The sequence below is a fragment of the Coptis chinensis genome, chromosome 9, assembly GCF_015680905.1.
Source record: "Coptis chinensis isolate HL-2020 chromosome 9, ASM1568090v1, whole genome shotgun sequence".
NCBI classification, from domain to species: Eukaryota; Viridiplantae; Streptophyta; class Magnoliopsida; order Ranunculales; family Ranunculaceae; genus Coptis; species Coptis chinensis.
This window is the reverse complement of record NC_141464.1, coordinates 35,838,199-35,910,287: the sequence shown is the minus strand read 5'-3', so window position 1 is coordinate 35,910,287 and position 72,089 is coordinate 35,838,199. Positions and strand designations below refer to the sequence as shown.

Sequence of the window (72,089 nt, the reverse complement as noted above, 5' to 3'; positions counted from 1 at the left end):
TTCATTTTAATTCCTGTATATAATTCATAGTATTCTTTTGATTCGAGGATTGGTTACTTGACTTAACTAGCATTGGTTGAGATGGTTAAGTAGCTGGTTCTACGAATAAATATATATTTGAGTAGTTGGGTACTTGGGTTTACGACCAAGGTCTGAGGTTTTAATATATATGTTATGGAAGTATATTATTTGATTTTTAGGTTATGACAAGTTTTAAATTTATGAAATGTTGAAAATACAAAGGAAACTCTGCCGAATTTTTTTTTAAAATGTGATGTTCAGTGGTGGTTTTATATTAGAGTTATGTATATCATAAGCTATTTTGTATTCTGGAAGTCATCTTTGAGGGTAGAGCAAACTCTTCCATGAACTAATATGTACCAAGCTACAACCCAAGGGGTAGATGTGAACATATTATAGTAATTGAGATAAAAATTTTACTGAAGCCTTAAAGCAATTGTCAAACAACAATTTAAAAAACTTCAGCAATACAATTATGTTCTCAGTGGTTGCTTGTTTTTCTATTTTGCAACATAAGCACCACTAAAAACTTAGTTGTTGCGTTTTAGGTACATTGTGTTGTCTCAGTGGTTGTTTGTTCTTCTCCCACTTTTTGTTGTTGCGCACTAGGTACGCCGTGTTTTTTTCCCAGCAAATATCAATTTTATAGTATTTTGAATAAGAAAGTCGAGCATTTATCAGTAAGAATAATTCAAATAATCTGTTCATTGTTGGTGCAGTAGTGGAGTTTGATTTGTAGTAGTGGAGTTGGGTTTTGATTCTCTTGAGGTAAAACTTCTACCCATTTCGTATACTAGTTTTATTTGTTGCTTGTTGTTTTTTACAACAACTAAAATTGTGGGTGTTTGTATGCGATGAAGTTCTATTGGTGCACTTGGAATCTCAACAGCTTTTTACTTAGAATTGGTTAATGCATTAGAAACATTTTTGGGGTTAGTAAGAAGTTTTCCAAGGCTTGAGAAGTAGGAGCATATGAGAAGTGTATAGTATAGAAATTTACCATTGCTTACCCTTTTTTTTTTGCCAAAGTCGATATTATTTTGGGATTTTTAACAATGGAAAAGTTTTACACTAAAAATATGAGATTAGAAATATCCACGTTACTTAGTTCAAGAAATATGGTGATGGTATTGTTGAACTATATGGTAATGGAGTGTCCATGCTAACTATGAAGGGTCCATTAGCCCTAGGTCTTGGTTTCGATCCTCACCATCACTTGGGGAAGGGGGATTCTGGATCTAGGTGTTAAAATAGTGGAAGAACATTATCCTGGACCGTGCTTATTTTATTTGCTCGCTAAAAATATCAAATTTCTTAGGGAAAAATTAGTTTACCTAAATAAAATTTAAGAGAATTATCCACAACTCTTAGTTGTTTGTTACAACATTAAATGGTATTTATTTATTCAGCCAAAAATTCTCCTAGGCGCACCCAAATACTATTTCAATTAAAGAAGTCAAAGAAGAGATAACATAGGTAATGAATAAATGTTTTTTATAAGGTAGCATGCATATAAGGGATATGTTTTGGTTATGTGCTGTGGTAAAGTCATTTGGTTTGTATATTAGGTAGTGTTAGGATTTATTCTTGGTTTATTTATTAAGTGTTTAGGTTTTATGTATTTTATATTTTATTTGCGCATGACTTTAAATTAATTTGAATGGCTAATGTTATTTAACTTGGTATTCATATTCTATGGATGAACTGATAATTATAGAATTTACTGTATGAGTATTTTAGGCGTAATACAGGTGGTAAAAAAGTTGAATAAACAAAGGAAACTCTGTCAAAATATTTTTAGCTTCTTTGTTTTTATAAACAAGCAAGTTAGTGTTAAAAATAGATTGCAATGGTAAAATTGTCTAAATGATTTATACCGTTAAGTACATGGAATATATGATTAGCATTGGTTGAGGCATGAATATTATAATTAGATGTAGAAAAAGTGCCTGACACAGTTAAGGCAACATTGGAATATCAATAACTTGGAATGATCCTCAAGCATACTCTAGTGCTTCCACCTATGCTACTCATTCAGAACAATATGCCTCCCCTTAGTCTTATAGAGATTGGAATGCTCCATCTCACGAGTATTATACTGAATCTACATTTGTCTACCTTCATAACAATATGCACCTCTTTGTCAATCTTATGGAGGATGGAATGAAGGGGACCAAAGTATGGAAGATGTTCAGCCATTCTCGGACCATAGTGTGGACATGCCTCCACCTGCATGGGGAACTATATGCATGGGAACCTATGAGTCAACCCATTGTTGAGAAAATTGGGTATCCGATTATTGGTTACCTTAAATTGTGTGGCAAGAACTTGGATCAGTCAACGTACAACTTGTACGTAGAAAACGTTAAGAATTGGTTCGGCCAAACCCTCACTTGGAACCAGCATTGCAATGGTTTTCTTCTTGAATGTGCATTACATGGTGTCAAAGGCATTCAAGAAGGTTGCAAATCATTTTGGCAGTAGTTTTCTTTGTAATAGTTTGGAGTGTCAGCCTCTCTGTTGGTTTGGAATAAAGTTGGAGTGTCTTTGTATTGGATGTCGGTTTTTTATCATGTTTAATGGTTTGGAGTGTCAGCCTTTTGATAAATTAAAACGATAGTTTTACCTACGAATAAGTAACAAGACTCAAACGTAAGTAAAACTAAAACTATTTTCAGCTTATTGTTTATCAAAGTTTTCTACACTCTCGATGCTATTGCAATAGAGTTGGAATAGAAGATTCATTCCACTCCTAGTTCTTTAGAATTAACGTTTACTAAGATTATCAGTCTATCCAAAGTCAATGAGAGTAACACGAAAATCATACTATGATGGAAATTATACTAACAAAATACATTAATTCAACTACGGAATACTAAATTGATACTATGATAAGAAATTAGGGGGGATTGATTCCACCTTAACTCTACTTAATTTACTAACGCAGAATCGCCGTAATCCAAATTAAAATACTTTCGCATAACAATTGGGCCTTCCTAATCCATAGTTGTTCATGGTAATCTCTACCAACTAACAACTAGCATGTGAAACAATCAAACCCATTCTCATGGTGAACTAATTGTTTTATAGAATGGAATGGATTATTACGTCTATTCTACACTAATCGAAATCAAGTTTTTATCAAGCCTTCTTCAACCCCCTCTAATGGAGGTTTTAGCCTAGAATCATTACACTATCACTTCTCAAACAAGAACTCATAGAACAAACCATTATTGAATAAATAGTTAACTTATAAATCTAATTTAAACAATAATAATAATGATTTCAATTGAATTAAAACACAATTTAAAACTAAATTAGCACTAAGATTATGAATCCTAACTATCAAGGAAACAAACTAATTATGAATTTAAGACAACTAAATCTAAATAAGAATTGAATCAATAAACTAAATTGAAATGAAAAACTAATACTTTATTATAAAACTAAATCTGATTCTAAATTATAATCTACTTTGTTCTAAAACTAATTAATTGAAATGTAAAAACTAGATCTAAAATTATTGGCTAATGGCTAACTAAAAACTAGAATCTTAAGACCTAAGTCTTGTGTCTTGAAATGGAGGAGACCATATCCACTTTTTCATGCATGGGCTGAGGAGCCTTGTTTTGGGCCGGAAAATCGAGCCCAAAGCCCAATTTCTTCAGTCCACATAGGCCTTTTCAGTTGGATTTGACTTCAACAGACATTTCGTCCACTTCTGCTCTTCTGATTGGATCAAGTCTTAGACCATTGGAAAACTCTTTCCAAGCCGATCGTTTTAATATAAAGTAGGCCCAATTTTGAGGTTTGAGTCCAAAGATACGGCCTTCGGAAGTTCTGCTGACTTTTGTGCGATGTTTCTGCCCGCGTTGACTTTGACTTTTCAGCTTTGACCGGGCTTTAAAAAGGCTTTTTCTCCTTGAATATTGACCTTTAATCACAGAACTTCTTAGCAACCAACCCTTGCTCCTTTATCTCGCCAAAGTGACATTTCTGCACATAATTGACTCCAATGCCTGAAATACCTAAAAGCAGCATTAACTCTTATTTATTACTCACATAATTAGTCTAAAAGTATTATTGTTAAGGGGTTAAAACTACACTTTTGGGCTCTTATCACCTCTCTGTTGGTTTTGAATAAAATTTGAGTGTCTTTGTATTGATTCTCGATTTTTTATCATGTTAGAGTTTTTGTTTTAATGATTTAATTAATAAAGATTTGTTTTTATTCAATTGCCATTTTAATACATACATAAATTGACTTCTAATTATTGTATTCTTGAATTTGTTAACAAACAACAATTGATCATTTCCAACTCTTCCTCGATAATGCTTTCATGGAAAGCAACAAGAGTTTGAATAGTTTACATTCTGAAACGAATGTGTTAAAGGTACAAATCGTTGTGTTATTCATAACTATGGAGATAAATATAGCAAATGATGGTAATGTTTTACGAAATGAAGGAAACAATATATTACAACGTATTAAGGATACTATAGATCGAGAAAATATGCGTTAACTATGACATTGTGGAAGATAAAGTAAAAGACATTCAACAAAGGCTAGCAATCCATAATGAAGGCACAAGGTCGAGCTCTTCCACATCTGAGTTTAGAATGTCTTTTTATGTACTTGTGTATAACTATTAGTGTAATTTTAATTTTATCTGCTTGTTTAATTTTTATTATGTGGAATTTGGTATATGAGTAAAAGGTAATACAAATACATCATCCGAAAATTTCTATTTTCTTTTTTACACTACATATGTTTTCAAAACTACAAAAACCCAAATATTTCATAGTAGAATAATTACATAAGTTACTATTTAGATATCCCATGTAATTCTAGTTCTATATCCAACAACCCACACTCCAAACTTGTTTGGAGGAGGTATATTTTCATCACGAAGAACAGAATACAAGTGTACTACCGTTTTTGCTCATGTTTCTATAGTATGGTAATCTCTTTCCTTATATCTTCGTACATTGAGAACAAAACATATTTCTATTTGGGGGTGGTATAATAACATTTTACAAAACTTAAGCATTTCTTGTATTAGTATATTTCTTTCCTTCTTAAAATATTTTTTGAAAAGACCAAAAATATTTTTCTCTTTAGTACTAAAAGTCTTGTTTCCTTTTTCTAGGATGAATAAATAGTCTAGAAGTCCTATTATAGCAATAGAGTAAGGATTCATTCTTCAAACTTAGACTAATATACGTATAATAGTTTCTCCATCTTTTCATGAATGATATGCATAAACATTTGATTGTATATAGCAGTGAGTTTCTGAGACCAAGGTTAGAACAATTAAGTTCCATCCATATCCTATGAGAATCTAGCCAAAAGCCTCATTTGAATATATGATTATTGAGTGATGACACAAAGAATGTTTGAATAGAAAAACAACACGTCCACTTATTGCTTGATCGCCACACCATATCCTAAGAGATAATTTAGGTCCTTTTTGGATCGATATAACCAAATAAACATTAAAAACCCAAAAAGATATTTTTCCTTTACTTACCCCTTTTTTTATCCTTCAAACACTTTTAAAAGCCTTTTTATTCTTTGCTATCAATCGCTCACCCGTTACAACACACAATAAAAAATTTACTTAGCTGATGAGTAGAGAATTAGATAAGTATCAAAAAAAAAGAAGAGAAGACCTTGTACTAAAACAAAACAGTTAGTTGCTTCGAAATGAAAGAAAAGAAAAGAAAGACCCCTCAAAAACCAAAACTCCCAAAAAAAATAAAAAAATCAAAGGAGTCAAAAATTGAATCTCCCAAAAGTTCAAAATCGAAAGGAGTCGATATGAAAAGAATCAAAAGCAAAGTTAGAACTCCCAAAAATCAAAATCATATGAAGTCACAAAGCCAAAGGGCTAAAGAATGAATCACAATTCGGAAGCAAAGAACAAAATGAGGTTCTTATCTAGTTACAAATATCTTGAAGACCCAATTTCTCAACTTATTAGATTTTGTTTTCCCTTTCATTTTCTTTCTAAACCATCACCCTAGCCCCGTAATTCCTAATAAAAGTCCTCTAGCTTGATTAGGAATAGGTTGGTGTGATAGTAAGTGACAATTGTGATAAATCGACTCCGATTTTCTTTGGACGTCATTCGTGTATGTAAGGAATATAAATGTCCGCTGCATTTTAGATAATGAAACTTGAGTGAATCTATCATAGAGTTTGTGTGCTCAACTCATCTCTGTGAGAACCCACTCTAAGGACGCTCTTTAAAAGTTTCGAAAACAACTCTGCTTTTGCATTTCATTGCTCATGTTTACGCATTTATCTTTATTATATGATTTAATTACTGTATATATGTTATCCTATGTTCAAAGGAGCCTTTCCTTATTCACCGCTAGTGATGAGATGTATAGACTTCTAAGAATGAATAAGGAAACAAGACTATTTGAGCCCTAGATAGAGGAAGTTTGTGAGTAGCTTATCTAGAAAACTCTCAAGCTCGTCCACTAGGGAAGTCCTAGTAGTTTAAGGCCTTGTTGCATATGGTCAATGCAATCGCACTCCACGAAACGAGATTTGGATAATAAATCACACATTTATGATCTTAGTTTTTCTCTCTCATCTTTGCTTGAGGACAAGCAAAATGTTGTTTGGGGGTTGTTGATGAGACCCCAAATGTGCATATTTATCTCTTTATATTACTGTATTATAGCCATTCTTACACTTAATATATAGACAACTTATAGTTTTTACTGCCATTTCCAGGTTACAGGCCATTTCAAACTACTTGTCATAAAACATGCATTTTAGCGCCAAAAGGAGCTCTATTAACGCTTGTTATGAAGACTTTAGCTTATAGGAAGTGTTGAAAAGTCAAAGTCAAAATCAACGGTCAACGGTCAAGGAGTCAAACCTAAAAGACTGAAGATTATGTCCTTAGCTCAGAAGACTGAAGATGATGGCCTTGTCTCAAAAATAGTCATGTTTAACCCTAGCTTGCTCAAGAAGAAAGAATTAGCAAAAAGCATAAAGCGAAAAGGAAAAGTAAAAAGCAAGTGTGTTTGGTGTCTTAAATCTAGAGGGATAGGGCAAATATGTAATTGAAAAATAGGAGTATAAAAACAAAAAGTGTAGAGAGAAAACATTATCCAATTCTTGGTTTGACAAACCAAGAATCGATATCATTTTATCATGCTTTCTTAGATAGATTTATTTTATCGCAATTTATTTTCTTGTCTTGTTATTTCTTTATTTTAATCTTATTGTTTTCTTTTATTTTCAAGTTCTTCATTGCATTTAATACTTTGTTTCAATCTTGTCATTTCAATCAAACTTATTTGTAAACTTTCCTTGTCAATTTAATCAAAAGAAAACAAATTACACTCATTTGAAGACATCAAATGAGTGTGACGTGTTAATAAAGTCATCTCATTTCTCCCCCTTTTCATTTCATGTTTTAATCTAACAACCAATTTCAATGTTTTCAATGTTTTTCCCCTCATAGACAACTTGTTTTTCAATACCCATTAGAGCTAGAACAATGAATAAGAAAAGTTAAAGCAATCATGCTTTTAGCCATCAACCATTTTCCCCATCTTAAGATTTAGGATGAATTTCAACCCAAAACAAAACTACTCACCACAATAAATATCTTCATTCAGCAGCTCTCTATTGAACTTGCTTTTAGACGTGAAATTCCTTTTACCCTCCTCTGTCATGTATTCTGGTCACTTCTTGTTAATAAAAAAATTCTATTAGATTTGGCATCATTTGAATAAATTATTTACAACTAAGCATTAATTTGGATCATTACGTGTACTACCCTTTTGTTCTGCATAGGATGGGCTGCTACCAATTCAAATTTGTAAACAAATAGTGATCCTAGGTTACCATATGAACACCTATGCCACCTATGCCAAATACATGAGGTATGCAGTACTTTCAATCATCTGGACATTTCTGATGTTCAGGTTAAACTAAGAGTGTTTCCCTTCACTCTAGCTTGCAAAAGCCACGCATGGCTTCTATCTCAGAAGCCCGATTCTTTTGATACATGGGAAAAGGTAGTGTTCTCCTTCATGAAGAAGTATTTTCCACAGAAGAAAACAAAGGATCGGAGATAGTAAGCAAGGTATAGTTCTTCAGACAGAGTCCGAGTAAGACATTCTCCGAAGCATGGGATAGATTCTCTGACCTGCTCCATTCATGTCCTCACCATAAACTAGAAAAATCCACTCTTATCCAATGTTTTTTCAAAGGTCTTCTCCAAGAACACAAAGTCACACTATATATCATGAGTAATGGAAACTTTTTAGATAAAGGTGCTACAGAAGCTATAACCTTTCTTGAAGACCAAGTAGAAAAAAGTAATCATTGGGGTGACACAAACAATTCCATAACATCCTAGCCCAATACTTCTAAATCCAATGGTATTTTTGAGGTAAAATATGATCCAGATATTCAAATACTAATCGAAACCCTCACAAGAAAGATAGATGCCCTTACAACCAAACAAAAAGACCATATTCCCTAACCAGTCATGAATACCGATATAGCACCATGCACTTTCTATCTCAATTTAAATCACGTATCTACCCATTGTCCCTTGTTTAACAACATAGTATCACTTCAACTAGAAGAAGTTTGTGCTTTCAATGTACCAAATGCACCATGGAGGCAACACCCAAATTTTCAATGGAATACTAATCCACAAACCGAACCACCTCCAGGGTTCACAAATCATGTCAAACCATAAAATACATTCAATTAATTCATACAAGGACAAGGTACCTACAACAATCAGAATAGAGCGATGGTTCCATCCAACTTTAACTATAACTACCAAAATCCACCAATCAACAGCCAAAGAGACTTAGTTCCAGTTGTCCAACCTACTAATGTCCCATTAGATAGAACATCAGAGATGATGCTATCTTTGATGCATCAACAATCTCAAATCTTGGTGTCCATACAACAATCTCTAAACATCCTATAACTCAAGAAAAAACCCAGAAAGGTGTGTTCCTGAAGTTTTAGCTAGTGGTGGTAACTTTAAAAGAGTTTGTTTTAGAAGTGAGGTTCATCCTAAATTGTTTAGAGCTTGAGTGTGAGAGTTGTGAAGAAGAAATGTAGACTCTTGTATGAATTAGATTGGTTTTAAGCTAATTAAAACATTGAAAGCTTTAGTTGTTGGTATTGAAATGACTTGAAAATATTGAAAAAAAGATTGATTAAAGATTGAAATAAAATAATAAGATATGATTGAAGATTGAAATAAGAACAAAGGAAAATAAGATTGAAGATTGAAATAAGAATAAGTAAAATAACAAGTTTGATTGAAAGGAAATAAAACAACAATAAAGTAAAAACTTGAATTGAAAAACTAGACAAGAAATTAAACAAACCCAATGGTTTGAATCCTAAGACAATGGGTGGTTTCTCTCTCCCTTACTTTTGGGTTATATACCCCTACTTTTACCTTTTACAGATTTGTCCTTCTCCATTACAAATTAGACACCTCACCCTTCACTTTTGCTTTTGCTTTTGCTTTTGCTTTTTATTTCTTCTTGACCAAGGTAGGTTTTGGGAGAATGTCATATTTTGAGATAAGGGCCTCCATCTCTGATCTTCTGCATTAAGGGCTCTGACCATTGACCTTCACCTTTGACTTTGACCATTGACTTTAATTTTTTTAGCACTTTTTCATAGCAATTTCTGGTCTTCATAATAAGCATGATTGAGGCTCCCTTTTAGTGTTAAGATGCAACTTTTATGAAATATAGTCTGAAATACTCCATAACCTGAAAAAGGCAATAAAAGCTATGAGTTGTCTTTTCCTTCAGCGTAAGAAAGGCTATAATGCAGCAATATAAAGGTAATAAAATGCATATTTAGGAGCTGATCAGTTCCCAATCCTAAACAAGCAAACTCAGCCTTTGAAGCTACAATTGTTTAAAACATTATCATGAGTTACAGTCTATAGATGCAGAAGAAATCATTCTCCACGATCATATCTATGAGGATTAAATCCTCCTTTCCTTGATGTATTTCCAATCCATTCATTCCTTTACATCTGTTTTTATGGAATACATCATAAAAGGTAACCAGACCCTCCACTTGGAGTATGTGGTTGTAAGTGCCGGAGCCTTGAGCCCACATATACCTTGCATATTCCTTGTTAGCACTTTTACTCGTAGTTTGAGTAGTGTACCCCTATGGAGCAAGTATACAATTTTTTATTTCTTTATTTTATATTTTTTTTAAAATAGTTTCTTTTCCTATAATTTACTTTACATTTCCTGCTTTCTGTTATTTCCCAGTTTTCTATCTTACATAAGTTCTTTTATTCAATCTTTACTTTTGACGCTTGAGTAGTCTTTCCTTTATAAAAAAGAGATGTGAAACAAAGCAGAGGTGAGATGGTGATTGAGTGAAGGTGACTTATGGTTGTTTATGGTTGTTTAGCATGCTTCATCTTATACAAGCATACCAAACCATGGGATGGTTGGCAACTTGAGCCCTTTTATTTCAAACATTTTTTCCTTGTATGGGTGATTTCTAGTTGTTTCAAGTTTTGTCTTGCTATCTAGTTAGAATGGCTTTAACTAGGGCTAACTAGATAGTAGGAGAGGAGGGACTAGATTATCTAGAAATAGAGCTAGTCCTCTTCACTAGATTTGCCTACTTGCAAAACAAGAGGTGGAAGATCTAGGGAGGCCAAACCATGGGATGGTTTGCAATTTGAGTGACCTAAATTCAAATATCTTTTCCTTCTATTGGGTGGATCACTCTCCTTATAGTGATTTTTCTTAGTAGTTTTCTCTTTTTCTGTTATTATTTTAAGTAATTTACGGAAAAAACCCAAAAAGCCAAAAATAAAAACCCTTCTCTCACCCTTTCATAAATGTTTGTTTTTCTCCGTTCTCATAATAGAAGATTCTCGATACAACAATAGTTATATGATTTTCTAAAACTCCGATAATGGATTCCACATAGACCAACCCTTAGAAGTACGCAATCTCCATTCTTATAAAGGCGATTTGAGGATCAGTTATGTCTTACTAAGGGTCGCCCATATCACCATGATATTCGTACAACACATCTTAAGTATTGCACAGTAAATCCCCCAACACACATAACTGAAGCCATAGTCTGACTGGATTGGATTCAATAAAGAGCCGACACAAAAGTTGTCTAAGATCACCTGTTATGGTTTGTTTTTCAAACTTATATTATAAATCACTGTTTTTTAGTACAAGTATCTTTAAACATCTCTCCATAGTTTTTCAAAATCTTGAGGATATAAAAATTAAAATCTTACTCCCTAGAGTAACGAAAATGATACTAGATAAACGTATGATTTATCTTCTTGTAAAAACCCTCTATACGGTTAGAGATACCTTTTAAGAAAAATAGGATTCAAAAAAAATTAAACAACTTCATGGTAGAATAATTACGTAGCTTCCTATTTAGTTAACATATGTACATCTTGTTCTATATCTATCAACCCATGCTCTAAACTTGTTTGGGGGTGGTACATTCTCATCACAAAGAATAGAGTACAGGTTATTGCCGTTTTTGCTCATGTTCCTATGGTAATCTCTTTCCTTTTCTTCATACTTTGAGGACAAAGCATATTTTTGTTTGGGGGTGGTATAACAACATTATGCAAAAACTAGGCATTTATTACATAGCAATTTCTTATATTAGGTATATTAAGTATATTTCTATATTTCTTTCTTTCTATTTAGAAAAAAAAAAAAAAATTGAAAAGACCAATTTTTTTTTCTATTTAGTACTAAAAGTCGTGTTTTCCTTTTTCTATGATGAACAAATGGTTTAGAAGCTCATTATAGCAATAGAGTAAAGATTCGTTCTTCGAACTCAGACTAATATATATACAATAGTTTCTGCATATTTTCATGAATGGCATACATCAATATTTGATTGTATATAGCAGTAAGTTTCTGAGACCAAGGTTAGAACAGTTAAGTTTCGTATCCTATGAGAATCTAGCCAAAAGCCTCATCTGAATGATTATTGAGTGATGACACAAAGGATGTCCGGATAGAAAGATAACACGTCCACTTGCTTAATCACCATGCCATATCCTAGGAGAGAATTTAGGCCCTTTTTGGATCGATATAGCCAAATAAACGTTAAAAAACCAAAAAGATAGTTTTTCCTCTAGTTACCCGCCTTGATCCTTCACCAATTTCTAAAAACCTTTTTATTTCTTCGCCATCAATCCTTGAACCGTTACTACACACAATAAAAAGCGTACCCAGCTGACGAGTTGAGAATTGGATGAACAGTAAAAAGAGAAGAGATGGCCTTGTACAAAAATAGAATAGTTAGAAGCTTCAAAAAGAAAAGAAAGAAAAAGAAAGAAATGATTCAAAAAATTGAAATCTCCTAAAAGTTCAAAATCAAAAGGAGTCGATTTCAAAATAAACAAAAGCAAAGTTAGAACTCCCAAAAATCAAAATCATATGGAGTCACAAAGCCCGGGGCTAAAGAATGAATTGCAAATTCATAAGCAAAATAACAAAATGAGGTTCTCTCTAGTTACAAATATCCTGAAGACCAAATTTCTCAACTTATCAAAGTTTGTTTTCCCTTTCCTTTATTTCTAAACCACTACGACCTTAGCCCCATAATTCCAAATAAAAGACCCTTAGCTAAACTATGTGAGGAATATAAGTACCCTCTGCACTTGAGAAAATAAAACTTGAGTGAATCTATCAGAGAGTTGTGATTGCAACACACCCTTGTGAGAACCCACCTTAAACACGCTCACCAAAAGTTTCGAAAATGACTCTGCTTTTGCATTTCACCACTCATATTTTATACGTTTATTTTTAGATGATTAAATTACTGTGTATATGTTATTTTGAGTTCAAAGGAGCTTTTCTTTATTCCCCCGTTTATGAGATGTATAGACTTCTGATAATAATAAGGAGACAAGACCTTTTATACTAGATAGAGAAAGTTTGTGAGTACCTTCTATGGAAAACTCTCACGAGGCTTAAGCTCATCCACTAGGAAATTCCTAGTGGTTTAAGGCCTTGTTGCATATGGTTAATGCAATCACACTCGGCAAAACGAGACTAGTATAATAAATCACACATTTGTGATCTTAGTTTTTCTCTCTCATCTTTGCTTGAGGATAAGCAAAATTTTGTTTGGGGGTAGTTAATTAGTCCCCAAATGTGCATTTTATTCCCTTTATATTATTATAATTATGCCCTTCTTATACTAAATGAACAGACAACTTATGGCTTTTACCGCTTTTTGCAGGTTACAGACCATTTATGATGAAGGATGCATTCTAGCACCTAAATATATGTTATTGATGCTTCTTATAAGGATTTAAGATGCTATGGAAAGTCCAAGGAAAAGTCAACGGTTCAAGTCAACTGTCAAAGTCAACTCTAAAGGACACAAAGCCAAAAGCTGAAGACTCAAGGACTTAAAGCCAAATCAAGAATTCAATTAGATGGGCTTAAGTCAAAAGCCCACAAAGCTTAATATTATCCGCAAGAAAGGGGAAAATATATAATTGGTGTCCTATATAAACCAAAGAGATGTAAAGAATTAGTTATCCAAGGTATTTAGGATCCAAACCAATTTTGGTTTGTATGGTAGTTTATTTTTCATACCCTAGAATTAATCTTTAGATTAACATGTTTTAATTAAAAGTTTTATTTATTTACTTGTTTTCCATTTCATGTTCTCAAGTTTAGTTAATGAATCAAGTTTTGATTGTCTTCCATACAAAGTTTTTATTACTTCTTTTAATCTTGCATTAACCCTCAAAACACTAGTCATACTTGTCAAATGAGTATAACTTTGTGAGCAAGCTACCTATACCAACTCTTCCCATACATGTTTTCTTATTTCAATCCATAGTTTTAATTGTGTTTCCACCATTTAACATTAAGAACAAATTAAAGAAATTTTAGAAGAGTTTAGTAAGTGATTTTCCAACCATCAAAACCATTCCTTCCTAACAAATGATCTAAGATGAACAACAAAACCCAATCCCACTTTCTCAACATGTCACCACCTTTATTATAATTTTTTTTTTGAAAATATGATAATGTGGGGAGTTGAACCCTTAGTCACCAAATCGTTGAGCGGGAGCGAAAATGAGAGTGACAAATCTCCTAACTTGACAAGCTCCCACTTTAAATGATCTAAGATGACCAACAAAACCCAATCCCACTTTCTCAATATGTCACCACCCTTATTATAATTTTTTTTTTGAAAATATGATAATGTGGGGAGTTGAACCCTTAGTCACCAGATCATTGAGCGGGACCGAAAACGAGTGACAAATCTCCTAACTTGACAAGCTCCCACTTTGAGAGCATCTACAAAGTGTTTATGTGTACTGGCAATTTATATCAATTAAAGTACTTAGATGGAAATATTAGTAATTACCAGTGATTTTTCCTTTGGTAATATTGAGTTAATAAGTAGGAAAAGAGAGAAAGTAGCAAAAACATAATTTACTTATACTAATAAATCCCACACAAAAGTATTGGGCATTTCATTTGAGTTGACTACAAACTACCTAAATATCAGTCATACTACTAAAACGTAACTAGAGCTACTTTGAGATAGGGAGTATTGGATAGTGGTTCTATTCTTCTTCATTAAACCTTCTTTGCACTTCTCAGACCATGAATTTCAACCAAACATGATAAGCACCCAAAACTGTGTTATAAATCTCGTACAGACACTACATATTAGTTGATTATGTGTTTAATAAATGTAAATTAATTGTAGTTTTGTGCTTTTACAGATTTCTACAGTTAACAACAAAATTTTAGCAAAACCTGCGTTTTAGCATGAAAACTCCATACAAAATATTGCTTCAACTTGAAAACCCATTTGAAGCTAAAAAAAAAGCCAGAATAATGCCCGTGTACTCAACACCGATTATTTCCAGGCTAAATCAAGACAACGATGCAGAAAAGTCGTGGAACTTTGGACGATCATATCTTCTTATTCTAGACTTCAAATTCGGTACGTAAACTACCAAAACGATCAGTGCGGCGAGCTCTAAATAAATACGTGAAGTTATAAAAGTCACCTGGGTCCACATAGACCCACCACTAGTCATAGCACGTGGGGTTGTCCTTTAGTGGTTGCTCAATTATTTGAGCACTAATTGAAGACAAAATGAAGTGGTGCACTAAATGAACAAAATGGAGCACTAATCCATTATTTTAAGGGGAATGGAGAGAGCACTTATGTTTTTTCACTCATTCTATTCCATTAAGTTAGATTAGAGTTTGTAAGTAAGGATTAATTGTTTTTATTTTTATGTTTGGAGTTTTTTAGAATAGCTTAAAACTTATGAATGGAGTCTTCTCCACAAGAATAAAACTTATTCTTCTCAACCTGTTCTTATTTAGTTTCTCATGTATTTAGTTCATCAATCCTAGGATCATGAGCTAAAACCCTCCTTTTGGAGGGTTGATGAAGCTTTTGTGAGGATTGGAGTTAGTTCTAGGATTTACAGTTCATTGCTTAGTACGTTTAAGTCTGTAATTGCATCCTATTGTAATATGGTAGCACTCGTTCAAATTAGGAGTATGTATCTTCAGATAGAGTAGCATGTGCGAGTAAATTAGTAAATCCCACAATTCGATAATTTCAGTGAACGGCAGATGCACTAACAGGTTAGGAGTTGAATGGATACTCCAGAGATGAAATATTACTTCAATTTCACATGCTAACAGGTTGTTCTTAAAGGTAAGTTCAACGTGTTAGGGACCAAAACTCGAATCCATCTTGGGTTTGTCTATGAACCCAAGAAGGATTAGAGATGCAATGGAAATTAATTCAAACAGTAAACTTGATCCAAACATGAGCAGATTTAACTATCCACAATTTTTTCTCTCTCTTAAGTCTTTTTGTGTAAGTGTTTAAAAGTTGAGTTTACGTAATTTGTAAATTAAGGTAAAAAGAATCCAAGTGTAGTGTAAAAACTTATATAAAAATCCTTCTCACTACAGGGTTTCCCAAAATAATAATTCAGCTATATTGTTATAACATGCTCAAATGTTTAGGTATGGGTACGAATCCTCGTTTGAATTATACGCCAACATGATTTTGTGAGCAAGGTATTGATACAAGTGTAGGTTTAGTGTTGTGTTTTATATAACATAAAAAATTCACACCTATCAAAACACTCTCGACCCATAGAGTTTATTCTTGTTTAATCAAGTCAACATGTTATTAATGTTTCTTCCAATTAGGTCTGAAAATAGTTATATTTTCGCCATATTTTATTTATTATCAAACAGGTTAAAAAATTCTATTAGTTTTCTTCAGATTTGCAAATGCTTCATTATAGAAACTAAGATTGGGTTTCAATTTAGTGATTAAAAACCTTCTCAAAGCAGGGTTATTATCGAAAAAAAAACCTTCTCAACTGCTTTGGAAATGTAAAATGTGGTTTCAGAAATCGAGATCGCAGTTTTGAAAAATTGAGAGCGCAGTTTGAATGTGCTTTTAAGGTAAAACCGACAAACCGCGATTTTAGAGTGGGAGCTCTGTACTAACCCCACGGTTTGTGTGACTAAGGTTGAACCTCACACCTAAACAAGATAGTCCAAGCTCCGAACCAACATGCTATTATGTGTTTCTGGTAAAAAAATTCATTTTGATTTATAATACCAATTAATATTGAATTGAAACATGTATTTATTCATTTTATTATTATAATTATTAAAAAAATTGTTAAATAAGCATCAATCGGTCCGACCAAGTCGAACCATCTCAACAAAAAATTGGTTCGATCACTAGTTTGGTTTTCAAAACATTGATTTAATGCCTACATCTCAGTGTGGAAGCCAGTCTTGGTATTATGCTTAAGACCATCTCAATAATTCACACAAAATGTCATCGAGTAAGAAGGAATACTCCCAAGCACTATGGAAAGGTGTTCTCAATGTTCTCTCCAAGTTTAGAAATTGTATCAAATACGTAAATTCTGTTTTGACATTGGGTTTGGGATTTATGCAACCCTAATTCAGTTATGTATAAAGTATAAACACTAACCCAATTTTGAGTCAGGTTTTATTGGTGTTTATTGGTGTAGAAGGTGAACCATCATTAGAGCATTCCCAATGCAAGTCACAAATATTCACCTCCATGTAGGTAGTATTTCCCCTCTTTTCCACCGTTTTGGTGAAAAGCAAGGTGAGATTGCCCAATGCAAAGGAGAAAAATAATCTCGAGCCAGGATGTTGGATTCTGTCTGGATGATTTTTTATCGAGATGGAATGTAACATCCTGTCTAGTATTTTATAACGAGATGGAATGAAACATCCCGTCTGTAAGTCTAATATCAACAGACGCGAAGCAGCCCACTTTCACCTTCTTTCCAGCACCACCATTGCGATTTTAGAAACCTCCATTGCCAAAAAAAAATCAATTTCTTCAATTCCCAATGACTTCCACACCCCAATGATTCCCCACCTACCTCACCACCTGAAGAGCGTGGTAGATGGTTTGAAAATTTCAAAATATCAAAAAAAAAAAAAAAAGGACAAAAAGGATCGATGTCAAGAACTCAAAATGTGGGTGAGGAGGATGAAATTGAAGTTGGGTTTAATTTTTCACCGCGTTGTGAAATCGAGGAACACCCACCATTAGCATCAACATCGGTCCAACACGTAGCAAATAGAGTGGCGGCATCTCAAGTAAGTTTTAATTTTTTTTTTATGTTAATTATTATTATTTATGTTAGTTTATATCAAGTTTGTTGTTGTGTAACTAGTTTGAATTTGTTGCACTGTGTTAAAAAAATTTGAGTTGAAATTATATCGTGTTGAATAGTTTATTGTATTACGTGTAATATAGGCAATACACTTATGGAAAGTGCGTTGTGCACTTTCAAATGTTGTGTCATGGTGGCGTTGTTTGAAATAAAAAACGGATCCTAATTTTATCACGGTTACCAACATTATAGCCGCCACACCATTTAGGAATTTTTTAAATTCAAATTTGGGACAAAATGATCAAGCATTGTTGTTTGGGATAGTTGAGAGGTGGTGAAATCTACCCACACATTTCATTTCCCATGGGGTGAGCTTGGGATTACCCCTCTTGATTTCACAATGCTCACGGGTATCCCAATTAGTTATGGAGATGTCGTTCCTTTTGATGAAAATTTGGAGGTTTTTACTACAGCAATGAAGTTTCTTTGAAGGTTTTGATTTAGTAGAAGATGATGAGGAAGACGGGTTCTTGAGATTATCGGTTGAGCAATTTAAGAGAGGAGCTATAAATATGAGTTGGTTTACTTCGAGATACTTGAATAGGCTAAAGGAGAAGCCGAAAGACTATCATATTAGTGAGGAGTCGATCCAAGAATATGTACATGCCTTCCTCTTCTACTTTGTTGCTGCAATATTATTCGGATACTCTAATAGTTTCTTATGTATCGAGTGGATGACCGCTGTCTCAGACGTAGAGAGGATGTGGGATTATGACTGGGGTCAATCCATCTTGGCGTACCTTTACCGTTGGCTAGACCTCGCAGTTGAGACGAAAGTCATTAAAGGCAATTTGTGCGACTTTGTTTGGATTATACCGGTAAGTCTTATTTATTAAGTTATTGTTTCATCTCATTTATTTAATTATCTAGTTATTAATGTTGACATGTTTATATATATAAACATGTTTATATATATAAACATGTTTATATATATATTGATATTGTATTTTATCGATTGATTTAGTATTGGTGGTACGAATATTTTCATGTAATGCATCCTGTGTTGAAGACGTTGGAAGAGAATGAGACTCATAACCTGATTCCATGTATTCAAGCATGGGAGCTTCATCGTAGGCAGAGGGGGTATGAGGATCTATCGCATAATATTCATAACACTCGTCAACAGATTGAGCTTTTATGAGCTACCCAAATTTTGTGGCAACCCGGGCCTCTTCCTTCATATTTCAGACCCCTTATGCAGATATTCTAGATATTCCAGAGAACACTAAGTACCGTAAACTATCCTATATGTGTCATAGAGCAAGGTTTCTTTCTCAGCGGCGAGTGATACTTGTAGGGTCAGTAACTGCATGGTACCTTGGGGACAGATGTTGGCGTCAAGTATCTGGAGAGATTGTTATACCTTACCCACCACCCATAGATATGACAGCCTCTGATATTCTTCCTACAACTCTTGCACACTATAGAGCAAACCCAAATGATTGGCCAGACGCAGTAGCTTTCATTTTTACTGGAGACTATGACTTGTATTGGAAGAAGGTTGGTCAAGGTCTCTTGCTAGGTGTGTTATACCCGGGCACCAATTTTGAAGGGGTTACTTCCGAAGCATTAAGGCCTGACATTCATTTCCCAGAAGGAGTGGAGTTGCCACAGTCATAGCCCAGGGTGTTTCATGATATTGAGATGTCGCAAAGAACTCCACAGATATTTGATGAATCTAACCTTTGGCACTAGAGCATGATTAATTGTCAGGGGCAAGAGATGAGCATACCTATTCCACCAACAAATGCCGCATTGGTCACAAATTTGTCAGAACAGTTTGAGTAGTTAGCCGTGGTTAGTATGATTTAAATTTATTCATGATTTGTTATTATTATTATTCACTATAACATGTAACATGCATTTGTTTTGTTAAACAGGAGGAAGTAAGGTCGGAGCTCCTTAACTACAACTCTCTCAGTTATGCCATGCGTGCGTCGTTCATGGAGTCCTCTCGTCAAAGTTTTGAGTACTTATAACAAGAGCAAAATCAAACTTTGCAGCTTCAGAGACATGTGCAAGAGTTGGAGAATGCTGGAAGTGCCACACCTCAAGCTCAACCTCAACCAGAGAGGCAACAATGATGTAGGGGGGAGAGCTCTTCGACCGAGCCTTCTCCTAGGGGGAGGAGGTCTCAGTAGATATTTTCTTCTAGTTTGTAATAATTGTACGCTATTACTTGTAATATGGCATTTGGGATTGTTGTTTGTAATGACTTCTTTATTAGCAGGTTTATATTGATAAGTTTTGGATATGAATATGTCAATAAAACAAATGAGGTTATGGAAAAAAAAAATTCAGGAATTATAAGTTAGTTTTTTTACAGAGTTTCTGTGTTAGACTTGGGTGTTTTTCAGGATTGTTGTTTGTCTTATTTATTGTTTCCAAAGTATACTAGCAGGTTTTGGATATGAATATGTCAATAAAACAAATGAGGTTATGGCAAAAAAAATTCAGGAATTATAAGTTAGTAGGTTTCCAAAGTATACTGTATAATTTTTTCAGGAATTATAAGTTGCATTTTACTCATTTTTCAGGCTTGGTTATGACAGAAATTTTTATAGGAATTATAAGTTGCATTTCACTCATTTCCTATGTCTTGGTTTAGGAATTTTTTCAGGAATTTCATTCATTTTTTCAGGCTTGGTTATGACAGGAATATTGTATGGTGTAGATCGAGACGGAATGTAACATCCCATCTGGTCATTTAAACCAAGACGGAATGAAACATCCCGTCTGGTAACAAAAATCCATGCTTCTGCGCCTTTCTCTCATTCCATACATTGGAATTATTGAGGGTACGTGTTGATCACAATGGTACATTGGGATAGAATGTGTTGTCACTTGGAGAGTGAACAAAAATCTGATAAAATGTGTTGTCAATTGGAGAGTGGACCAAAATCTAACTATCACATGTGACCTTACCTTACATATTTCATTTTACTCTTCTTTCTTTTAGATCAAACAAACAACCATCTTCTTCCCCACAACCAAGCTAAAAAATTGAAAATATTTCTAGAGAAGATAGAATTGCATTCAACCAAAGTTTATGGGGAGGATCTAGTAATAATAGTTCGTCTTTTGGTTTTACCAGGTCTTCTTCTAGTACTTCTGTTGAAGATGACTACATAGAAAAAGTAATAGATAAGCATAATGATATGATGAGGCGTAGGAGGAAGAGGAGGCAGCAGTTATTATACATTGCTAGGGCATTAATGACTCAAGTAGCCATTGAAGATGTAGATACAGACAAATGCGGTGGATCTGTGATAGGCAGAGCATATATATTTAGAGATGGTGGTGATTTACGTAAACAACCTATACTGAGGGATTACTTCACAACACCTTGTAAGTGGACTCCTCATAAGTTTAGGCGAAGGTACAAGATGCAAAGAGAGCTTTTTACGTATATGTTGAAAACTGTTGTAGCATTCGATGACTACTTCCAAGATAAGGTGGATGGATTGGGTCGGCAAGCAACTTCTGGGTTGCAGAAGGGATTAGTTGCAGTTGAACAATTAGCAACTAGTTGTTCATTTGATTCAACGGATCAATATTTTCAAATTGGAGATTCCACAGCAGCTATATCTATGAAGAATTGGTGCGCTGCAATAATCACGGCGTTTGAGGAAGAGTACTTGAGACGACCAACTGAGGCAGACGCAGCTAGGATATTAGCTGAAAATGCGGCAAGGGGTTTTCCAAGAATGCTTAGATCAATCGACTGTATACACTGGGTGTGGAAGAATTGTCCAACTGGATGGGCTGGATAACATGTAGGGTAGAAGAAGGAACCAACTTTGGTACTTGAAGTTGTTGCAAACAAACACTGTTGGATCTGGCATTGTTTCTTCGACTTACTAGGTTTGTATAATGACATTAACGTGCTTCATCGTTCTTATGTTTTTGAATCATTAGAGCAAGGTGAGGCTCCTACTGTTAATTTTAATGTGAATGGTAATGACTACGATATGGGATATTATCTTACTGATGGTATTTACCCAAAATGGGGCACATTTGTTCAATTCATTCGTTATCTAAGAAATAACCATGAAAAGATCTTTAGTCAACGTCAAGAAGCTGCAAGAAAAGATATTGAAAGGACGTTTGGAGTTTTCCTTCTATTGGGTGGATCACTCTCCTTATAGTGATTTTTCTTAGTAGTTTTCTCTTTTTCTATTATTGTTTTAAGTAATTTAGGAACAAAACCCCAAAAAGCCAAAAAGAAAAACCCTTCTCTCATCCTTTCATAAATGTTTGTTTTTCTCCGCTCTCATAATAGATGATTCTTGATACAACAATAGTTATATGGTTTTCTAAAACACGGGCAATGGATTCTATATTGACCAACCCTTAGAAGTACGCAATCTCCATTTTTCTAAGGGAGGTTTGAGGATCAGTTATGTGTTACTAAGGGTCGCCCATATCACCATGATATTCGTACGACACATCTTAAGTCTTGCACAGTAAATCCCCCAACACACATAACTGAAGCCACAATCTGACTAGATTGGATTCAATAAAGAGCCAACACAAAAGTTGCCTAAGATCACCTGTACGTTATGGTTTGTTTTTCAAACTTAGATTATAAATCACTGCTTTTGAGTACGAGTATCTTTATACATCTCTCCATAGTTTTTAAAAAACTTGAGGATATAAAAATTAAAATCCTACGCCCCAGAGTAACAAAAATGATACTGGATAAACATATGATTTATCTTCTTATAAAAACCCTCTATATGGTTAGAGATACCTTTTGAGAAAAACAGGATTAAAAAAAAAAAAAAAAAAAAAAACCCTTCATGGTAGAATAATTACGTAGCTTCCTATTTAGTTAACCCATGTACATCTTGTTCTATATCTACCCATGCTCTAAACTTGTTTGGGGGTGGTATATTCTTATCACGAAGAACAGAGTACATGTTATCGCCATTTTTGCTCATGTTCCTATGGTAATCTCTTTCCTTTTATTCATATTTTGAGGACAAAGCATATTTCTGTTTGGGGGTGGTATAGTAACATTCTGCAAAAACTAGACATCCATTATATAGAAATTTCTTATATTAGATATATTAAGTATATTTCAATATTTCTTTCTTTCTGTTTAGAAAAAAAAAAATTTGAAAAGACCAAAATTATTTTTCTGTTTAGTACTAAAAGTCGTGTTTTCCTTTTTCTATGATGAACAAATGGTTTAGAAGTCTCATTATAGCAATAGAGTAAAGATTCGTTCTTCGAACTCAGACTAATATACATACAATAGTTTCTGTATCTTTTCAGGAATGGCATGCATCAGCATTTGATTGTATATAGCAGTAAGTTTCCAAGACCAAGGTTAGAACAGTTAAGTTCCGTATCTTGTGAGAATCTAGCCAAAAGCCTCATCTGAATGATTATTATGATAGGGTTATATACTAAAACCATTACTTTTGTATTAACTCTAATTCTTTATATTTTGAATGAGAATCATATGGGCAAATGTTATGCATATTATATATTTTATTAGTTATATGCATGTGTCTAATACTTTATGTTGTAGATGATATGGTGTGTGGTGACACACAGAAGATCATATCATTAGTACCTTATAAAGTATAAGTAAACGTTCACAACCTAAATGGATTTGGACAAACCATTGGTACGGTTGTAGTATAATCTGGTATTAGTCTATCTTAACTACAGAATTACACTAGTACACTTTGTGTGTATTGAATAGGACCAAGTGAGGTTGTTTCTCTTTATACTGACTATATAAGAGAACAAACACCTCTGTTATTATAGATGTTTGTCCTCTTGATCCGGATATAATAACGGGCACTTACGTGCATTGTACATTACTTTAAATCATCAATGAGTGAGATTCATTTGTGAATCAACAAACTCGATGGATTGGGTAATGACATTGCATGTAAGGTGTGTTGTTGATTATAGAAGGAATTCGTGACCCGCAGGAAGTCTGGCTGATGATGTCCCCTTGAGGAGCTCATAAGGATTGTCATGTAAACCCTGTAGGTGGATTTAATCCGACATGACAATGAGGTTGAGTGGTACTACTCAAGGACATAAGAAGTTGATTAATGTAGTTGTCAGTAACTTGACTTAATCAACGGGCATTCGATATCTTAAACACGGGGAGATCAACAAGCATGTAATATGGAGCCCATAAACGTAACACGTAATTTGGGATTAGGGCGGTAGTGCAACAATGGCCTTTAGTGGAATAAGCCATTTGTTGACGGAGTTGGGATGTGTGTTCTGGGCGAACATGGGAAGCCCAAGCCCGTCAGGAGGCTCAACCCTAATTTCTCCTCATGGTCCCTGTTATAGCCTATAAATAGAAACCTCTTTCTCTGGCAGTTTTATCTCAAGGTTTTGCTCAAGAAAAGTAGATCTAAAATCGGTTCCAAATTCTGTGAGTGAGAGAGGCCAAGAGAGAAAGAAGAGGGTGGTAGATCATTGCCCACACAACGTCCATTCCATTAATAGGAATACAACAGAAGATCAAGAGGTTGATTCGGATTTCATAGAGCTTGGATTCTTAGAGTTATCTTAGCCGATCTAAAAGGTATGAATTTCTATCCAAAAACTGTGAGAACCCTTTATTCCGCTGCGCGTGGGTTCTCGCGGTTTGTAATCATTTGTTGCAACCATAACGGTTCCTACATATTGAGTGATGACACAAAGGATGTCCGGATAGAAAGATAACACGTCCACTTGCTTGATTACCACACCATATCATAGAAGAGAATTTAGGCTTTTTATTTTATCGATATAGCCAAATAAACATTAAAAACCCAAAAAGATAGTTTTTCCTCTAGTTACCCCCCTTGAGCCTTCACCAATTTCTAAAAACCTTTTTATTTCTTCACCATCAATCCCTAAACTGTTACTACACACAATAAAAAGCGTACCCAGCTGACGAGTTGAGAATTGGATGAACAGTAAAAAGGGAAGAGAAGGCTTTGTACAAAAACAGAATAGTTAGAAGCTTCAAAAAGAAAGAAAATATTCAAAAAATCAAAATCTCCCAAAAGTTCAAAATAAAAAAAAGCCGATTTCAAAATAAACAAAACAAAGTTAGAACTCCCAAAAATCAAAATCATATGGAATCACAAAGCCAAAGGGCTAAAGAATGAGTCATAAATACGGAAGCAAAAGAACAAAAAGAGGTTTTCTCTAGTTACAAATATCCTGAAGACCCAATTTCTCAACTTATCAGAGTTTGTTTTCCCTTCCCTTTATTTCTAAACCACTACCTTAGCCCCATAATTCCTAATAAAACACATCTAGCTCAACTAAGAATAGGATGGTGTGATAGTAAGTGGATATTGTGATCAATCGACCACGGTTTCTTTGGACGTCATTCGTGTATGTGAGGAATATAAGTGCCCTCTGCACTTGAGAAAATAAAACTTGAGTGAATCTATCAGAGAGTTGTGATTGCAACACACCCCTGTGAGAACCCACCTTAAAGACGCTCTCCAAAAGTTTTGAAAATTACTCTACTTTTGCATTTCACCTCTCATATTTTGCACGTTTATCTTTAGATGATTAAATTACTGTGTATATGTTATTCTGAGTTCAAAAGAGTTTTTCTTTATTCCCCCGCTAATAAGATATATAAACTTCTGAGAATAACAAGGAAACAAGACCCTTTATACTAGATAGAGGAAGTTTATGAGTACCTTCTATGGAAAACTCTCACGAGGCTTAAGCTCATCCACTCGGGAATTCCTAATGGTTTAAGGCCTTATTGCATATAGTCAATACAATCACACTCCACGAAACGAGACTAGTATAATAAATCACACATTTATGATCTTAGTTTTTCTCTCTCATCTCTACTTGAGGACAAGAAAAATGTTGTTTGGGGATAGTTGATCAGTCCCCAAATGTGCCTTTTATTCCCTTTAGATTATTATAATTATGCCATTTTTATACTCAATGAACAGACAAATTATAGCTTTTATCGCTTTTTGCAGATTATAGGCCATTTATCATGAAGGATGCATTCTAGCACCTAAATATATGTTATTGACGCTTCTTATATGGATTTAAGATGCTATGGAAAGTCCAAGGAAAAGTCAACGGTTCAAGTCAACTGTCAAAGTCAACTCTGAAGGACACAAAGCCAAAAGCTGAAGACTCAAGGACTTAAAGCCAAATCAATAATTCAATTAGATAGGCTTAAGTCAAAAGCCCACAAAGTTTAATCTTATCTTCAAGAAGGGGCAAATATGTAATTGGTTTCCTATATAAACCAAAGAGATGTAGAGAATTAGTTATCTAAGGTATTTAGGATTCAAACCAATTTTGGTTTGTATGGTAGTTTATTTTTCATACCCTAGAATTAGTCTTTAGATTAACATGTTTTAATTAAAAGTTTTATTTATTTAGTTGTTCTCAAGTTTAGTTAATGAATCAAGTTTTGATTGTCTTCAATACAAAGTTTTCATTACTTCTTTTAATCTTGTATCAACCCTCAAAACACTAGTCATACTTGTCAAATGAGTATAACTTTGTGAGAAAGCTACCCATACCAACTTTTCCCATACATATTTTCTTATTTCAATCCATAGTTTTAATTGTGTTTCCACCATTTAACATCAAGAACAAGTTAAACAAATGTTAGAAAAGTTTAGTAATAGATTTTTCAACCATCAAAACCATTCCTTCCTAACAAATGATCTAAGATGAACAACAAAACCCAACCCCACTTTCTCAACATGTCACCACCCTTATTATAATTTTTTTTTTGAAAAATTAATAATGTGGGGAGTTGAACCCTTAGTCACCAGATTGTTGAGCGGGAGCGAAAATGAGACTGACAAATCGCCTAACTTGAGATGCCCCCACTTTGAGAGCATCTACAGAGTGTTTATGTGTACTAACTATTTATATTAATTAAAGTACTTAGATGGAAATATTAGTAATTACCAGTAATTTTTCCTTTGGTAATATTGAGTTAATAAGTAGGAAAAGAGAGAAAGTAGCAAAAACTTAATTTACTTATACTGATAAATCCCACACAAAAGAATTGGGCAATTCATTTGAGTTGACTACAAACTACCTAAATATCAGTCATACTACTAAAAAGTAACTACTAGACCTACTTTAAGATAGGGAGTATTGGATAGTGGTTCTATTCTTCTTCATTAAACCTTCTTTGCACTTCTCAAACCATGAATTTCAACCAAACATGATAAACACCCAAAACTGTGTTATAAACCTCGTATATACACTACATATTGGTTAATTATGTAGTTAATAAATGTAAATTAATTATATTTTTGTGCTTTTACAAATTTTAGCAATTAACGACAAAATTTTAGCAAAACATGCATTTTAGCATGAAAACGTCATACGAAATATTGCTTGAACTTGAAAACTCATTTGAAGCTAAAAAAAAGGTAGAATAAAGCCCGTGTACTCAACACCGATTATTTCCGGGTTAAATCAAGACAACGATGCAGAAAAGTCGTGGAACTTTGGACGATCATATATTCTGATTCTAGACTTTGAATTCGGCACATACACTATCAAAATGATCAGTGCGGCGAGCTCTATGTAAATACGTGAAGTTATAAAATTCACCTGGGTCCACATAGACCCACCATTTGTCATAGCACGTGGGGTTGTCCTTTAGTGGTTGCTCAATTATTTGAGCACTAATTGAAGACAAAATGAAGTGGTGCACTAAATGAACAAAATGGAGCACTAATCCATTATTTTAAGGGGAATGGAGAGAGCACTTATGTTTTTTCACTCATTCTATTCCATTAAGTTAGATTAGAGTTTGTAAGTAAGGATTAATTGTTTTTGTTTTTATGTTTGGAGTTTTTTAGAATAGCTTGAAACTCATGAATGGAGTCTTCTCCACAAGAATAAAACTTGTTCTTCTCAACCAATTCTTATTTAGTTTCTCATGTATTTAGTTCATCAATCCTAGGATCATGAGCTAAAACCCTCCTTTTGGAGGGTTGATGAAGCTTTTGTGAGGATTAGAGTTAGTTCTAGGATTTACAGTTCATTGCTTAGTACGTTTAAGTCTATAATTGCATCCTACTATAATATGGTAGCACTCGTTCAAATTAGGAGTATGTATATTTAGACAGAGTAGCGTGCGTGAGTAAATTAGTAACTCGCGCAATTCGATCTTAGCCAAATCAAAATTCCAGTGAACGCTAGATGCACTAACAGGTTAGGAGTTGAATGGATACTTCAGAGATGAAATATTACTTCAATTTCTCATGCTAATAGGTTGTTCTTAGAGGTAAGTTCAATGTGTTAGGGACCAAAACTCGAATCCATCTTGGGTTTATCTATGAACCCAAGAAGGATTAGAGATGCAATGGAAATTAATTCAAACAGTAAACTTGATCCAAATGGGAGTGGATTTAACTCTCCACAATTTTTTTTTCTCTCTTAAGTCTTTTTGCGTAAGTGTTTAAAAGTTGAGTTTACGTAATTTGTAAGTTAAGGTAAAAAGAATCCAAGTGTAGTGTAAAAACTTATATAAAAATCCTTCTCACCACAGGGTTTCCCAAAAGAATAATTCAGCTATATTGTTATAACATGCTCAAATGTTTAGGTATGAGTACGAATGCTTGTTTGAATTATACGTCAACACGATTTTATGAGCAAGGTACTGATACAAGTATAAGTTTAGTGTTGTGTTTTACATAACATAAAAAATTCACACCTATCAAAACACTCTCGACCCATATAGTTTTTCTTGTTTAATCAAGTCAACATGTTATTAATGTTTCTTCTAATTAGGTCCGAAAATAGTTATATTTTCGTCATATTTTATTTATTATCAAACAGGTTAAAAAATTTTATTAGTTTTCTTCAGATTTGCAAATGCTTCATTGTAGAAACTAAGATTGGGTTTCAATTATTTAGTGATTAAAAACCTTCTCAAAGCAGGGTTATTATCGGAAAAAAAAACCTTCTCAACTGCTTTGGAAATGTAAAATGTGGTTTCAGAAATCGAGATCGCAGTTTTGAAAAATTGAGAGCGCAGTTTGAATGAGCTTTTAAGGTGAAACCGACAAACCGCGATTTTAGAGCGGGAGTTCTGTACTAACCTCACGGTTTGTGTGACTAAGGTTGAACCTAATACCTAAACAAAATAGTCCAAGCTCCGAACCAACATGTTATTATGTGTTTCTAGTAAAAAAAATCATTTTGATTTATAATACCAATTAATATTGAATTGAAACATGTATTTATTCATTTTATTATTGTAATTATTAAAAAAAATTGTTAAATAAGCATCAATCGGTCCGACCAAGTCGAACCATTTCAACAAAAAATTGGTTCGATCACTAGTTTGGTTTTCGAAACATTGATCTAATGCCTACATCTCAGTGTGAAAGCCAGTCTTGGTATTATGCTTAAGACCATCTCCAATAATTCACACAAAATGTCACCGATTAAGAAGGAATGAACTCTACGTCCCAACTCCCAAGCAGTGTGGAAAGGTGTTCTCAATGTTCTCTCCAAGTTTAGAAATTGTATCAAATACGTAAATTCTATTTTTACGTTGGGCTTGGGATTTATGCAACCTTAATTTGGTTATGTATAAAGTATAAACACTAGCCCAATTTTGAGTTGGGTTTTATTGGTGTAGAAGGAGAACCATCGTTAAAGTGTGTGCCTTTTTTTTCTAGCATCCAATCCAGAAATGGTATGTGGGTTAACAGTTTTCTAGTTTTATCGCCCCCCAATTCTTTCATCTAGTGGTTTATCCCCCAATATCACATCACATCCAAGTCAACTGTTATCTTTTGGGTCAATGCATATAAAAAGACTTCATTGCCCTTTGCCTTTTTAATAGTTTTATAGCTTTACTCCCCAGAACTTAGGCCAATTAGCTTTATCCCCCAATTCTTTTATCTAGAGGTTTACCCCCCAGAACTTAGGCCAATTAGCTTTACCCCCCAATTATTTCATCTAGAGGTTTACCCCTCAAGACCACAACACATCTAAGTCAACTGAGTTTGACCGTAATGTTTTTGGTCAAGACAAATGAAAAGACTATAATGCCCTTTTCTAGGTATAATTACATAAATACCTTGTGACTTTGGCGAAAACAAAATTGGAATTTAAATCATCTATGACACATGTCATGATCTTATAAACTCTATCCAACGGCCATACACCATCACTACCATCACTGTAGCGTTATATTCTCCAAGTCATACACTACTACATAAAAAGACTTCATTGCCTTTTCACGGTTGGTTTTCTCTTAGCATATATATAGCTTTTAACAACCGTGAGGTTAATTATATAATTTCATAATGTTAAGGGTGTAGATGTCATTTGATAAGGATTAATGGTAGCCGTCGAATAGAGTTCACAAGATCATGACATGTGTCTTAGATAATTTGAATTCCAATTTTGTATTTGCCAAAGTCACAGGGTATTTATATAATTATACCTAGAAAAAGGCATTAGAGTATTTTCATTTGTCTTGACAAAAATAGCACGGTCAAACTCTGTTGATTTGGATGTGTTGTGGTAGATGAAAGAACTAGGGGGTAAAGCTAATTGGCCTAAGTTATGAGAGGATAAACTTCTAGATGAAAGAACTGGAAGATAAAGCTAATTGACTTAAGTTTTGATGGTAAAGCTAGAAAACTATTAAAAGGGCAAAGGGCAATGAAGTTTTTTTATATGCATTGACCAAAAATATAACAGTTGGTTTGGATGTGGTGTGATCTTGGAGAGTAAACCTCTAGATGAAAGAACAAGAGGTAAACCTAATTGGCCTAACTTCGTTCGGGGCGGGGGTTAACCTAGAAAACTGGTGGGTTAAATATATGGTATATAGAAAACCGCACGCACACTCTATACCCATCAGGCACGTGTACGAGTTTCGCAAAGCAGTGACGTCATCGAGGCAAACACATATCTTGAACCCACGTACTCTCACAAGTCACAGCGATAAATAAACCAAACATTTTCTCACTTCACTCCCAAACCCAAAACATTTCATTCTCTTCTCTCCTTCAAAAGCAAACATGAAAGCAGTTGTAATCACGACACCTGGAGGTCCAGAAGTATTAAAACTACAAGAAGTGGAAACCCCTGGAATCGGTAACAACGAAGTATTAATAAAAGTGGAAGCAACTGCAATTAACCGAGCTGACACGTATCAAAGAAAAGGAAACCATCCTCCTCCACCTGGCGCTAGTCCGTACCCGGGTCTAGAATGTTCTGGAACAATTGAAGCTGTTGGAAATGACGTCACACGTTGGAAAGTCGGTGATCAGGTATTAATTAATTAATTAATAATTATTTTTATATTGTATAAATTATGCTATGCATATGTGGCAGTTTTTCATTGGCTGTAGATAATAAATTAAAGCTATAGGGTCTTAGAAGCAGGTTCTCTTTAGAAGGGAAGAGATCTCTTGGCTGTAGGAATCAAGATCGAAATACTTTGAGGGCGAAAACAATACCAGTTTTATAGATTTTTTCCATAAAACTGCAAAATTATTAGTATCAACAACTTACTTACAAGTGACATAGAGGTCAGTGACAAAGAATTTATTGGAGAGTATATTGTTGGGTTTTGTCCATATTTAGAGGATCGTTTGGTCAAGTCAGACTTGGACGACTTAGAGTTAAATGTACTTGCGAAGGATCAAGTAATGGGGTTGGATGCAGGAATCACCGAACAAGTAGTGAATGCTATTACTAAACTAGTGGGCGATAGAGCACCAGGGTCTGACTTTTTTCAGATGAGTGTGTTTTAAGAAGTGTTGGCACCTCTTTAAAGGTGATATTATGGATGTGGTAAAAGAATTTTATGATGAAGCTACTCTGGACAGAAGTAACATGTCGACCTTTATCACACTTGTATCTAAGAAGGTGGGACCTCATACCCTCAAGGACTTCAGACCAATAAGCTTGTCTGGTATTCTTTATAAGATTATGTCAAAGGATATTGCCACCAGGATTTGTGGTGTCCTCCATTTAATTATTTCAGTCCAACAAAATGCTTTTGTAGGTGGACAAACAAATTTTGGATGTGCCCTTAATTGCGAATGACTATTGATAGCCGACATTCTCTGTAAGGTTGGCTTATCAAAAGCCTACGACCACGTTGACTTTTTCTTTCCTCGACTACTTGCTAAAGAGGATGGGGTTTGGTGAGAAATATATGAATTGGATTAGGAGTTGTATTTCTTCGGCTTCATTCTTTATTCTAGTGGATGGTTCACGAGTAGGATATTATAGAAGTGAGAGAGGTTTACGACAATCTCTCAGTGTTTATTGTGGTAGTGGAAGATCTTACTAAATTGGTTATGAAATCGGTGGATTTGGGGTATATTAAAAGATTCAAACTAGTAGCTGTGCTTGAGTTTATGGATGATACTTTGTTCGTGCTTGAAGCTTCAATGTTGTTGAGTGTTGCAATTGCATGTTGTCAAGCTTCATAATTTGACATTTTGTTAAGTCATACCACCTTTTCCCTTGTGGTGTCATCTTTGAAGTATTGTGCTCCCACTCCAATGTCACAATGTCACGACTTACTCACTTATCTTTTACCTCTTGAAGAATTTTTTTCACTAGCTTTGTAAACTTCAGAGGGCTTTTTGCTACATTCTCGTGTATCTTCAACAATATTCGTCGCTCATCGAGAATATTATGCAATTTTATTCTGAGTGGATGCACTCTCTTTTTAAGCTTGTATCGCTTTGTCTTGCCTACGTACCTTTGTCGACAAATGACTTCCTTGCACATTGGAATCAGGTGTTGCCCTAATCTAATCATCTATGTTTACTGATGTTGGTGATGAGGGGTATCCATGTTATTAATTGAGATATCAGGTGACATTAGGACTTCATGTGGAGTGGTTGTCCTTCAAAAGTTCTCATGCGTGATCCACAGTGAGATTCTTGTTTTTGGTTGACCTTTTGACACATTTTTTTACTTATGCCATCGGTTAAAAAAAGTATACAAAATAAAATATAAATTTATATTAAGAATACTAGTAAACTTTCTACCAGTAATTATTTTATGTGCTTCATTTTCTCCAAACATGTTGAAACATTCGGCTTGATGCACACAACCATGAAACAAAGTTATCCAAGTTTTTCTTGCTTCGATAAATAAAGCCGTATTTCAATCTCTCAGCCTCATAGTGCTTCCATAGTTCAAGTTCAAGATTTCAGAATACCGCAATTCCGGCCCTTATTCTGCTATATTCCGAGTACATTATGAAATTCATGTTTTTTTTACCTTTGATCTGGAATTCTGAATTTCTCAAAAAATCGAAATTTTTGGTGGAATTCTGTCAAAATCATCATGAACTATGAGTGTTTCATAATATTCTCATTGTATATTATACGACTGGTTTGCCTCGCTGATTAGATCAATCGAGTTTTGTAACTATGTTTCGATCAAAATAGTGTCCTCTATAAATGGGGTTAAATGCAAGTTTTTCAGACATTGCAATAAAAAAAAAATTGAGGAAGTGAAGAAGATATTTGAGAATGGGAAAAAAACAACCTTGGCGTGATTGGAGAAATGAAGAGATGTATGTATTTATAATTGTAAAATAATAAATATTTAAATTTGTAATGGATAAAAATCTGCAAGATCCAATCAGAGATTAGATTCTCTTGATTGTATGCAATGACTTGCGAAACATGTCCAACAGAGGAAGCAAGACTTGAACACATGGAGCTGCAACCATCGTACTCTAGAAGCGCTTGCCTCGAGTAAGATGGCATTGTCCATTTCATTCCCACTCTGTTGTACTTTATTTCCGAGTTATCGGATTGGATCTTGCATATTTTTTATCCATCACAAATCCAACCATTTATCCGTTTATAATTATAAATACATACACCTCTTCCTTTCTAAAATTACACTAATGTTGTTTTTCTTTCCCATTCTCAAATATCTTTCTCATTTCCTCCAATTTTTTTTATTGTAATGTCTAGGGGATCTTCATTTAACCATATAAATGACACAATTTTCATCGAAACATGGTTACAAAACTCGATTGATCTAATCACCGGGACAGACCAGTCGTATAACATAATGTGGTATAATATTGTGAACTACAAGAGATTGAAATACAACTTTATTTATCGAAATAAGAAAAGCTTGGAAGGTCGTTTGGCGATGATAAACAATGTTGTAACTTGTTTCGTGGTTGTGTGCATCAAGCCAAATCTTTCAACATGTCTGGAGCCAAATCTATATACATTTGCATTTTATTTTGTTTACAATTTATATATACTTTTTTTAATAGATGACGTAGGAAAAAAAGATGTATGTCAAAAGGTCAACTGAAAACAAGAATCATTATGGATCACGAATGGAAACTCTTAAAGGACATCTAGAAATGAGCTCCACATCAAGTTCCAATGACACCAGGCAACTCAATTAACAACATGAATACCTCCTCACCAGTGTCAGTAAACGTAGGTGATGAGACTAGACAAAATCTCTAGTGTGCCAGGAAGTCATTCGCCGACAGAGACAAAACAAAACAAGTGAAAAAAGATGAAACAGAGTACATCCACTATGAAAGAAATTGAAATTGCGGAATATTCTCGACTAGCAACGAAGGCAATTGAAGATTGAATACACATGTGACCATGTCAAAAAAACCTATGAAGTTTACAAAGCTAGTGAAAAAGTTTATTCAAGAGGTAAATGTGTAAAAGATAATAGAGCGAGCTGGGGCACATTGGAGTGGGAGAGACAAATTATGAGCACAAATACTTCAAATATGACACCACAGGGGAAAATATTGTATAACATGACAAAACGTCAAATTCTAATGGACAAAGATGCTTGTCAATCCGGTGCATCAAGGAACTCATGGTTACAAAATTTGTCATATTTCTCTTTTTTAATTTGTGTGGTGTCACAGAAGCCTTGCTTTTATATTAGGCTTTGCTTTTATATTAGCTTTTATGTTATGTAACTTTTATTACTATTTTATGAATAAAATTTTTATTTTGAACAATTTAAGTTTGCCACGATAATTACTCAAAATTGAATGCTAAAAAGTGACTCGAACAATTTATTTCATTGTCAATTAACTTGGATTGTTTTTTTTTAATTAAGCAAAACTAAATTAATTAAGAAAAGAGTATATCGGTAATAAAATTGGAAAAATGGGGATAGTGTAGTACTTTAACCAAAACATAGTTGGAATGTGAAATGGTGTGGTCTGATAATATTCTACGCCACTTGAAATGGCGTGATTTGAAAAACCGAAATTATTTTCTATGCCACTTCAAGCCTGGTTAGAAGCTACTCTTCAAACTAAAAACCTTCACTTTTTTTTTTTTTGGATTGGCAAGCCTGTTTTAAATGAGATCAGTAACTCTTTGATGCTTGACGGGTTCGAGCCCCAAACCTCTGGTATCATCACCCAAAGGTTTTACCGACTTTGCTAGTCGGCACCTGCACAAAAAGAAAAAAAAAAACAACCTTCACTTTGTATGCAAAGTGATTTGAAGATAGAGATAGAGGACCATTAGAGGCATGATTTGGTAGTTTTTTTGGGGATGGACCATTGGACTCAGGGCCTAAAGGATGTATTCGTCTCACTCAGCATGTGAAAATCTTGTGATTCTATGTGTTTAATATGTTTACATGTCAGTTTTTAGTTTTTTCTTTTTTGTTCCCTAAATTTAACACGTTTGAAAATAAGCCGTCCACATCATCGTTCCATTAAAATCATTGGACGGAATGCTGATGCCTGACCAAATTGCAAACAAATTCAAAGTTCACCGTCTTTTGTAAGCAAAAAACAGTTCATGGTCCAAATCGCAAATTGGACCAAAGTACATGGTACATATGTCTGTTCCTCCTTTTCTGAAAAGGTAAGCTGGGGTTAGGCAGAGCCCCACCTGTTTATTCATCAAACTTTAGCATATACAACTTTCCGTCGTTGTTCTCCTCGCTAGTAACTTGCAATTGATAGACAAGAGGAGGTACACAGGAGAAAAAACACAAGTTAGCTTGGAGATGCTAAAAAATCAGCTGCCCTATGAACTTTCTGAATACATGTTTAAAAGAGATGAATAAAAACAAAGACCCAAGCTGCTTGATAGCCTTAATGTTGCTGGTAGTACTGCTAAGGACACCTCCTTAATGCAACCTTTAAAGCCTTCAGTTCTTGTTAAATCACTAAATTCATACCTCGACTGCCTACGTAGGCCACAAGTGCCCATTACAATCTTTAACAAGTCCACCATGACTTTACTTACAGTTGTTGACAGCACCATCTGTATTTAGTTTCATATGTCCAACAGGGGGTGACCATGGTGAAAGAATGGGTTCTGAAAATATATATTACACTTGAATGCCCAGTAAAGGATTAACAATACCTGTTTCATTGACGATGGGCAGCTTAAGCTGTATATACTCTCTCATGTCTTTTGACTAACTTTTGCGCAGTGACTGCCATTATTTATTTGTTTTTCTCTAAAAATAAGCATAATTGGCATGGGGTATTTTTATTTTTTTCTCTGCTCCTTTTTTTCCCGATCTACCTTATATTGGTCAGAATTTGCCAATAAAGTTATTTTGCTATGCTGGAATTAAGTAAAGGTGCTTTTGAATTAGAATTAATAGGTTAGACAACGTAACACATTTCCCCACGAACTTTATTTAGCCATTTATTTGTTTTGATATTTCTCCTTTTATTTAGTTCCCACGGTATCTTAGTAAGTCAGCCCTATCTAGACCAGTTGGTCATTGTCAGGACCAAAATGGATTCATTAATTTACTGATAATGGCAAGCATATTGTGGATGTTCTCTTCTTGGTGAGATCTTAGAGGGTTTGAAAAACTTTCTAAAATTGACAGACATTAAGAAAAACTTTTGAGACTACTAGATACATTCATACAATGGCTATAACTGGATTCTCTGATTCAGTATGTGGGTTTAATTCTTGTTGTGGTTCCTGATTCTGACTTTAAGCTTTATTAGTGCTGCATGGCCTGATGAAAAATATGTTTCCTAGGTTTGTGCTCTTCTTAGTGGAGGGGGGTACGCAGAAAAGGTAGCTGTTCCAGCCGGCCAAGTTCTTCCTGTTCCACCTGGTGTTTCTCTGAAAGATGCTGCAAGTTTTCCTGAGGTGGCATGTACTGTCTGGTCGACCGTCTTCATGACAAGTAGACTTTCTGTGGGAGAAATTTTCTTGGTAAGTTATGGCTGTGAGAGTTTTTGGAGAAATTTGCTTCTCTTTGTAATTACAAAGAGTCAGATGGCTGTGCATGGCAACCCTGATTTCAAATTAAATACTAGCGTAAACCTCCTGTTTTATTTTATAAACACACTTCAATTTGTATGCTACCTGAACACACTTCATTATTGTTTGTTGCATCCAGTTGCACCCTTGTTAATTATGAAGGAAGTGTGTTTCCATTCATTTACACTAAGTGAGAAAAGTTAAAGTAATTATTGGAATTCAGGATCCTGATTCTAGTGAGCCACCGGCTGCATTCTTGTCTCTTGGAAATTGATTAGTGGGTGAACTGAAAATTTGTTCAATTGCAGGTTCATGGTGGTTCTAGTGGGATTGGTACATTTGCGATCCAAATGGCTAAATACATAGGAGCAAGAGTATTTGTCACAGCAGGTTGACAGCATTAATGTCAGAGTAGTTCCTATTTTAAAGTAGCTATAAGATTTCATGGCTGATTGAATGAAATGATTAATAAATGGATTCTCTCTATAACTGTTCTGATATCTTTCCGGTTCAGGAAGTGAGGAGAAATTAGCATTTTGTAAGGATCTTGGCGCTGATGTCTGCATCAATTATAAGACTGAGGACTTTGCTGCACGGGTGACAGAAGAAACAGGAGGAAGAGGTCTGTTCCTTGCCGTATTATTTTAAACTTCGAAATTTTATGCATGGAGCGAATCAGGAATTTTTTTGATGGTGCTCTCTAGAATGCAAAAGCTCAAGACAGTGTCAAGTTTCTGTTTCTAATGAAACCGGAAAATTTGTTATGACAGGTGTTGACGTCATATTGGATAATATTGGCGGACCCTACTTCCAGAAAAATCTTAACAGCTTAAGCATTGATGGCCGACTTTTTTTACTCGGCTTCCAAGGTGGCCCAGTTGCATCAGACATAAATCTTGCATTTATTCTTGCAAGGCGCCTTACAGTGCAAGGTATTCCTGGGCTTTTAAGTTTGAGTAACCAATGTCAACTTATATAGAGTTGGGTTCAATATGCAGTATTTTACACTAGGCAGGACTCAGTTGTCAAGGGACCTAATTGATCCAATGACAATTTGACTGGAGCAAAAGATGCAGCTATGATTTTCATAGTTGTGGGTTATTTTGTTCCACGTAAAATATCATTGCTGTCTTAACCAGACGGGCAGAGGTTGTGACTCCAAGGCTGTTATCTATGCCTGGAAAAGAGTCACATTGTCATTGAAAGTGAGATTGAGAGAATGGCGAAGTAGGGCAGTAAATTCTAGAAGAAGACAATTCGCTGTGGTTGAGGGAAAGTTTTTTGAAGCGGAATGGTGTAGGAGCTCGGAGGTGGGAGAAGTAGTGGGCTTGCCTGAGAGAGGTGGTTGTGGTGTTTTTGTTTGTTCTATATCTGTAGGTGGGGGGAGATTGTTGGGAAACCTGTTATGCCAGTGCTCCCTAGGGCTGCTGGAAGTCGGGCTTCTATCTACCATGCAGAGCCATCCGGTAAGTTGATTGGAATTGTTAGAAGGAATAATAGAGGTGACTTCCTTTTATTATTGGTATACCTTAGATCTGGATCTAGTAAGCACAGATCGATGTGTTTTCCGGCTGGTAAGGATAAAGAGGGATGGGCAAATTTCGGTTCGAAACTCTTGAAGCTACTTGACCCCAACTCTCATTGTTCAGAGATTGTCGAGTCAACCCGAGTTAGTAACCATCTCACAGCATTCTCACTAGCTAGGAGGTAAGGGAAGGAACCTCAATAGTTAACCATGACTCAGCATTACCCAGAACCAGGGCAGGCCGCAGGCGGTAGTCCGAAAGTTGTGGTGAGACCAAATGGTTCTGTACTTAGTTCTTCCTGGTGGGTAGCTTCCATTGTTTGCTCATCTAAAAATAGTTGCCCTGAGCCCCTGACTGGAATTGGGTGAAAATAAACATAGAAACTGTGTTTGATCAGGTTGTTTTCAGAAATACGAAGGAAGAAGGCGCTCTCATCTACTTCCGATAGGAGAGAGAGGTCGACAGACTTACGAAAATGCCATCACTGCAGTTCGAAGAAGGAAAAATTCTTTTCAAATGGTGGAACCCTGAACTTGGAGGGCTTGAAAAGGAATTTTTACTGGTTAGTGAGGTCTTGTTGGGTTTCTCTGGGATCCCATTTCACTTGAGTACCAAAGAGATTATTCAATCTCTTGCTGAGATACGTGGCAGTATGGTGGAAATAGATGACAATTCCTTAGACTGCTATGGGAATAGGAAGAACATGTGGGTTGAAACAAAAATCGAGGAGCTTGTATCTGTTCCTAGAATTATAAATGTGGAAGAGAGGCTAGGTTTTCCCCATATTTGTCGAGCTTGAGTTCGTCAATGAAGGAAAAGAGGAATTGGAGGCTTGGCTGGAATGGGTGCATGAAGATTCTGTTGTGGTAGACTATGAAGGTGGTCTTACCTTGGCAGACCAAGGGCAGTTTGAAAACTGTCTCCCTGCAAACTCCACTCAGGAGCCATGGCTGTGCCACGTCGAAATTGAGTAGGCCACCTGGCTTCACGAATGAGGAGGGAATTACAAATTTTGAATTTTGTAATTTGACACCACCTATGGCCGGTAACATACGTGTGGAATCTTCCCCTATGTTGAATAATCCTTAGTTACAGGATCCTTGTATACAAGGTGCCGCACCCGCTCCAGAACCTTGATTCCACGCTCCCCACTAGGATCCTCGTCGGAACCTCGCTCATAACTAGTTGGGATTCTACACCTAACAAAATCGGTTCTATTTCCGTATGATATTAATTGAATATTCGCTTATTTAAAATTAACCTTTTTCATTTACGTAATAAGTCAATGAATTAAAACTGATGTATGTGACATTTAAAGTAGTATAAATTTGAATTTCTCTATTTTATTTATAAAAAATTTAAGAATCTGTTCGCTAGTTTTACTACAAAAGGTATAAATATACAAATAGAAATCTTCCTAGGAAAAGGATATAGAACTTGTATCAACAATAAACTCTATTCCATATCTGCGATGCTTCCAACAATATATTCTATGGTAATCATTTTTATTTAAATATTTTTTTACACATATTAGACGCTTGTTAGGCACTCCCTATCCTATGTCTTTTTAAAACACCCGCTTCCCGCATCTGTTCCCGTTCCTCCACTCGCACTCACTCCCGCTCTGTGTAATAATCATGATGGTGGTGTTGTACTGGTTAATGCCAATGGGACCGAGAATATGGAATCGTCTCAAGGTGTGTCCCAGAAACTAATGTTAACTTGGTTCGAGAGGATTCATACTTAAGTCCAGGACTTATCCAATTATGGCTTAATTCCCTTGACCCAGATCCTATTTCTGAGGCAAAATAGGAGGAAGCAAGATTTTATTGGAGGTTTGGGGGACTGCACCATGGTCCAAAAATCTTACGAGGAGAATGGGTCTTCATAGGGCCCATAAAAGGAAAGCCAAACACAGGTCAGAAGTCTGACTTAGTTAAAAGAAAGGAAGGAGACCCTGGCCCATCTGAACAGCCATCTTCTTTGTCAACATCAGGAGATGGAAGGATTTCTCAATGAAAAGATGTAGGTTCGGTATCTCTCTCCCTCCCTCCCTTTGGTGGTTTTTTCAGCATCCACATCTGGTACAGGCATAAATGGGTCTGGTGAGTCTCCAACTGAGTGTGTTGGAAGGAGCGATCATTTACAGTGGAGTCAAAATACTGGTCGTAATGCTAGCTATGTGTCTAGCATAGCGAATAGTTTGTTCTTCTGCCAAAATGCTGACAATGTTTGCGATTGGATTAAGTATATGATGGTGCCTTTGGCCAGGGAACTTATGGATTTCGTCACGATTGGAGAAAACAGGTCTTGAATGACTGTTTGGAGAATTATACAATAAGTCGCTTGAGAAGAATGGTATTGAACAAACAGGTGGTGATGGTTCTGGTGTAGGTCTTGAAAGAATGTTTGGAGAATTATACAATAAGTCAATATGTCGCTTGAGGAGAATTGTATTGAAAAAACAAGTGGTGATGGTTCTGGTGACCTGGACGACACAGGTAGGGGGAATACGGTGGGTCATGTCGATTAACATCATCTCTGGAATGTAAGGGTCTCTGAAATGACGAGACAAGTAATAATGTTTATTTGTTAATGTCGAAGCTTAGGCCAGCTAAGTTAGGGGAGAAGCATCATTCTAGGCTTGCGGATTTGTGGCGCCATCCGTGGTTTCTTCACATTCTCGCTATTGGTTTTTTCAGGGATCTGATAGTGGCTTGGAACTCCGATTTGATTGTTAATGATAGTTTCTTTGGGCTGTTCACCTTATCAGTAGAATGTAGTTAGAAGACAAATGCTTTCTCTTGGCTTAGGACCTGCGTATAGGGTGCAAGTGAAAACGAGTGTCAGTCTCACTTTATGGATGAGCTAGAGGATGTAAGGGGATGATCTGATTTACTGTGGTATTTAGGGGACGACTTTCACCTGATCAGGTTTAGCCATGAAAGAAGTGGAGGTAGCAGGATTACCAAATACATGTGCGTTCGATGACTTTGTGACCAGGAACTGTTTAGTGGATTATTCTTATAATGGAGCGCAATATACCAACTGGAGCTCAATATACCTGGTCGAAGAGCAGAGGTCTTTGTAGAATTGCCAAATTTCTAGCTTTCGTAGAGTGGGAGGATCAGTTCAATCAAGCAAAAGACGCTGCTCAGCCGAAGTATCTTTTGACCAGAGTGATTGGCCTAGGGTGTACCAGTTTACAAGAGGTTCGTTTCCGCTTCAAAATTATGTGGTTTGAAGACCAGCGTCTTACTCAGCTAATCGAAGAGTGGTGGTGTTCGCTATCTTTTGAAGCCTCTCCTTGTTTTGTATGGTGGAGTAAAGTTCAAGAACTCAAGAATAAGTTCAAGGTGTGGAACAAGGAAGTGCTTGGTAGAGTTGATTTGCTCATTAAATCCAAGGCTCAGGAGATTCATGAGTTGGATGGAAAGAATGAGAACTCAACTTTATCCCTCAATGAAGAAGTTCATAGAGCTAGCCTGAAAAATGGGCTCCAAGTTCTTTAAGAAAAGGAAGAAAATATCATGGAGACAAAAATCTAGAGCACGCTTCTCAAAACGAAGGGTAAATTTTTTCATAAGACTGCAAATTCCAGGAGTAAGGTAAACGACATAAATCGGCTTGTGAAACACATTGTGGAGCTCTACGAGTTACTTTACTTTGAAGATCCGATTGTGAGACCGCTGTTAGACGGTCTAGATTTTGTCACTGTTTCCAAAGAACAAACGCTTGGGCTAGAAGATCCTATAACAGAGTATGAGGTTTTGGCTGCTATTAGGGACTTGGGTGGGTTAGAGCCGAAAAACCAGATGGGTTCCCAATGCTGGTCTTTAAAACGTGTTGGGAGAATTTCTGATCTGATTTCATGGCCGTGGTACAGGTATTCCAAGAGCATGCTACACTGGGTAGAAGAAATAGTTCGACCTTCATCACATTGATCCTGAAGGAAGGAGCAGCATCACCTAAAGATTACAGGCCAATCAGTTTGGTCGGGGATATCTATGAAGTCATTTCTAAAGTTCTAGCCACTCGGATCAGGTTGGTCTTACCATCTATTTTGTCAAGCCACCAAAGTGCTTTTGTGGCGGATGCCAAATCTTAGATGATCTTACAACAAGTGAATGCATTGATGCACGCACCAGGAGTGGAAAACCCAGTGTTCTATGCAAGATCAATATTACAAAGGCATATATGACCATGTGAATTGGGAGTTTCTTGACTACATGTTGAGAAGAATGGGATTTGGGGAGAAGTATCGAAGGTGGATCAGCCTATGCATTACTTTAAACTGTCCTTGTGGATGGTTCACCGAAGGGTACTTTAGAAGCGAGAGAGGTTTGCGACAGGAGGACCCCATATCATCATTTCTATTCAACGTTGTAATGGAAGCTTTGAGTGGATTGATGTCCAAGGTCAATGAGTTTGGGGTGTTACCGAGGGGTTCAAAAATGCCCCCTAGGTGACGATCTTGCAGTTTGCCGACGATGCAGTCTTTTTAGTGGATGCATCAATCTCTCATCTCCTAGTCGTGAAGTCTGTCTTATTAATTTTCAAAGCCGTATCTGGGTTGAGGCAAACATGACGAAGACTAAGGTTTTTGAAGTTGGTGAGGAAAGCTTAGAGACTTTCGCTCGTACTATGGGACGCGAGAAAGGTAGTCTGCCTTGTTGGTACTTGGGACTGCCTTTAGGCGCTTCTTATATAAACAAAGCTGTTTGGGATCCCGTGATTGAGACGGTTCGAAGACAGCTGCGTGAATGGCATGGTACGCTCCTTTCCAAAGGTGCAAGGCTGATTTTGTCAAAAGTGTGCTGTCAAACTAGCCAGTCACTATGTGTCAATTCTTACTGTTCTAGTAAGTGTTGCAAAAACTATGGGGTTCTACGGAGGTGGAGGAAAACTCACTTGGTGGCCCGGGATAAGGTTTTCTCTTCAAAAGAGGAAGGAGGACTCGACGGTTGAGGTCTGGTAACAATGGCTAAGGCTCTTCTAGGTTGTTGTCAGTGGAAATATGGAGTGGAAGACCATTCTTTATTGAAAATGGTAATAGAGTGGTGGCCTAATGGTGTTTCACAGTCGCATGGTTGCAGTGTATGGAAGGGTGTAGTGGCTATTCTACCTGATTTCCACAGGGGTATTAGTTACAAGGTGGGGAGTGGTGATAAAGTTCATTTCTGAGCAGATACCTGGACAGGGGGAAAACCCTTATGTGACCGCTTCACCCTGGTTTGTCAAGCAACAACTCTGAAATCACTTTGATTGGTTATCTTGGTCATCACGAAATTGGTGGTATGTCTTGGAATCTTCATTTTAGGAGGTTTAGCAATGATTGGGAGCTGCAACAGTACACCAATCTCACCTCTACCTAACCTCTACTTTGGATACCATTTTTCTCAGTGACGAGGAAGATTCTTGGAGGTGGTGTGAGTACATTCTCCAATAAATCTTTCCCTGTTAAATCTTTCTATGGTTTGCTCTCTAAAGCAAATAGAGATGACATGGCAGTAGTGACCGAATTTCCAGTAAACGTAGTTTGGAACATTAAAATCCCGCTGAAGGTCAGATTCTTTTGTTGGTGTGTGATTTTGGGACGCACTCCTATGGAAAATAATCTCATCCACATTGGGATGAACATCTCTCTAGTTTGCTCCATCTGCAGTTTCCTCAACAAATCCATTGAACATCTCTTCGTTCGCTGCCCTTTTGCATTGGAACTATGGAGCATTCTCTTGCAACCACTCGGTCTATCATTTCACTAATTGCGCACAGGTGGATACAGTGTAAGAGTGGCTTAAAGCTTGGCCTAAAGTTAGAGGCAGAACCTTTGGCTACAAAATTTGGAGGTTGACACCTTTTGCTGTGTTATGGGTTTCCGGGAAGTTGAGAAATAATTTTGTGTTTAGGAACAAGGTGGGCTCTATTAATAGAGCAAGTATGGAGGTTAAGGCTTTCTTTAGGTTTTGGGCAGCAGCTTGGTTGTAGAGGAACAAATATCTCTTCAAGGACTTCATTACTAATTGGAATGATGTCATATTGGGAAGCAGATGAATTTCTCAGGGATTAACTAAGGGAACTGTAATTTTAGCTGGGGGATGTAATGAGGATTTCCCTCATGCTCATGTAACACCTTGTGTGATCTTTCTCCACGTATATATTTTTATTCCAATAAAGATTACTTATCAAAAATAGAAAAAAGAAGCAGCTTGACTGTGATCATGCCCAACACCGAGAACAAAAACTTTGTTTATTTTTCTGGACATTTGTTGTTGGTTTGCTTCTACAGTTTATCTCGGTATGTGATTGCAATTAAATGTCTGTGGGAGTATGCCAAAGTGATTTCATTTTTCATCGCTTCCTGTGTGGCGTAGGTTCAAATTGTTTTGGCTGATCAACCTCGATTTTATGCTGGCACTGCTATTTCATCGAATTCTTTCTTCTAAAGGCCAAAATATTGATTTCCACCAATGTATAGGAACATATTGAATCCCTATATTCGGACAAGTAAAAGTTGGAAAAAAAAGGGGTACATATCGGTTGATATATATCATAAATATCTTATTCGACACATAATTATCCTATATGTTAGTGGTAATTCCAATATGTCAGGATAAATCAGTCATTATAAATCATTTTTTTTTTATTGGTAAGCTTGTTTTAAATGAGATCAGTAACTCTTTGATGCTGGCGGGGTTCGAGCCCCAGACCTCTGGTATCATCACCCAAAGGTTTTACTGACTTTGCTAGTCGGCACCTACATAAATCATTTTCTAACTGCAGTAATGTGCTTACAGGGGCAGGCTTACGAACAAGAAGCCCAGAGAAGAAGGTAGTAATTGTGAGTGAGGTAGAGAAAAATGTTTGGCCTGCAGTCGCTGAAGGCAAAGTGAAGCCTATTGTCTACAAGTCCTTCCCCTTGTCCAAGGCAGCAGAGAGCCACCAGCTAATGGAAAGTAGCAAGCATATTGGGAAGATCCTTCTCTTTCCATGAATAGAGTCCAGCTTTTTGTACTCCTTGTGATCTTCTATAGACTATAGCCAACAATTATGTGAGACGTGAAATTCCCATTACTTTTTTGTTTTTGTTTTTTATAGACTATACGTGAAATTTCTTGTGATTGGCTAGTCTATTTTAAATGATATCAGTAACTCTTGGATGCTGGTTGATGCTGGCGGAGTTCGAGCCCAGAACTCTGGTATCATCACCCAAAGGTTTTACCGACTTTGCTAGTTGGCATTTGTTATCCTCTTCTTTCGTGTATACTGGTCACTTCTGGTTAATAAAAAAACATTTATTTTTTATTAGATTTGATTTCATTTGACCAAATTAATCTGGTTATAGTTGCAGTAATTCAATTTACAGCACGCCATCCTTAATTTGATTTGGATCGTTGCGTGACCAACCCTTTTGGTCTGCATCAAATAGTGGTAGTAGGTTATTACTGCCTTACCAGCTTCTTCTTTATTGGGCATGCATGGTCTATCTAATATTCTAATGCCTATATCTCAGTGTGAAAGCCAGCCATGGCTTTAGAGTTTAGAGGCTTAGAGCAACTCAATTCACACAATATTTCACCGAGTAAGAAGGAACGAAAGCAAACCCCAGTGGTTTTTGAGTGTCCTGCTAACCTCATTTTTTAACATCCTATGGCTAATAATGTTTACCTTTATGAGGTGACCACCCAGGGGATAATTTAATATTCAATTGCCGAAAATAAAACAGTTTGAAAGTTAACATACACGCCACCAACAGCGTACGTTACTCCTGTTTTGACATTAGAGTTGGGATTTAGGCAACCCTAATTCGGTTATGCCTAATGAACACTAATGACTAACCCAATCTTGAGTTGGATTTTAGTTCAAAGGGTGAAAGGGATAAGGAGAGGAGAAGATAGATAAACCAAAATCTACTAGTTGCTGAAATGATTTCTATATCAAATTGTATGTTTTCTTCTTGATCCAACGCATATTCAACCAAAGTGTGTACTTACATTTCTTAAGGCAGGTAACCATACTAGTGCTTACAAAGCCCAAAAGGAAAACATCAGCAGCCGTTTTATTCATACGAAGTAAGATGCATTTATTTGTGTAGGAGGAGAATCATCATTAAAGTGTATGCCTCTTTTCTCTATGCCTTGAGGAGATAAGCATCCAATCCAGAAATGGACTTTGCTGCATAATCTTGGATCATGATGGGATCAGGAACATCGTTACTTAGTTTCTCTAACTCCGCAGACCACTTCACCAAGCTTCCAGAACCTTTTGGAACAACTTGTATCTTAGCCTTTATATTCTTGTAAAGAGACGTAATTTCTCCATCTACGAGACGGCACACTATAGTTTTGTTTGGAATATCTACAAATTCGATCTTCTCCTTGACGAAGGTGGTCATTGGAGTTCCTATAGCCGAAATGCCAAAAAGTTAGTTAAAAATGTAAAAAGAATTTGGACTCAATTAAGAGTAAGCTGTATGATCTATTAGCAAGCCAATATGGAAAAATAAAATAACACAAGAGACCGCATTAAAACCTGATCTACATATGATTAGCCAGGCTTTCTCTTAAACGAACGTGTTCGTGGGGCAGTTTATATAATGCCTTGAACAACTTTTTAATTTACGCTTATTAACTTGTTCATGAGCAGCTTATATACGACACTATATAAGTTGGGCAGTTGGGCAGTTTATATAGTTCCTTGAACAACTTTTTAATTTATGCTTATTAACTTGTTCATGAGCAGCTTATATACGGCACTATATAAGTTATAAGTTGTGCAAGACACTATAACAATAGCCCTACTTGTTCATAGCTACTAGAAAGCTTGAGAGACTCTGTTTTAAACCTCTTTTTTTATGTTTGGTAAGCCTGTTTTAAATGAAATCAGTAACTCTTTCATGCTGGCAGGGTTCGAGCCCCAAACTTCTGGTATCATCCTCAAAGGTTTTACCAACTTTGCTAGTCTGCACCTGTTTTAAACTTGATTACATCCTTCTCGTTCTGTAAGTTTAATTGGATCAGTAGGATGTCCAATGGAGATGCACATTTGTTGGCGAAATAGACTAACCTTCAGCTATAAATGTGCAAGGTATCAAGTTGTCTACTGACACAAATGTTATGCCTGTACTACTTTAGTTTTTGTCAATATATAACATTTCCATTAACGGACAGTCGGTTTAAGATATAGCGTGTTAGGCAGGCAAAAAAAAAAACTTGTTCTACATATTATTTTACCTTCTGCGTACTTCAGGAGCCGAATGGTACCGACGCTAAATCCATCTCCTTCAAGTACCTCAATGCTCTTAATTTGTTCAGGAAAGATCTTAGGGAAGAGAGTTGAGGTTTCCTTAATTCCACCCCAGAACTTATCTGCAGAGGACTGTGACTCCATATCGAATGCAAGTCTAACCATGGTTTGATTCTTTGGTGGTGTTCAACAACACTTGTTATGAACGGAAGGCAAGAAGGATAGAAACTCAGATTGTGATGGATACGAAGGCAAATGAGGTGCAATATATAGGTGTGTAGCTTGCAGTTTTAAGGGTATGTACAGAACATTAAATTGGGTGTAAGCTGTTTTTGGTTGTGCTTGTATGATTTATAATCAAACATCATATTACTGTAGTAAGTTCAATGAAATACAAGAGAGTTACGAGTCGATGGCGGATCTAACCTAATTGAGAGATAGTAAGTAGTATCAAGAGTCCAAACCATCAAAAATGATCAACAAACTTTAACTGCCTAGCGGCTAGATTCATAATTGGACTGTTCCATCACAGTTCACATAACTGCACCATTCATGCAACTTTGAATGCAGATAGGAACTCCCAACCATTTGATTGATGAATTGGACGGGCACGACAGCATGCATGTCAACCAGAAGTTAAGCTGTTTTTCTAACTCTAGACTGAAAAGAATTGTCAATTACTTCTGCTATGTTTGTGTTATGACGAGGTCTTAATTAAACAATTAAACATGCTATGCGTCGCCACCTAATTAGTCACAATGGAGGAAATGGATAAGGGAGCCATAACCAGATTCTAAGCCCTTCAGGGACGATAATTATACCATTTAGGCCAAGTTTCACTAGAGTCAGTTATTGCTCAAGGGCGATTACCTTCAGGGCTGGTACAGTGAGAGTGTAAGTATAAATTTTCAATGTGAAAGTTGATTTGCAGTTTCATGTACGCATTGGCAACTATTGGTAAATCCTTACAGAATGATTTGCCTCAGGGTTTACGTTTTGTGACTCAAGGCTTTATATTCGAGCTAGTTCTCCATATACGAGGTTTTGTGTATGTAGAAATTCAATCCTTTGGAACCGTTGTTAGAATAGTTTCCATATTACGAGGTTATTTGATTTATTTTGAGGTTTTACTTGAAGCCCGCCACCTATCTTTACAACTACGAACTGAAGTTCAAATACCATTGTTACTTTAGAATGAGTAAATAGCAAGGTCTGGAGATGCTCTTAGACGCACAAACATGAATCGCTATTTGTGTTTTATAGCAATTGGATCATGCACCGAATGTGAACTGAAAACTTATTTAGGATATCGGAGTTTTCAAGCTATCAGATTTGTCAATTTATGGAGCATGAACTAAAAGCGGAAAATCCATCCATCAGTCTTACATCTTCATACCATATCTTTAGTTGGTAACATTTCCATAGGAGCAGATGAGCATTAATGCTTTGAACTACGTCAGACTTTCTGATTCTCTACTACAGATAGAACTAGGAGAAAGCTTGTATTCAGCAAATCATTTTTCATATGGTAGTGGTTTTGGTGCAAGAGTGAGAAGGCTAGACCCATGAACACAATCTGCAAGAGTATAAAATCATCTTTGCCTTCGAATTTAAGACCAAAAGGAAAACAGACTCGTTGAAAGTTGAAACAGAACTGCTTTATCCATTTTGGGTTGGTGAGTCACTTGAGCAACAAAATGCTTCTTGATATACAATCAACATAGAGTCACCACAAGTGTCGACTGCCACATTTTTTTCCTGCAATAAAAAGAAAAAGAAAGAAAAAGGAAGTAGAAAATGGATACGGTCACTCAATCACTGCGGAGTGCATAGAGCTTCGACTGCTAGACTTTTTAACACCCCAGGACATGGGTCCCCAAGAAGTGTCGTGGAAACGGGAACTGAACAGTGCTCACGACCAATGCAGGCCTGTAATCAAAGAAAATATGTCAAAATAAGTGCCACAAAAAATTTGCAGATTAGCAGCATGCACAAATTTTTATTTGTACATTGGATTGACCTCACTCAATCTACATTCAATCTCCATGAATCATTCACCCCGAATATGCTCATTGGATTGCACCTTCTGCTCTTACCAGCTGAAGTTTGAAAAGTACATTTTGCTTAAACTAAGTGATTTGAGGGGTACCAAGCAGGCCTTTACAAAGTTTTGATCACTATAAAATGGCTTTAAACCATATGAGCGAACAACAACTCCTTCAGATATTAAAAATCTGACAAGAATTTTCATTTTTAAGCTTTGGTCGCTATGTGATTACTAACTAAACTGACTGCCTTCAAAAGAAAATGTCGACCGAACCCACTTAAATTGATATCTGGCCATATGACCATTCACTTTCTTCTTTCAGGAAATACCTATATAATAGATCCTTTACAAACAGAAACTTGACTGGCAGCTATCAAGCAACATATTGGGGTCTAAAATACTCTAAGCCACCTCCCCACCACTATGACTACAGCTATGGCTACCACTACCACAGTCACACACACTCAATGGCAATGTCACTTATAATGACCACTGTAAGGACAAGGACATGCACAGAACAAGGTCCACAAAAAAAATTCCAGCCAGTGAATACATAAATAAATCTCGTCATCTGTGTCTCACATGATTACAGTCGAGAGGCTTTCCACCTCTTCAGCTATAAGTAGTAGGTCAGTGGAAACAAAAGGATGCCATGTGCTCTTGCGCTTCATCCTTGTTATTTCCTCCTTTCATGTCTATTACTTTTCTCCATCCACACCAGGCATCCTTCACTTGTTGTCTACTTATTTTTTTCCATTAAACCCCCTATCCGCATCTACAGGTTTTTTGTGGTATAGCTGAAGTATTTTTAAAAAAAAAATGACCTAGTTTCAACCCATCTATCTTGCATGCCAGTCATCATTTTCAAATGATTTTAAAGCAGTGGTATCAAAAGACAGTTAAGTGGCCTACCTGGCAAAATAATGTGAGTGTTACCAAACATGTCATTATGATGATCTAGCGCAGTGCATGAGTGATGCCTGTGATAGGGCACTTAATGCACTACTTTATCATTTTCTATTTCTCACGTCTTTTCCGGTTGACAGTTAGCGAGTGAGAGATATTCTTACCTCCTGAACAATTTGTAGAACATTTTGAGCATAACATAACCCATGACTGAGCTTTCCACATTGTCCTGTAGGAGTTCCAAAGCTTGCAAAATTAATTGATGATACATGCCTCCCTTGTTCACAGCTCAACCGTACTTCAGGGATGGCAGACATGACTTCAGAATTTGGCTTCCAAGAGTCGACAGCTGGAGGATCAGACTCCGATACAAGCGAACATATTTCCTGATCTGTCCGAGTTAATACGGAGATTTTTGAAGGGTCTCCTCCGATTTCTTCATGGAGAACCAAAAGATTTTCCCCAGAATGTACCCAAGAGCGGGGGACATGATACCTGAAATGGAAAACGCATGGAGGGGCATATATGACAATGACAGTTCTGGTTGTTACAATAGTAGATTTGCCAAGGAATTGTAAACGCGGGGAGGAGTCTTACAATATTTGAGCAGGCTGACCACAATTCTTGAGACACTTTGATGCATCATAGGATCCTCGGTAATCACAACTATTGTTGCACCCAGTTGATGGTGCAAGATATGCAGACCAGTAGCGTCCAATGCTTTGTCCATTAACCCATACTTGACCCTTCCCCATGCTAGCAAGATTCAAAGACAAGGGGCCATTTCCTTCAGGAGCAATGAATGATGTCTGCGTATGACAAGAAGGAAATCAGGGAATATCAAGCCAAACATAACAATGTTAAAAACAATAGCTTTATAGAAGAACATTTATCAACCAATAACAAAGGAGAATTTTGGTGTTTTCCAATTTGGTTATTTTTGTGTTCTACAAATAACATGGCCAATTTCAGAGAACATACAAGGTAAGGATGGTAGTGATTGCAGTAAGCATGTAATATGTAGGTAGGTGAAATTGTACAATTTGTACTACATAAATTTATGGAATGAAGAAGAAAAAATATCTCAATTCGTGATGTCCACTAATGTCATAAGTTTCAAACCACGCATAAGCCTTGTAACAACTATATGTCAACATGGCACAGTCATTCTGATAGAGAGTCAGAAAAGACAGAGGTGCATTGGCGGTTGATGTCTTGTCAATCAAACATTGTCAAAGCTACCTAGAAAAAACAAGAACCCTTGTTTTCTTTTGTCGAGAATTGTCTATGCACCAGCTACCTGGAAATGACACATAAAGCCACGCTTTCTAATTCAATACGAGTCAACATTTCCGTCCTAATTTTCCAGTGATGATACCTAGCATAAATTGACTGCACCATTGCACATTCATGCCTAATCAACTAAACTCACCACTTTCTAAGTTACAGGTCAACTGCAGATCCTGTCCCGTTATTCTGAAAAGTTCAGGAGTACTGATTATAAAGTTAAAGTGTGACCTTAATATTCATTTTTCACTTCTACATTAAGGAACTTGAAACTATAAAGGCATACCTTGTACCATATGAGAGTCTCATTAATTGGCAAGTCCATCCCTGAAGTCCATAATGAACTATTTGCAAGACTCGATTTATCAAGTCCCAGGTATTCACCCTCCAGTCCTACCTGAGAATAGGGTGCCAAGGAATTATTTTAGAGCATAAAAATGGAAACTAAAATCCCCTGCCAAAGATAATAATGACAACAACAGTAACAAGAACTACGATTACAAAGTGGAAAGAATTGATAAACTTATGCTATTCAGACTGTAAGCAAGCTCAGATCACTAAGGCCCAATCTCAAAAAAACAGTCATGCATTCTAAAATAATAGAGATGTCTCCAGGTTTTTATCCTTCAAAATTCCTTCCCAATACATGCCAATACAGGTAAGCATTTTTCAGTATAGAAATGGAAGATATTTATTAGATTTTTCTTAGTGAAAACACCTACTAACCAAAGCAACATGAACAGTTCATATTCTTAAAACAATCCATGCCAGACACACAAACACACGGGCACTCGTGTCGGACACATGGACTCATTGTGCATACGATTTCAAACTAAGCTTTCTTCTACACCCTAAAAGACCAACCAAATAATGTGTTAGTATAGTTACAACACCATGATATGCCACTTTCATAGTTATTTATTTGTAAGCAGATGCTTTGTAAGGTCTTGAACCCAAAAATTAGTTGTGTAACTTAAGAATAGTAAGAGGTTTCTTTTTAATTAGCTGCGTCCCCATGTCCTATTTCATATAGGTCACCATGTGGAACACTCTATCTGTATTGGACACCAACACGCGTATCCGTGTCAACGTGACTTTGCTACTAACTACTTGTAATACACCGTTTGATTCAAAACTACTCTAATATTAAAATAAGTTTACATGGAAATTTGTTACAGGAAAAGAAGCACAACCATAGTTAGTAAAGCCAAAGAAATCAAACCTGGTAGGTCCATTCTCTTGAAGAAAGATCATCCTTGGTGTTGAAGTCAATAAGAAAAACAGAGAAGATTCCAGCACCAGCAACATCAAACCATGGACCATAATTCTAGCAAAGTAAAACACAGAACATAAGACATCCAACATAAATACGAAATTCAGATGAAAAAGCAATATAATAGAATAGTTGAATAAGTTTCTTGATCATGTTGTGTAAGCTACTCTCAAGTTACAGTAACAATTGGTTCTTGTACCATTATGGTACATGTTCAAAATGTGGTTCCCATGCTTCTGTAATTAGCATGAGGAAAACGTTCCTTCCATTCATATGGGTCATGCAGGCATGCAGCATGAAATACTGTTCGGAAACTATGCAGGCATGCAGGCAACTATGCTGATAAGGTTCATACTCGTTGACAACCTGATTCGGAAAAAGTCCTGTTTGCAAAGTGTCATCAACGGTCTGTTTCCAAAATGCGACTCACATGTTTGTCATGTACTATGCTTGTGCTACATATACTCATACCAATAACAAATAGTAGCCAGACTTGGTCCATATACAATGTTGGAATATGTCTGCAACCCAAACGGTGAAGGAATTTGTAAAATTGTTAATTACTCTCAAAGAGGGCAAAATTCTATGAATATCAAAAGGAGGCTTGGACATAGACATAGGTAGGACACACCTAGAAATGGGGTGAAATAATCTCAACACACTCCCCCAGCTGGACTTGCTGAAAATAAACACAAGCGGGCACTTCTTTTGACTTTTTATGCAACTCACCTGAAAAGGTTATTTCTACTCCACCCATTTTTAAAAACTGTCCACGTGTTTGGCTCAAGATACATGACAGATGAGGGAGCTTGTTGAGATTTATTATCTCATATCAGGTATGTAAAGCCTTCAATAATAATATAAGAATCCTGCGCCATTCCACTCATTCCCAATTAGTTTCGAGTTGGATGCCCCAATTTAAGATGGTATCAAAGCAGGCTAATGTGTTTGACCCAAAGGACCTGTTCACTCCACATCACCCTAGTATGTGTGCTCATGTGTTAAGATCAAGTAATGCCACACGAGGGGATTGTTGAATTGTTTAACATAGTCCCCCACGGGACATTGAAAGCTTGCATAATTGTATAATTATATATTAGTTCCTTTTGAGCCTCTCCACTCATCACCAATCGATTTTAAATTGGATGCTCCAAAGTTCAACATAACTTATTTTAAAAGAGTCCGAGAAACAAGCAAGGGATCCAATTATCATATGATCAAGATTTTTCAGCAAATAACGTAAAGCAACATTTGCTGAATAAAGTGGTGAGAAATGACGGCATAATAAGCTATTAAACTTTGGATGGAAAGACTTGATCTAAAAACATCCTTGAAACACACACTTGGATACAAAGACAAAAAAACCAACATAGATGTCTTTAAGTTTCTATTCTCCAAACCCTAGTGCCTTAGCTTAATGGTGCTCTCTCAACTTAATAGTGCAAGATGCATATATACTTCATACTCAGCAAAGTTCATTACGCTAATTTACTTATCTTTCTAAGAAGATACCATTTATAGTTTATTGATAATACTGTATACAAAGTTCATAAACTCATTTTATTGAAAATAAAGTATAAATTACAGATAAAATCAAATAAAAAAAAAACAACTAAAACAGCATGATGTATCCATGTAGCGTATCATGGTGCATCATATGGACACGGGGACACGGGGCTACAATATTTTAGGTCCTAGGTTGTCGGACCACATGAAGAACAGATCCAGAAAATGACCTAGATATCTAAAACCAACTTAAAAGTTAACCCAGAAGCTGGAATACCAGATTGTATCAGCTCTATCATTTAGGATAACAAATGGTATAACTAATGCAGATTAAAGTAATTATGCCGAACCTGAAAGTAACCACTGACCAGAGGAAAAGATGGCACTACACCTGGAACCAGTATATTCATGAGAAAATAGAAATTAGTTTACCTGTAGACCGATCATCATACTCAATAATGCTACGGAATTATTTCCTTGCTTAAGCTTGATTTTCTTGTTGAAAGTGAAGTTTGCATTGTCATGGTTACCATAGCTAAATCCTGCCACAGTCCATACATTTTAATCAGAAAGGCATATCGTAGTTGTTTATGGTCAAAGAAGGCAATCGTGATAGGTGGAAAGAAGATGGAAATAATTGAGAAATATATTTTACTTACTCTTGGAACAAGTTAACACTACAAAGGACAAGGTTTTGGCATTAATACAGATAATGAATACTATCCAGAAAAATTGAGAAAATTGACAAAACCAAGTAAATGCTTCTGTTTGGGAGCAAGAGGATGCCCTAGATGTTAGGACTGAGATTAATTATTGGCTGTAGCAACTAGCAATCCTACAGTGAGGCTGAAAGTCTAACCAGAGCATAAGGTGAAGCTGATTTTCTATTGGATTAAGCGTCAGCATTTAATTTGGGGTTGGGATTCAATCTTCCACTCTATTTGTAGACCATGCCTAATATTCGGCATAGTAATATTCGTGTGAAACAAGGATTTAATCTCCACAAAACCTACTCAGTGCAAGTTCTGAGAACTACTTCACTCTAAAAGTGCCGCGTGTACAACAAGAGGAAAAAGCACACACACAGTACCGTGGCAAACCAAAAAAACCTACTTCACAATAGGTGGATTGGATACTTAAAAGTGTGACCTCATTAAATCTACCACTCTGATACCATGTTGACAATCAGTATATTCGAAAAGCAGGAGTTGATACAGAGTCACAAAAATATATAGCAAAGGGACCAAAGGTCTTACAAGGGACAAACACAGCATTACAACGCATATCAAAGGAACTTCTTGTTGAACAAAGATACTAATCGAAGACTTAAGGTCAACTTTAGCCATGATAAAGATTGATTTCTCTGATAATTACTAAAAAAAAGACACAATCGAAGGAAATAAATTCTTCTATTCTTGTTTTTTACTCACCCACAACTTTGTTATTTACAAAGATAAGAGCTGCATGTCCCAAACTTTCTACACTGAGGAAGACCTCCTTTCTTTCTCCTGGCTTAACAATGACACTGCACAGCAAAGACAATACAAAATCAACAAATAAGCACCCAAAGATAATAATCAACTTATGGGTTTATAAGAACATCATCTCAAAGTAGATGTTGTGTTGAAAAGAATGAGTTTCATGTATAGTTGTACATTCTATATTCTTCTGCATAGATATACAAAATTATGTCGATTTCCTTACTGAAACTAGGAGATAAATGTAAGCCAATGTTGATACACGGTCTCCTTACTAGGTTTATGCATTCAGCCCTGACTAACTTTCTTTTAAGTACCAATTCAAAATTTGGGATATGGACAAAGAGGGATCTATATATTAGATCATTAGTTATTTCATGAAACGTGCAGTTTCGAAAACTTCTCAAATCAAATACTGCATTAAGTTAGATATGTAATAGGATTTTGTCCATCTCAATCACATAGCCAATGCAAAGAGTAAACTACTAAGCAAAATAGAAGAATGATGGTGAATTCAATGTGAACGTGGTGGAACCCCCCACACACACACCCACCCCCCCCTAGGGCTGTCAATGGATCATCCGAACCCGAACCAATAAGAAAATTGGGAACCCGAAATCGAACCGAACCGATAAGAAAATTGGGAATCCGAAACCAAACCGATAAGATATATTTCAAACCAAAACCGAACCGACCCGAACCGAAAACTATAAAATCAATTAAATCCAAAATTAAATCGATTAGTTTTATCCACAAAATTGATAAACATATACAAAATTAATCATAAATATTACTAAAATGCCATCTTATTGGTTCGGATTCATATCGGTCTGTTGGAGGGCAAACCCGAAACCAAACCAATATCTTATCGGTTCGGTTTCGGGTCGGTAGAGGGCAATCCAAATTATGAAAACCCAAACTGTTTTTTATCGGTTTGGTTCGGGTCGGTTATCAGGTTATCGTAACCCATTGGCAATCCTACCCCCACCCACCCACCCACACACACAAGGTTAAAATCGCGGAAAATAAGTTTAAAATGAACCATATACTCTCTTAACCATAATCATTTTGTTTATTATACCCCAACAGCTAGCATCCCTACTTTTTACCTTGATATTTGCCTTTCATCACCATTTCCAACAATTATCAGAATATCAGTTAAGATCTGTTAATGAGTAGTAACTTGCATCACTACTTATTACCTTTATGGCTTTACCTATATTGGCATTTCACCACTTCTTCAAAATTAGAAACTAAACTCCAACCCTGTGAAAGGTGATGATGAAACGCAAATCTCAGGGGTAAATACTAGTGTCATTGGTTTTTTGGGTAAACACTTCTAAATTTATTTCTTTCATTTTTTTTTTTTCCTTTGAAGAATTACCTTGTTGTATACCACAGAAAATCACTAGTATCCTTGGTGGTTTTTATCTGCTCCAACAAACTTGGCGACGTGAATGAATACTTGTCCTGGACTCCTTTTTTTTCTTTATACCAACTCCATGTCGATGCTTTTGGTAACTCATCTTTCAGACTTCTTGTAGTAGTCAAGTGATGACCAAGGCTTCTTTGCGAAACAATCTTTGGTCACCATCAGGAGTTCAAGAAATTGATTAGATAGAGAGCTTGAGTATAGAATATATTTGGATAATGAATACCAGAACAAAAACATATAATCAACAAATAAATGGGAAACTAGTTATAGAATACGATCAAACTTTTCCTAGGTCGGTATTTGCAGTTGAGAACTATCAATAAGCTGGAGATTCGAGGCCATCTTTTCCTGTCGTATAAGGATGGGCAAGAAGAGGCTCTTAATGGAGACAAATATGAAGGAAGCTCCCATTTTCTTAAGAACCTATGCATAACGTTTTGGTAAGATCATGCAACTAATATCACCAAGAAAGGACTCCTTCGGTCCTTCCTAAAAAATGAAGCCTTTCAAAGTGTATCTGCCATATCGTTTGATTATTAGAAAGTATTAATACACATTACTTCATCTTGCATTTGATTTGGTTGTGTTGCATTTGATTTGGTTGTGTTGCATTTCCTTCCCAGGATTTAATTGCTTAGTACTCCCTGTTGGTCCAAATAATTTCTTTTACAATAATCATAAGTTTTGGAATGTGTAAACGGAAGAAATGGCCAATTATCTTCGTGATTTAGCGTTGCATAATAACCCTTTCTCCTTTCTCTACAAGTTAAAAATGTTACTAACTCTTACTCTTTATAACAGGGTACAATACGAAGGAAATTGAACACTTCTACCAAGGTAAATAGGAATCCTCAAAAGCATAATTATGCTGAAATCATCAGCAATTCCTGCTATCTAACACATGTTTCTGTAACTTTTCTCCTCTTTTCAACCAAACCGCAAGATTATAAACACCATTGAAATATTTCAGTTTTTAAAGGTGCAATTGTTCAAAAATCATCACAATCACTAAAAATAACACAAGATTCTTGGATTAAGAATGTAATTAAATTGAGAAACTAGAATCTCATAACACTTGCACATTTTTCCCGCTTCTTAATTATAGAGGTATAAGGTTAATAGTACAATTGTACAAACTGTAATACCTCAAGGACTGTATATGTCTATGTGGGGGGTGCAATTAGCCAATTACAATTTAGAAAAGAAAATTTTAAATCGTACCTTTGCAGTGTTATACACGACATTCTTGCAGTCTGGAAGAATGCTCACAGACCAAGCAGGAAGGTTGTATGTCCTCCCATTAAATGTGACATTTGCATCTAAGAGTTTGTCAACATTAGACAGAAAAGCTGCGCAGTTGTTGGGACTTTTATAATAGATATGTGCCTAGAAATACGAAGATAAAGATAGTCAGAATGCAAAAGAAAATACAATGAAAGGAATAAGTGAGCTCATAGCAAAAATATCTATCTAGGATGTTCAAACAAAGTCGTATAAAGAGTTTCTTACATAAAAACAATACAACGCTGAACACAAACATATAAGAAAAAGAAAATATACATGGTGCCACATAAAATTAATTCATAGGGACACTTAAGCCAGATTCACAAGACAATGTCACGCCATATCTGTACAGTTTTAAGATACAGTATGGTATTTCACAACCTGAAATTACAAAATGACAGTATGAAAGATGGACATCCAACTCAATACCAATTGGTGATAAGTGGAGAGGCCCCAGCAATTATATATTTTCATGTGTGGATTAACATATCCCATGAACATCTCAACAGACAGTATCTTATTGCCACAAGAAGACTAACATGCCTCAGCATTGCTAGTTCCAACAAATTATCCCCATACTGTACATAATTATATTTCACTAAGATCAAGTACCCATTGGACATAAGCATACAACCAACCCACATGAGAAGAATGCGGGACGGGGTGGATGCAGTAAACATATTTGTGTTTCTCAGAAAACTTCCAAACAATAGGAGAGGCCCCTAGGGTGGCTGCCACAATGCATGATACCATGCATCTCTTGACATGTAAATTGTGATTTTGCATAGCGACTTCATGAAAATACCTTATATTTACGTTTCCGCACAAATCGAGGTTCTACACAAACATCCAAGGGCAATAACAGAAACGCAGAAGCATCTATCTTGCTGACTGTTTAAAAAACATGAAGAACTAAATAAATTGCAACAAACTGAGCTGGAATGGCCATGGCAATGGCAGGGAAAAAATCTCAGACTCCGTCCATTCTCATTTTATGTAATTAATATTAAGCAAAAGTTCATAAGCCAGTGAAACACATTTTAATGGATTATCGAAAAAAAATAAGAAAGGAAACACATTTTAATGACTGAGATTCAACCAGTTGAAAGTGAGCATTTTAGATCTCATATATTAATAGGTACATTGTTACCTTGGAACGTTACCATAAATGAAATATTCCTTATACTATAAGATCTATTATACTGTTCCTATGAAATATTCCTTATACTAAGAGATCCCATAAACTATGAGATATTCCTTATACTATGAGATTTCATATATTATGAAACAACCTCAATATGAGGATCTGATCTAGTACTCCTAGCTCATAGGATGTTTATTCTCTACATTAGGTAATAAAACTCGCATAATAATCTTCCTCTCCTCTGCAGTTTGTGGCAATTTGCCGAAAGCATCTCTATTTGTCGCATCCAGATCACATATAATACTTCCTTCAATTAAAAGGTTGAAACATACTCTTTTCTTAAAAATGTAATTGTCAATAAAATCTGAATCTTCTGGCGTACCTCTAAGTTGACACCAAGTTTCTTAAAAATTGGATCTGAACTGACTAAATATCTTTCACATTGTTTTATTGCCCTGTGTAGGTCACGTAGGTGGCCCCATTTTGGCTGCCTAATGAAACCTGCACGGAGTAATTTTCAGAGGATAAAAATTCCACAGACAACTTGCAAAGACATCCAGGATAAAAACAACAATAACTTATTAACCAGTAGTGTGTGAGTTCCTACTTCTTCAAAATAATAACCAAATTCCTTCTAAGTCGGTTTAACACTTGGATTTTAAGAACCGACATGCTGGATGTTTGTGTCAAATTAGGAATACTACCTATGCACAAGAGTTTACTGGCTCACTTGTGTCAAATAAATATTTATCAGAATCCATAATTCCCTCACATGGCTATTTAAACTATTACACATTGCATATGACAGTGACATTTTTCTTAGTAACCTACAACATATATGTGATGGAACAATGAACGTAGTCGAACAGTTGGGAGCACCAGCAAAACATCCATGACAAACCCAATATGGAAACACAGCGAACTTAGAATATCTAATAGGTAGTCACACTAAAGAAATTATCAACACCTCAAAGGTGTCCTGTGGATGCTTTTCCTCTCAACAAACTGGAAGCAAAGTTTTGTCAGGTAGAACAAAATGGGATCACTGTCATATCCACTCCAAAATGTTCCTATAAGTAATTGTACTTTTTTACCACGGGCGGAGCGAGTTCTTTCCCCAAGTGAGGCTAAAAATAATCTCAATTCGTCTGTCTTCCAACTCTTCCCCTCTCAAATTTCTTCCTCTTCTTTCCATCTCCGCCCTCCCTCTCCCACTTCTGCTCTGATTGTGCCCCCCAAAACCAAAACGTACTACCAAGAAAAAGTACACTAATAAACCTCAATAATACTACAGATTACAGTTTTAGAGAAGTACAGCAGAACACCATTATATGTGACACTCTGAATGTCTCAAAGACTCAAACTGAAAATATAGAGAAAAGGGTCTAAATTGACACAATGAAATTTCTGAAACCATTGTGGATGCGTGGCTTCAAAGAATGGGTATGTGTGCCCATGAACAACTAATTTCAAATGAAGATAAAATAACAACCAATAACTAAATTAGTCACTGTCCATGATTTCCAAATTCTACATAAACTATGGTTACGAAGTTACCATATTCATCAATTGGAGCATCGTAATCATAGCTTGTTGCAACTAAAGGACCTCCAGCTGTCCGCCCAAAGTTAGTCCCTCCAAAGTACTGCAATAACATATTGTTTACATTTTAACCAAGCTATAGAGCACATTACTTAGGTGCAAGGAACAGAGTTAGGCATTGGCTCACCATGTAGTAGTTTTGAAATGTTCCACCTTTTCCAAAAAAGCGTGTAACAGCGAAGGCAAGGTCCTCGTCAGGGCGGAAGGGATGTGCATATCCAAAGGCCAGGAACCTGTAAGATTCAAATACGATGACTGACTGAGTTTCCAACAATTGAATAAAAAGCTATAATAGTTCTACAACATTTTTCCCGATTATTCACATGCAGATGGTTGAGGTACAGTTATTACCATCCAACATAATTTTCAGTCCACATCTTGGGCTTGGAAGGAGAGTTTGGTGTAAACTCATCACAATAGAAACCATTGCATGTGTTTATCTGCATATATAAATCTCCATTAAACATGACTATTAAACAAAATTGAAGTATGACAGAGGAAACACCAGTGTCTAACAGGAAATGGTGAATTTGTCCTCCAAGACCAGAAGAAGGAAAATGGTAAATCAGATAAGACGCAATGGACAACCATAAACCCTATGTCAGGAACATCTTAAACACACTCGTACAAGCAATATCAATCATTTTTTCTCCCTGCTCCCCCTTTTGATAAGAATTTTAACACATGGTGTCTGCCTTTCAAGAAATAGCACCAAACCTCAAAAATACAACTAAAGGAATTGCTGAAAGTGTCTGAAAAGTGAAAACAAACAAACCAAACCAAACAGAAAGAGCAACCTAGCAGCAACAATTACCACATACCAAACTTCAAATACAAACAAAGAAGTAATCCAGAATCAGTATATCAATGGCTTGATAAAAAACGTTAACACAAAGAAGATGTTGAGAGAGAAACTAGGCATTAACTCAACTTTCTATCAAAACACCTCGAAGATCTAACACAAAGAAAATGTTGTCCGGAACTTGGAATTCAAACTCAGGAATCAAAGAAAATTTAGTACCAAGTTGAAAATGAGAAAATGCATGAGTGGGCAGGCTTTTCTTCCATGCCTCTTTCTACATGCATAGCCAAATATACTGTGCCAAGAAGTGGCCCAATAGAGCCAAATGCAAAACGTTATACACCAAACAAGAAATCTTGCAAGGTTCCACTTTGAAAACATGAATCTTGGAGTAACCGAGAAGCCATGTTTCCTGTTCTGTTGTCATATTAATTTAAACCATTGGCATCCACACATTACAACTGAATTGAGCATACCATGTCATATCCCAGTTTAATAATCATTACTGTGTTTGACAGCAAAACCAGGCCATGTAAGTTCATTGTGCATCCAATATATGATTGGTTCTAGGTGGAGGTCATACAGGATAAAAAAAAATTGAGATACCATCCTATCCCAGTACCCAAATCATGGTCATATTGTTTCTAAAGGAAGCATAAATATATTAACAGGATAAGCACTTACAACTGGATCAGGAGCATCATTTTGCACGCACATCACCCAAGGAACAGTAGTGTTAAGGCTAAGAGCAGTTTTTGCTGCCCATTGCACATATAGATCTCCACCAATTCCATAAGCCCATTGGATATTTCCATATTCGTTCTCAACCTGTTATATATAAGACAAATAATGGTTTTCAATTAACGATGTTGACAAAGTTAGAACTATATAGAGCAGTTGAACTTTTTGTGTAATTTCATTCTTAGAACCGCAGCTAAAAATATTCAATCTATTTAACACCATTTCGACAAAATGCATGATTCAAATCCTCAACTGATCTAGTGTAACAGAAACGGTATAGATTTTAAAAAGGTTCACCCGATGCCTAATGCATAAAAAATTGTTTAGACAGTGAAAGTATACCTTTTTATGATAATAAAGCTTTTAACAGCTCCTATACCAAGTACTGTCAAAACTTTAGTGTTCAAATCATGATACAAACAGAAGATAGAAAAATCACCTGTGCGAGAATAATAGGCCCACCTTGTGAAGCAAATAGCTTTTCTTCTTTCATCATGTTTACAATTTTTGTGAGGAAAAGCTCCATTTCTATCTACATTGACAGGATATAGGATTTTTAAAACAACAAAAAATAAATCATTAAAAATAAAAGAAAGAACCTAGGCATTTATATACCTAAAAACGAGATAACAAGTTACAAAGATTTACATATAAATGCAATATCCTAAACTGAAAGATACCTTAAATGGTGTATTTGTTGTCCGGAACTGGATCCTAGGAATAAAGTGCAACCAAAGGGGGAAACCGCTACAAGAAGCAAATATGAAAAGTTTGTCACAATCTATTGAAAAATTGAAATCATTATTCATATAAGTTGGTGTAGGCATGTAGTATTCACTAAGGAGATGAAATGTATGCTAATTCAGCCTCAAGTTTTCATAAGAGTCAAACACCAGTCACATAAACTACTGCTATAAGCTTACAAGAAAGCATATAGTTTTATGGGTTGTGTCACAACGCCAAGCCAATGGAGAGCTAAAAGCCTTTTGAAGTTGAGTCCTATATTCGTATCCTAATCATATGGGACCTCTACCCATGTTCCTCAAAAATAGTATAATCTGCACACAAAACTCCTAGGTTCAATTTAGTTGTGTTGTTAACAGTGTAAAAGACCCTGTTCTGTTGTGTGAAACTACCCACTACTGTAAGCCTAAATTGAACCTTTTACACGTTATCATGCCTCACATTTCAAGATATTTCTTTAGAGCCTCAGAATTGTCTAGATATTTTCTTTTTTCTACGAATTTCTGGCAACTTCATACTACAGTTTTATGTTCTACTTAGTTATGATTCTATTGTAAAATCCCAGTTAGCAATAATCAGTGTGGTCAATTTATAGTTCTATGTACAGATATTACAATGTTAATAAACTTAGTCAATATAAACAAGCAAATTGAAATGCTTGATAATAAGTGTCTAACAATATGCCATAATATATCTAAACAAACCACCCACATTGGAAAGGAATGCCAACTTCCCACTGAGAAAAGCGGGCACTACAACAAACGGAAACTTATAAACAGAATATATATATACCCATAGTTCCATTCTGCACAAGCATATGGCCCAATTCTCAAATGTACGAAAAGCCCAGCTTCTTGCACTGTCTTCACAAACTTTACCAAATCAAACCTGCCTTCAAAGTAGTACTACAAAAACAATCCCAACAACCAATTTTTTTTTTTTTTTAAATGTACAAATAGTCCAACAATATCTACAATACACAAGAATAGTCAACACATTATACCTGTCCTTTAACTGGCTCATGGTAGTTCCAAAACACGTACGTTTCTATCACATCCAGTCCCCCTTCCTTCGACTTCCTAATAAGCTCTGGCCACACCTACATTATAAAACACTCATCCTCAAAACACCCTTTAATCTTAATCAATCAACCATTATAAAAAAAAAAAAAAAAATGGGGCAAACCTCAGGAGTACTTCTGGGATAATGAATAGACCCAGACAGCAAAACTCTTCTATGTCCATCAATAACAATAGCTCTATGATCATAACTAACAGTCACAGCAACCCCCCTTTCAAAACAACATCCATTAATAATAATAACTAAAACAATCAAACCACAAAAACTTATCTTGCCCATCACTATATTTGCTTCAAAGTTACAATCTTTACAAGTACAAAACCTAAAAAACAAATGCCCACTACTTATAAAACAACAAACTAGTTCTTTTTCCAACAAGAAGAGAGTAAAAGAAACATGTGGAGTTTGTTATGAAAGGTTGGTTTTGTCATTTTGTTTGTCGTTATTGAAAAATGAGATAAGAAGTGTTTTTTATTACCTTTGAGATGATTATGAAAGACATGGAGATGGTAACAAATGTTGGAGTGAAGTTTTTAAAAAAAAAATGGTGGTGAAATTTGAAACTTGAAATGTGTGTTATTTATATTGGAGTTGTCAATGGGCCGGACTTACATATAATTTTAGGCCCGACCCGATTGAAAAGTGGTTCACTAAACTAGAAGAACGGGGGGTGTCCATTCCTCCTCTTCCACTTGGCCCCATTGCCTCCTCGTCTTCAGCCCCATCCTCATTTGCAAAGACTTTCCGATTTTACTTTGACAAGAGACACTATCACCACCACTAATATCAACTTCATAATCACGTTAGTGTCTCATTGCCGGCATTAGTGTCAAGACACATGAGAAATTTGAAATGGATCACATATATATTCAAGAAAAAAAGAATTGGATAGTATCTCTGTTGGTAACAATTGCTGCAACAAGAACAAACTGTGAATAAGTAGGCAGGCTGAGACACGGATCAAACGCTTTCTTTAAGGTTGTTTTGTGTCTGTTCTCCTTTATGCAAACAAAGCGCGTCAACCTCCAGGATACAACAGCCAGGATATACTTTCATTTGTTTACTGCAGATAAACCAAAGAAGAAAAGAAGAACCACGATATTAATCTTATGAAAGCCCTCAACTTAGTATAGAAAATAGTTTTTCGCATACTAATCTAGGAGTATTTATAAAGGAAAAATGTGGAGCACTTAGTAGATTCAGATAGGTATTTATCCAGTTTCCCGATAAGAATTGGATTCTACAAGTCTATCACATCTGTTTCCCAATCCATATCCAATTCTATTTCCAAACTTATCCGGAACAGTTTAAGGAAAATGGTTTACCAAAAAGAAGATAAGGAATCAAAGAGAGCCCAAGCCCAAGCCCAAGTTCACCTCTTGTTTTATTCAAAATAATATAACAATCCCCCACTTATTTTTGATAAAAACAAAATAGAAAATATACTTAAGGGCAATCAATATCAGTATCAACATGTTATGCATAGATGAAGGTGTCCACGACTTAAACCTTTACGTAGTGAAAATTATTCAAAGTATAAGAGTCATAAGTGACTAAGTCTTAAACTTAGGTCTTGAGTATACAATAAGTCATAATCACGCACAACATATCTAGTGTTCTCCTTTCATGTTCTGCACATTAAAGGCCCTGTGCTCTCCTGGATTCGTGAATGATCTAGAGAATCAGCCCTTATTCTCATAGAAAGTGGTCTCTACTTTCACATTCACTAGGTGAGTCTATCAATAGTGCTCTTGTAGCTATACACTCCGCCCATAAAGACCATAGAACTTCATTAAGAGTTTTTCCCAGAAAACATCAACCTTTATTATCGCTATAGGATTTTATACATTTTACTATCCAACTACGGGACAGATAAGTAACAATATATGTCTCACAACCAACATTCTATGACTTATTCTTCCCTTTGAACCTAGTTCTTGGGATCTCCAGTCCCTAGGTTGGGTTACCATCATAAATGTTCATCTTCCAATTGGTTTCAGTCCTATGCTAGTAGAGCAATCCACATTGTATCTCTGGCCAGAGATTTGGTTTGTGAATCTGCAAGGTTATCTTCAAATCTCACACAATCAAAATAATATGGACTCTCCCAGTAACAGCTGTAATGTTATCAACAAAGTATCATTGTAACTAATACTGTCTATCTCAGACTAGTATATGAATAAGAAGACCTTGTATTCAACTAGCTTCTTCACTCGTACTAGCTAAAGCAATAATCTCAGACTCCATAGCAAACTATGTTATTATGGTCTGTTTCTTGGACTTCCAAGATACAACACCTCCACCAATGCTAAACATATAGCCACTGGTGATCTCAGAGTCTTCTGAAAGGATGTATGTTCCAATCCGAATCTATTGCTTGCTAGTATACCTGCAAATAACACCTACTACATAGGCAATGTCAAGTTTTAAACAATCTGTAGCATATCTCAAACTACCAATGATACTTGCATATTCCTTCTGATTCATAGGTTCACCATTATTCGCAAATAATTTAACACAGAGATCAAAAGGAATACTCACAGTCACGCAATCGAAGTAGTTATACTTCTTCAACACTTTTTCAATGTAGTGTGACTGATCCAACCATATGCCATCAAATGATCTTGTAATTTTGATTCCCAATATTACATCAGCCTCACCTAAGTCTTTCATATCAAAGTTAGAAGACAACAGGTTCTTGGTCTCTTTCATAACATGTAAATTAGAACCAAAGATTAGTAGATCATCAACATATAAGCATATAATAACACATATCCCATCAGAGTACTTATAATAAATGCACTTGTTACTTTCATTTATCTTGAACCCACTGGTAATTATAAAGTTATCAAACTTCTCATGCCATTGTTTAGGTGCCTGTTTCAACCCATAAAGTGACTTAAATAATCTGCATACCTTTTTACCATTACTTGGTTCCACGTAACCTATTGGCTGATCCATATAAATCTCCTCTTCTAAATCCCCGTTTAGAAAGGCTGTCTTAACATCCATCTGATGAATAACAAGATTATGAACAACATCAACAAAAAATAATACTATAATGGATGTTATCCTCATAACAGGTGAATATGTGTCAAAGAAACCAAGTTCTCTCTCTGTCTAAAGCCCTTGATAACAAGCCTTGCTTTAAACTTATCCACTGAACCATCGGTTTTAAACTTCCTTCTTAAAACCCATTTGATTCCTATAGTTTTACAACCAATAGGCAAATCAACAAGTTTTCAAGTTTTGTTTTCCATGAGAGAATCAATCTCTCTTACATGACTTCTCTCCAAAACTCGAAATCAAAAGATGTGAGAGCTTCTTCAATGGAGGAGGGATCTCCTTCCAATGTACAGTGACAAAGTCGGGTCCCAAAACTTTAGTGACCATAAGCTCTTTTATATCTTCTAGGTTCATCTTCTGTGTCCATGATCTTATCATGTAATCTAGATATGTCAGTGTCAGAAACATCATTATTAGGGGCCTTGGAGGATACTACCCCCACTAGCACCCCCACTATTTCTAGATAAATATGGAAATCTATCTTCAAGAAACTCAATATAAGATGATCAACAAAAATATTACTCTTCATATCTAGAAAAACGTAGGCATTGCTCTCCATAGCATTGCCTAAAATGACACACTCATAAGCTTTGCTCTCAAGCTTTGAGATCTTGGGATCATGCTTCCTTACAAAAGCCAAACATCCTCATATTCTGAAGTAACTCAAATTAGGCTTCATGTTCTTCAATAGCTCATAAAGTGTAACATTTGTATTAGAATTAGCAATTCTATCCAATACATATATAGCTAATAATCAAAACAGCTTCCTCCACAAATTTGAGGGTGCTCCAGAACTAAGCAACATAGCAACAATTAATCCCTTTAAGTGTTATGTTCTTATGTTCATCTACTCCATTCATTTTAGGTGAATAAAGAGCTATCATCTCATGAATAATACTATGTGATTGCAAGAAAAAGATTAAAATCAGCATAACCATATCCAGTACCTCAATCACTTTGAATTACTTTAATGTTCCTATCATGCTGATTTTGAACCTCAAATACATAAGCTTTAAAAGCATAAAAAATACTACTTTTTATCTTCAGCAATTAAACATATGTAAATTTTGAGCAACCATCAATGAACGTAATAAAATATCTTTTACCACCTCTAGTCAGAACACCTTCAAGCTCACAAATATCAGTGTATACCAAGTCTAGCAGATTTGTATTTCTTTCAACTGATTTGTGACACATCTTTGTGATTTTGGCCTTAGTGCAAGATTCACCGTGTACAAAATCATCATCATTCAAATAAGGAATTAAACCAAGTATGTTCATGTTCTTAATATATTTCCTATTAATATGACATAATCTACAATGCCAACATTAATAGAACAAGAAATCATGTAAGTAGATGTATAAGATTATTAAGATCAACAACATCCAATTCGGTCCATACGCCTAACAATCTCCACCTTGGACCGAAACTGGTCTAACCGAACCATCGACTTTGTCTCACCAGTCAAGCATGACCAGGGCCAAGCCTAGGGACTGATAAGTGCTGAAAAAGTGTTATTTAACCCTCGATTATGCCTCTTGTTCAGACATCTTAGTGGAATAATAGTATTTGTAAGTTATGTTTTAAGATTCTACAGGTGAAAAAGAGAGTTTTATAGAATATTAGAGAAAAATGGGTAAAACGGAGCAATTCGGAGCATTAAGGATCACATGGGAGGCTCGTGGACAATCATGGAGAAGGCCAAAGAATTGGAGCTATTAAAGATGCGACTTGGACCTATTTTAAAGCCTATTTGGAGGCCCAAGGCCAAAAGGATTTGTTGATTGGACCAAAGCCCGCAAAAGAGGATAGAAGGATAGAGCAGAATAGATAAAATAGGCTTATGCGTCTGGGACGCATGGATCGAGCGTCCAGACGCATTTATTGCATCTGAAACGCATGAATAGTGCATCCATACTCATGGATCGACACTGTAGCCAATTTCTTCTCAGTTTTGGAGACGAAGTTGGACTCTGAAAGAAGTCTATTTGTATTAGGAAACAAATGACGGTTTGGAATGCTTCTAAAGCTCATTGTAACCTCTATAAATAGAGGACCTAAGTGCCTCATATAATTTGCCAATTCACTTATACTTTTGTCTCCAGAACTTGAGCCAGAGAGAGATTAATAATAAAAGATTGGTTTTAACTAGCTGAGTCTTAATAAATTAGTCTTTCTAGTCTTATGTTCTTCGACTCTTCTTCTTCTTGTTCTTCCTTCTCTATGGAAGGCTAATCTTCTCCTTCAAGGGAGGAGATGAAGCCAGTGCTTAAGGTTTAATGATTCTTCTGGTTCATGGTGTTCTTCAATCGGGTTAGTTCTTTATGTTTTTAGTTATTAGTTTCATTGCCCACACGAGGGGGATGGAAGTATAGAATAAGGTTTATGTTTTGCAATATTAATATCATGCTAGTGTTTTTTACTTTTCTTTAGTAGTATAGTTCTTTAGAGTTAGGGAAGTATTCTTTGTGTTGCCTTAGAAAGGGTAGCTCGAGGGAGTGGCTGCCTGGGGAAGTATTCTTTGTGTTTGCCTTAAGTGGTGATTCATTGAATGGCCGTCCTATTAGGAAGTATTCCTTGATGTTGCTCTTGGTAATACATTGAATGGCTGCCCGAGCTTACATAAAAGGAAAGAAGATATTAATAGCATAAACATAAGAACAACCTTAAGTAGAGTTAATTGTTAACGATGTTTCATCCAAGAAGGCATCGGCACTCGTTCGATTGCCTAATTGTAGTCTACTTGTATGAACAACCATGAAGCAGAAGGTCATAGATTAAAAGTATTGGTGGATTCTAATCTCTTGAATTCCCTCTCTTATAAATTCTCAATAGTTTAGTTAATTTAGTTTAGTTTAGCATTAGAATCTAAAATCTCTACAATCATAGTTTTTAATCCCTTAGACCCCCTTTCCAGTCCTGTCCTTCACATAACATACACTTAAAAGTGGAACGATACCCTACTCATCCTTCACTTATTGAGGGATAATTAGGTTTTGATACACTTCTATTTTGTTCAACGACCATTCACCATCTACATACACAAAAAGAAGCTTGTCAAATGGCACCGCTACCGTTTTAAGTTGTTTATGTTTAATGTTTTCTTTCAAGATTAGAACTTTGGATATTGAGGTAATTTTAGCCGCATCATCCATCCTTTTAAGAAAGAAAGAAGCTTGAAGGACATCTCGAAGACAAGATCTACCATCCAGGTTAGTCGAATATTAATTCTATTTATTTTTCTTAGTATAGTTGCATAATATTTTAGTTTTATTGCTTTCTAGTATAATTGCATTTAGGACCTTTTCAACAATTGAAGTTGTAAGCCAACACAATGAAACATCAAACTCTAGTGTTTCTTGTCTGAATCTTGACAAACGGACTATCGTCTGTGGGTAGTGGTACTTAAGCAATCCAAGTGATTTACCATAACCCTAGAAGAGACAGCTTTAGACAACGGGCGAGATACTAGCTGCAAAGCCCAATCCAGTTGAAGGAAAGTAGTTTTACATTTTAGTATAACTTAGAATAATTGCATACTATTCAAGCATAGTAGGATAGTTTTTCGTTATTTTCAAATAGCATTTTCTAGTGTATACCCCGTCGTCCATATCATCGTCCAGTAAGAACACAACAGTGGACAAGGTTTAACAACCGACTCACAAGAATACTAGACGAGATTGATACAATGGCCGTACGCAATGATGGAGGTGTTTTGGACACCAATAATCCTGAAGCTATCCCACCCATACAAGCACAACAGAGGAAGAAGCTGAGTGATTTCTATTCACCAATCATTGGAGACCCACCAAGCAGTATTGTTTTTCCAGAGACAGAAGCTAACCAATTTGAACTTAGAGCATCAGTAATCTCTATGCT

At 35.9% G+C, this 72,089-nt stretch overlaps 3 protein-coding genes across 6 annotated transcripts; 1 reads left to right on the top strand and 2 right to left on the bottom strand.

Moving 5' to 3' along the window:
• The first annotated feature begins 30,749 nt into the window (after nucleotides 1-30,749).
• LOC147475760 (uncharacterized) lies at nucleotides 30,750-45,876 on the top strand. Its single transcript, XM_086582890.1, has 6 exons — nucleotides 30,750-31,084; nucleotides 36,815-36,994; nucleotides 37,351-37,432; nucleotides 37,557-37,664; nucleotides 37,813-37,974; nucleotides 45,366-45,876. The coding sequence occupies exons 1-6, from the start codon at nucleotides 30,833-30,835 to the stop codon at nucleotides 45,560-45,562; spliced, it is 981 nt and encodes a 326-aa protein (XP_086439016.1). The 5' UTR covers nucleotides 30,750-30,832; the 3' UTR covers nucleotides 45,563-45,876.
• A 609-nt stretch (nucleotides 45,877-46,485) lies between these two features.
• LOC147475759 (MLP-like protein 423) lies at nucleotides 46,486-48,399 on the bottom strand. Its single transcript, XM_086583642.1, has 2 exons — nucleotides 47,802-48,399; nucleotides 46,486-46,971 (listed from the first exon to the last, which is right to left on the bottom strand). Exons 1-2 carry the CDS (start codon nucleotides 47,977-47,979, stop codon nucleotides 46,700-46,702), a joined length of 450 nt encoding a protein of 149 aa, XP_086439768.1. The 5' UTR covers nucleotides 47,980-48,399; the 3' UTR covers nucleotides 46,486-46,699.
• A 900-nt stretch (nucleotides 48,400-49,299) lies between these two features.
• On the bottom strand, nucleotides 49,300-65,602 carry LOC147475758 (beta-galactosidase 6-like). Of its 4 annotated transcripts, XM_086582886.1 has the most exons (19): nucleotides 65,249-65,548; nucleotides 65,067-65,162; nucleotides 64,856-64,968; nucleotides 64,000-64,066; nucleotides 63,759-63,851; nucleotides 63,263-63,406; nucleotides 62,128-62,216; nucleotides 61,904-62,009; nucleotides 61,732-61,819; nucleotides 60,557-60,675; nucleotides 58,968-59,132; nucleotides 57,696-57,892; nucleotides 56,264-56,358; nucleotides 55,266-55,375; nucleotides 53,277-53,381; nucleotides 52,341-52,451; nucleotides 51,365-51,576; nucleotides 50,932-51,262; nucleotides 49,300-49,743 (listed from the first exon to the last, which is right to left on the bottom strand). In XM_086582886.1, exons 1-19 carry the CDS (start codon nucleotides 65,420-65,422, stop codon nucleotides 49,630-49,632), a joined length of 2,529 nt encoding a protein of 842 aa, XP_086439012.1. In that variant the 5' UTR covers nucleotides 65,423-65,548; the 3' UTR covers nucleotides 49,300-49,629. The 4 variants fall into 4 exon arrangements, with proteins under 4 accessions (XP_086439012.1, XP_086439015.1, XP_086439013.1 ...); XM_086582889.1 differs by lacking the exon at nucleotides 62,128-62,216 and having other exon boundaries at nucleotides 65,249-65,602; XM_086582888.1 differs by lacking the exons at nucleotides 49,300-49,743; nucleotides 50,932-51,262 and adding an exon at nucleotides 52,200-52,243 and having other exon boundaries at nucleotides 51,438-51,576; nucleotides 65,249-65,552.
• Nucleotides 65,603-72,089: the final 6,487 nt, after the last annotated feature.

Bases quoted from the DNA above. Each gene is read 5' to 3' on its own strand.
- LOC147475760 (XM_086582890.1), top strand. From the start codon at position 30,833: ATGAAAGCAGTTGTAATCACGACACCTGGAGGTCCAGAAGTATTAAAA. The intron at 36,995-37,350 runs GTAAGTTATGGC...GTTCAATTGCAG, and splicing joins CTGTGGGAGAAATTTTCTTG to GTTCATGGTGGTTCTAGTGG. The intron at 37,665-37,812 runs GTCTGTTCCTTG...TTGTTATGACAG, and splicing joins AGAAGAAACAGGAGGAAGAG to GTGTTGACGTCATATTGGAT.
- LOC147475759 (XM_086583642.1), bottom strand. From the start codon at position 47,979: ATGGTTAGACTTGCATTCGATATGGAGTCACAGTCCTCTGCAGATAAG. The intron at 46,972-47,801 runs GTAAAATAATAT...TTTCGGCTATAG, and splicing joins GCTCCTGAAGTACGCAGAAG to GAACTCCAATGACCACCTTC.
- LOC147475758 (XM_086582886.1), bottom strand. From the start codon at position 65,422: ATGGGCAAGATAAGTTTTTGTGGTTTGATTGTTTTAGTTATTATTATT. The intron at 59,133-60,556 runs GTACGCCAGAAG...TCGTATTTCTAG, and splicing joins AACTTGGTGTCAACTTAGAG to GCACATATCTATTATAAAAG. The intron at 55,376-56,263 runs GTGAGTAAAAAA...GGACTGTGGCAG, and splicing joins TGTAAATAACAAAGTTGTGG to GATTTAGCTATGGTAACCAT.